Source organism: Mytilus galloprovincialis, chromosome 1, assembly GCF_965363235.1.
Source record: "Mytilus galloprovincialis chromosome 1, xbMytGall1.hap1.1, whole genome shotgun sequence".
Lineage (NCBI taxonomy): Eukaryota > Metazoa > Mollusca > Bivalvia > Mytilida > Mytilidae > Mytilus > Mytilus galloprovincialis.
This window is the reverse complement of record NC_134838.1, coordinates 51093112-51165200: the sequence shown is the minus strand read 5'-3', so window position 1 is coordinate 51165200 and position 72089 is coordinate 51093112. Positions and strand designations below refer to the sequence as shown.

The 72089-nt window shown below is 32.9% G+C and overlaps 3 protein-coding genes across 4 annotated transcripts; 2 read left to right on the top strand and 1 right to left on the bottom strand.

Moving 5' to 3' along the window:
* Nucleotides 1-14740: 14740 nt before the first annotated feature.
* LOC143077574 (solute carrier organic anion transporter family member 2A1-like) lies at nt 14741-27777 on the bottom strand. The gene is made up of 10 exons (XM_076252978.1): nt 27702-27777; nt 26148-26836; nt 25490-25576; nt 24401-24637; nt 23620-23784; nt 20470-20653; nt 18516-18654; nt 17305-17459; nt 16121-16185; nt 14741-15183 (listed from the first exon to the last, which is right to left on the bottom strand). The coding sequence occupies exons 2-10, from the start codon at nt 26824-26826 to the stop codon at nt 14894-14896; spliced, it is 2001 nt and encodes a 666-aa protein (XP_076109093.1). The 5' UTR covers nt 26827-26836; nt 27702-27777; the 3' UTR covers nt 14741-14893.
* Nucleotides 27778-32531: 4754 nt separating this feature from the next.
* LOC143077548 (uncharacterized) lies at nt 32532-46675 on the top strand. Of its 2 annotated transcripts, XM_076252976.1 has the most exons (8): nt 32533-33046; nt 36155-36262; nt 38621-38728; nt 39594-39701; nt 42133-42215; nt 43561-43687; nt 45137-45303; nt 46114-46675. In XM_076252976.1, exons 1-8 carry the CDS (start codon nt 32641-32643, stop codon nt 46195-46197), a joined length of 1191 nt encoding a protein of 396 aa, XP_076109091.1. In that variant the 5' UTR covers nt 32533-32640; the 3' UTR covers nt 46198-46675. The 2 variants fall into 2 exon arrangements, with proteins under 2 accessions (XP_076109092.1, XP_076109091.1); XM_076252977.1 differs by lacking the exon at nt 36155-36262 and having other exon boundaries at nt 32532-33046.
* Nucleotides 46676-49673: 2998 nt separating this feature from the next.
* On the top strand, nt 49674-63286 carry LOC143061284 (uncharacterized). The gene is made up of 8 exons (XM_076233725.1): nt 49674-50130; nt 50421-50528; nt 53262-53369; nt 55026-55133; nt 59167-59274; nt 60281-60313; nt 63083-63115; nt 63267-63286. The coding sequence occupies exons 1-8, from the start codon at nt 49728-49730 to the stop codon at nt 63284-63286; spliced, it is 921 nt and encodes a 306-aa protein (XP_076089840.1). The 5' UTR covers nt 49674-49727.
* The last annotated feature ends 8803 nt before the right edge of the window (nt 63287-72089 follow it).

The following is a 72089-nucleotide window of genomic DNA, read 5'->3' as shown; positions in this document are numbered from 1 at the left end:
TCATAAAAATTGGTGAATGGAATACATATAAAAAGAAGATGTGGTATGATTGCCAATGAGACAACTCTCCACGAGAGACAAACTGACACTGACATTTACAACTATAGGTCACCATACGGCCTTCAACAATGAGCAAAGTCCATACATGTAGGTTTTTGTCAAGATAAAGGTGTTGTGATATCAACATATCACAATTACATGAGTTATTCAACATCCCTGTAAGACGCGTTAGGAGTCAAAGAAATCGACAACATAAACCTTCTTTTCTATCAGTCCATTGGTGGTCTGTTTTGTATCAAATGCAACAAATTTTCTTTCATGCTTTTCCTACCTCAATCAGTTATTCAAATAGGCTAAATTGATGCAAATACTGATAAGATTAGATTAGAAGAGACTGGTTGCATAAATAATAGACACTAGTGATCACATGCTATTCAAAGCTTTGATGACTACTTCCAATTGTTGTGAAAACGTATTTTTTTAGGCCTTTGAAGATGGAACGTATTATGGTCTACAATAGCCCGTCCGCTTCAACTTTCGTCCATTAACTCAAATTACATACAAACGATCTTTATGTTACATTTAGTATGAAATTCAAAACAGTGTAGCTGTGGCCATTGATTGACACATTAAAATCATTCATTGACTGGGACAATTTAGGTGAACGTTTGTATGTAACGACCAATGCTCACTATGTACTTTTTAAAGACACTTAAACTATGGGGTCACCAAAGGTTCTCAACACCTAAATAAAGTAATTCGAAAAATTAATCAGAAATAACACGATATTTTGATTTATATCAATTATATAAATCAAAACACAAAGGTTATTCCTGATTTATTTTTCGAATTATTTTATAATTAAAGGCGTTAAGAAACCTTTGTTGACCCCACAGTTTAAATGTCTATCGTAGGTACGTCATGAACAGTGGTTGTTACAGACAAACGTTCACGTAAATTGTCCCAGTCAATGGATGATTTTGATGGGTCAATCAATGGCCACAGCTACACTGTTTTGAATTTCATACTAGATTGACAAAAGACACATCCCTTTCAAATTTTTATGTCATAATATTTTATTTTGATATCTCTGCAACAGACCTATCTAGCGTTAGCTTTCATTGTGTTTAAATGAGAAAGAAACAACAACTGTATTTACGATTTCAATAGATTTTATAAATCATCGTGTTCATAGTGATTGACAGCGTTCACAATCTATATTTGAAAAAAAAAAAAATTAAAATAAACAAATAAAAACAACGAAATATGCAGTCATCTGAAGCCCGTTTATGGCCTAAGCTTTTATATTATATACTAAACATCAGAGAGAAGGCAACAAAATCAGGCCAACCCTACGTATTTGTTTTCATTTTGGAAACTTGAAAAGAATGGTCGTAGCATGAACACTATACAAAAAAACATCACGACAATAAAAAAACTATCATGACAGATGTTTAAAATCATCAACATTTCTATTATGAAAACAATACAAATTCATGACCGAAGAGGTGGCCACCAATTGTGTTAACAATTTCAAGTTCAATTTTTTTTCGTAAGAAATATAATACGGCTACGTGTTTCCTATAATTGACCTTGCTTAATCAAGTTCAATGTTGAACAAGATAGATTAGAAAATAAAATCCGTTATAACGTTCAATTTTTATCCGTTACACGTATTTATCAGGAAAAAAAATAAGAAAGTTCACGGAAATAAGCCAAAATGATATACGCACTATGTATATGATGTATAAGTACATGAAGGTGCGCATTTAGATAATAGATCATTTAACATTTTCTGTTCTCAGTAGCAACTAAGTCTGTTGAAAATTGTAAGTATGTAATATGATACGTTTTAATTCACGACCGACACTCGGCTAACCGAGAGATTGCACGGTCGGTTAATATATATTGAGTATGCGGCTACATGGGCGGTTGGTCTGTTAATCGGGTTGGTTATACGTCTGTTAAGAGTAAAACGCACAATTTAATTTTAAACTTTGTTAAATATACAGATTTTTGGTATATTATAAGAACCAAATAAAAAAAAAAAGTGTCTGACAAAATGATATCTATCATAGAACAATTTTCACCTTTAAAAACATTTCATAGTCTGCGCAGTTTTCAGTAAAACTAAAAGGCGTCGCGCAAGTATATGATATTTATGCTTATACATGTACGCATAGCAATTTTTTTAATAAAAGGCGAAATAAATTTCAGATATAATTTAAAGGACACAAAATAGTATTTTGGTTCTAAAAAAATAAATTGACATAAGTAAATATTGCATAATTGTAATATAACGTGAGTAATATCACGATTTAATGAAAATAAGGGGAATACAGTCTGTTAATGGGTTGGACAATTAAAATTGTGTAGGTGAAGAGTTATTTAGCCACGACAATAGTTTTGCTATCTTTATATTTTCCCATTTAAGGCCAAGAATGAGATGTACTTGAGTAAAAAAAAATGACAATACGGTGCAGCAGTATCCTTCTAGTAAGAGCATTTTTATTTTGACTTTCTTTGCATTTTATTGAAGGATGTGTTACTTCAATATAGCGTGAAATGGATTAGCCGCTGGAATATGCATGAATTTATTATAAACGTTTTTAATCAGCCTTAATTTTTGTGTCTGTTCAAAGTAGCACGTTCTAAAATTCGACTGAAAGTGTCCGTCTAATACAACACAGGGTACATATAACGTGTTGTCGTTCTCATATGCACATGCTATTTGTCACTGGACGTTAAACCGTATAATTCGTCAGGATCACACAATTGGTTCTTTTTTTCTATTAATTAATCATATGTTGTTTAGTACAAATCATTCTAAAGAAGTAAATGGAAGGGAGCGAATGCAGCTACATTTGGTTATCTTACGTTTTAATTAATTTATTCCGTTTAGTTCCTTTCTACATAAGTGCAGAGGAGAACTGCAGCTGTTCACTTGTAAACTTCTAGCATTTGTCATCAATTTGAGTAGATTGCAATCCGTTACTGTTTCAACACCACCACCCCACCACCCCTGAAATATTGTTTTGTTTGCACTAAATGCAATATTAACTGAGCTATCTGATTCAGCGGTTGACTAATGTTTATCGGACTCCAGTCTTAAATAACATAAAGTGATATACAGTAATAAAACTGGAAACATATATAAATTTAGATACCGTTGTTTATACTATCAATATAAAAATAAGGAGATGTGGAATAAATGCCAAAACTGTTTTAATAATCATCTTTGAGGGTCTGAATAGTGAAAAGGAGTGTTTCATGTATGTATTCAAAAACAGTTATTATTTTTTCTCTCTTTTTTAGCAATGCATCACTATCTACTGTCCTTATCTAATATTCAATATTCTGCGTCTCCATCCAGTTTATCGTGTATACCTTGAGGGTCCAGATTGGGGGCGTTGTTTATTTATGTATTCTTTAAATTGTCACTTTTCTCTACCTTTTATTTAATTTTCTCATTATTCTTTCTCTATTCTTTATATTTAGCATCCAAACATATTTTACTTACTGTTGTTTAGTTTCATTACGACGTTTATCTCTGATTTATATACTGGTTACCAATCACGGTAGATGACACGTTGGTGCCATTCATGAGAATTAAACAGAATCCACATGATTTATGCGACCATTCTTGAATGAAATTAATATTACTTTAATATTACTCTTTTTGAAACCATTTTTATCAATTTTCAAATTCCATTGTCTATTAAAATTGTTCATTGTTCATGTGTTGTTTCCGTATATTTTATGTTAGAAAAAAAATAATTACACCACTGGATTCAGTACATTGAATTGTTTTGTCAGACATGAATATTTTTTATGATAAAAGTATATTTAATAAGTTATACAATGAAACATACTGAACATGCAATGAGTTTCTCGATAACAACTGATTAACAGACTTTAGCCAACCCGATTAACAGACCAACCGCCGATATAGCCACATACTCAATATAGATTAACCGATCAATCTCTCGGTTAGCCGAGTGTCGGCCGTGTAATTACGAAGGAACATTCTAGAATGAAATTCAAAACAGTGTGGCTGTGGCCATTGATTGACACATTAAATTCATCCATTGACTGGGACAATTTACGTGAACGTTTGTCTGTAACGACCACTGTTCACGATGTTCCATCGATAGACATTTAAACTGTGGGGTTACCAAAAGTTTCTTAACGCCTTTAATTATAAAATAATTCGAAAAAATAATCAGGAATAACCTTTATTTTTTTATTTATATAATTGATATAAATCAAAACATCGTGTTATTTCTGATTAATTTTTCGAATTACTTTATTAAGGTGTTGAGAACCTTTGGTGACCCCATAGATTAAGTGTCTTTAAAAAGTACATAGTGAGCAGTGGTCGTTACATACAATGTTCACCTAAATTGTCCCAGTCAATGGATGAATTTAATGAGTCAATCAATTGCCACAGCCACACTGTTTTGAATTTCATTCTATCAGTTTCGAAATGGTAAATTCTTTGTTTTAATTTACAATTCCATTCACTTCGGGTGCAGTAGATTTAAATTTGATTTGAGATTTATTTCAAAATGGAATTTACGTAATATTTATAAACATGATAAAGTGAATTTCTTTGATGATTTGAACGATTATCGTAAGTTTATAGTTTTACAAACTCGCAACCAAAGTCGAGGGAGATCTTAGATGCTTCAATTAATTTTACTTGTTTATACCACACATGCAACCTAAATAAAAATTGACGCGTATTTGTTTCTGTATGTTTAATTACACGAAAAGTACCATTTTTTGGCAACTGATGCCCTTTTCGACAATCAATATCTCTTTAGTGACGCTCGAGGCCAAAATATTTGAAAATCCAAGGCTTATTAAAAAAATGAAGAGAGGACTAAAAGGAATAGCCAAAGCCTTTGCAATCAAATAATTTGTCAGTTGAATTTGTTTTTCTTCTTTATCACTAATATGCAGATAAAAAAAACCAACATTATCATTATTTGTTATTTTTATTTTCCAGTTTAACAAAACGTTAAGAAATATGGCTCGACAAATGTTGACATGCATTATGATTTCCTGTCTAGTGATTGCGTCACTTGGGTCTACTACTACTACGTCTACTACTACAACTACTACTAGTTACTGGAACAGGAACAGACAGTGTTTGAATCGATGTAACGATAGATTATCCGCCTGTCGGGGCCACTGTAGCGCTATTCACGCGGGAATGACCTGTTACAGCAGATGTGCACGTTCCCACTTTAGTTGTTATCGATGGTGCTTTTAACCTCTAATAATATAATGACAATATTAATAATTTATACGTTTTTTTCCCTTTTTCTTCCATTAGAATTTTAACATGATTTGTTTATAAATGTTACGCTTCATTTCAGTTATACGATTCTTTTTATCTGTAAAAAAAATAACAAAATAACATTAAATATATCTTTGAATGAGAATATTCATGTGTGTTGTTGTTGTTGTTGATGTTGATGTTGTTGTTTTTGTATTTCCTTTTTAGTAAAGACTTGCATGTAATTGACGGTAAAACCTTCTACATGCAGAATAAACTAATCTGATGTACAGTAATTGTCTTTTGTTTATGTAATATATACGTGTTTCTCGTTTCTCGTTTTGTTTATATAGATTAGACCGTTGGTTTTCCCGTTTGAATGGTTTTACACTAGTAATTTTGGGGCCCTTTATAGCTTGTTGTTCGGTGTGAGCCAAAGCTCCGTGTTGAAGGCCGTACTTTAACCTATAATGGTTTACTTTTTAAATTGTTATTTGTATGGAGAGTTGTCTCATTGGCACTCACACCACATCTTCCTATATCTATTTTAAATACATCTAATCAGATAAAAATGGCCTTACACTAACATTTACGGTACCAATTGTACTGCAGCAGATGCATATATCGACAATTAATGTCAATTCAGTGATGAATAGGGCCGGAAAAACATGACATGTCCAAAGGTAATACCAAAATGATAAGCTCATCAAATCTTGCAGTTCATAAAGCATATAAGCATAATATAGACAAAGATCAAATAATTGCAAGAGCGAGATATATTGATCCCTTAATAATTTAGAAGGATTTCTAAAATTTTATAACAGCAAGCTTAATGCTTCCTTGCGTTTGAATGGTTAATGATTAGTCTCTTTATATATTCATATCGCTTTTTTTTAACAGGGACATTTAGATAATAACATCTCTTTGTATCACTATACTTATGACTAGAATATATTGAATTCAATGTTTCAGTATAAACATTGTTTCAGGATTAAAAATGTTTTAAGAAATCTGAGGAAGTTAAATAGAAGTATTTTCCCCAGTTTTATTCAGAAGCGTTGAATTTTACATCCCAAATAGGTCAAAAACAGAAATTGTTGCACAATTTGACAAAATCGTACTGATTTCAGCCTTATCAATGCCTAAATAACATAAAGCACGGGCGTCGACAAACTATACATTTGTGTCAGCCTGACATGTATGTAAAATGCCATAACAAAGATAATGGTGAAAGTTTTTTTTGTCGACACCTTTGCTGTATGTTTCCTTTCTAAGAAAACAACAGAAATTTATCCATTTTCATTGAATTTTCGTCGAAATTTAAAATTATTGACAGAGTGCAAGTAGGTAAATTTTAAAAAGAAAATTCTATATTGTTAAAGTATTAGCTATGATTCATTTTTGTACTTGTCAATTAATCTTGTTTTAGACAGAAATAGGACCTTATCGAATCTACTCCTTTCAAGTCATTATTCTACATTGATGCACCTACTGATTATATATAATAAGTACAGCCCCATTCGATTTTTAAAATCCTTGGCTTTGTTGTTGTTGAGATACGGGACTTTTATCGTCATATTTGAGGCAATTTTAACATAACTTGCGCTCACTCCAGTTCGCATGAGATGACTTTCTCGATACTTCACACTTTTGTTTGATCAGTGAAAGCTATCTACCTTATATTTTTTGGACATTTTCTAGGTCGCAGTTCTTGAGTTACAGGACTTAAGTTGTAAGATTAATGTAAATTTTCAAAAAAGGTAGTGCTAAATACGGCTAAGATAATCCATAGCTTGGCTTAATAAATGCTTACTATTTCGAATAATTCACACTTTTGTAAACAGTAAATTTAACAAAATGACCAAATATTTCGATATATAATTTAATAGGTATATATAATGAAAATCAAAACAGTGTGGCTGTGGCCATTGATTGACACATTAAATTCATCCATTGACTGGGACAATTTACGTGAACGTTTGTCTGTAACGACCACTGTTCACGACGTACCTACGATAGACATTTTAACTGTGGGGTCACCAAAGGTTTCTTAACGCCTTTAATTATAAAATAATTCGAAAAAATAATCAGGAATAACCTTTCTGTTTTGATTTATATAATTGATATAAATCAAAACACCGTGTTATTTCTGATTATTTTTTTCGAATTACTTTATTGAGGTGTTGAGAACCTTTGGTGACCCCATAGTTTAAGTGTCTTTAAAAAGTACATAGTGAGCAGTGGTCGTTACATACAAACGTTCACGTAAATTGTCCCAGTCAATGGATGAATTTAATGTGTCAATCAATGGCCACAGCCACACTGTTTTGAATTTCATTCTATTTATCTGATAGTCCTAATTTCGCTCAACTTTTAGTGTATTTATGTTTGCTTTTTTTGTTTTACTAAACGAACGTTAAACGTTGATAATTAAGTCTTATATGCATGATTTGTTTCATTAGTTTTTAGTGGCTTTGAACTAGCTGTCAGTAACTTTCAGATCAGCTCTTAGTGTCGTTTTGTTTTTGGGAAATACAAGTACCCGTACCGGCCACGTCCACTCTGTGTTTTTGTTAGATATATTTCTATTTGTATCCATCTGATGAGTTAAGCCTTTTTCAACTGATTTTTATAGTTCGTTCCTATGTTGTACTGATACACCAAAAGTTAGGGGGTGGTTAAGATCACGCTAACATGCTTGACCCCGCCTCATTCTGTATGTTTGTTCCTGTCCCAAGTCAGGAGCCTGTAATTCAGTGGTTGTCATTTGTTGATATTTGTTTTTCGTTCATTTTTTGTACATAAATTAGGCCGTTAATTTTCTCGTTTGAAATGTTTTACATTTGTCATTTCGGGGTCTTTTTAAGACGACTCTGCTGTATGGGCTTTGCTCCTTGTTGAAGGCCGTACGGTGATCTGTAGTTGTTAATTTCTGCGTGACTCATTTGGTTTCTTGTGACGAGTTCTCTCGTTGACAATCACACCAATATCTAAAAAAACCGAATAGTTCAATCATATGAAGCCATTTTATGGACTACGCGTTTCTATATTGTAAATGAAAGTTCTCAAAGAATTAGTGCAGAGCAAACAGACCGATGGACTTCCAACTCCTGCATCGTCATTAGTTAGTCTCGAATTGCATATTTTTTATTCATTAATGACGAAGCATATACAAACCGTACAAAGATATATGAAGACAATAACAAACTTGTATGTTAAATTATCGGTAATTGTATAAAAGAAACAGTATTAACTGCTAATGGTGGAGATGACCTTGAACCGTGCAGTTGTTACTCATTAATAGTTATCCCACAAGGACGCGGTGTATCAGTGTAAGATCACCCCGATGACCGGAGGCCAGAGAATGATCTAACACTGACACACCAAGTCCGAATGGGATAACTATTTTACATCAAAGCTGTTTTAGATTAGACGAAAAACCATTTACAATTCATAAAATCTGGTTTAAAACGCCACACAACCATTATAATATACTTTATATATTACTATATGATGTATACCCTAGATATCAAATAATGTCAACTCGCCCCACTGGCTATTCGTCCCACACTATATCGCCACTTTATAAAAAAATGCCCCACTCTTGTATACCGACTCGCCCCAATTTGAAAAAGTGTAAAATCAAAGCATATGCAACTATTCCAGTCATAATTTAGTTCGATAACTCTGTATGTGACTGGTTTAATTAGGATTATGTAAAATGTACTGGTTACCCGTGTAATGATTTCAAAAAATAAATATAGATATTTCATCTTTGTTACCATCCATCCGTGGTTTCCTTCTGTTAATATAAAATATTATAATAATATGATTTCATAAACAATCGTATAATACTAATATATATAGTAGGTCTTGTCAAAACGTACATCGTGATTAGGCCACGTTGCCATGTTTGTTTTCTTTGATCACGTTGATGACTTAATTAATATCTCCATAATCTAGCTTTATCCTTAATTATCATACGAGTTACAATAACGTGTCATATTTAATTGCAATACAAACAGTGAAATCTTATTGAATTATTTGAATGTGCAAAATAAGTGTCGATCATCGTCTACGTTTGAAATTTATTTGGTCGCCATTTTGTTATACATGTTATATGTAACTTCGAAATTTTATCAAAACAAATAGCATGTATCCACCTTATCAGAGGGAAACAATGTTTAATTCTATGCTGCATTAAGGTAAGACAATAATTGAAAAAAACATGCATCTAACAATTTTTCGATTTTCATCTTACAAATCTTCAAAAATATATATTTCCATGTCGCCCCAAGCTATCAATGTACAAGTAAACTGCATGGTCGGTGCATGTAAATCTTTATTTTTAATGTGAGAGACTGTTTCTAATAAATATATTGAAGAACATGTGAAAAAAGAAATTTCTTAAGTACAAAAAGACACACTTTGATAAATATTTGAAATATTACTTTTTGATATATAACTAAATGAATATCGACATGTTGTGTCGTTGTGATCCTTCAACAGTGGCAGCCATTTTGGAAATATTGCTGTAGACTGCCAAAATATGAACTTTTCAACCAAATTTTGAATCAAAAAGTTTAATATCTGACCTGATATTCTTTGCGATTTCATTTAAATGAATATGTTGTCGATCTTTTTAGGGGTTGGGAGGATATAAGTAACAATAAATTAGTTGAGAAAATTGATTTTACAAAAAGGTCCCATTGCAATTTTATCGAGTTTTAACGAAGATGTCAACGGAGGCTGTGTGGCTATGTCACCTCAATTTTCAAACTTATTTCGAAGCACGAAATCATATTTCTGAACTAAAACTTAAAACATATTTAATTGTAAAAAAATATTAACTGTAAAACGCGGGGTTGGGAGGGAAAATATACGTTGTAACAAAAAAGTTATGACCGTTTTATCTATGTACCCCGTTCACTTTCATTGATAATCAATCGGCCATTAATGATATACATATTAAGTGTAAAAGTTACGTGATGACGGAGATAGTTGGATATGTGAACAATCAGTCTGAAAACTCACTTATTAACAACTCGCCCCACTTATAAAAATATCTTGCTTCCTTTAATTATATTAAATTACGATAGTTCGTATCCAGTCGTACTGGTGTAGTGGAATGTGTCGTGGCTTGATATGCTAAAGGTCTCGAGTTCGAATACCAGCATATACACTGGATTTTTATTACGTGAATTTTGATACATAGTTTTTCGTATAATTAATTATAAGTTTTATAGTGGATTTGGCATTCCCGCCAAAATGTTACAGAACAAATAAAAGCATGCATAACAAAGAAACTCAAACTGGTGTGATCTGGTAGGGGTGATCCGGCTCAGATCACCCCTGTTAGAACAAAGGAGCTGGGATGTAACTATTAAATCAATATACTACACAATCAATGTTTTTGCAGGAAATAAACAACAACTGCGTTTTTCCTATCATTTTTCTTGATACATGTAAATCAAGTACAAAGTTCAAGAAGATAAACTAGGAAATAAGATTCGCTATTAATAACACAGTTTACCCATAAATGTAAGATTTAAACACAAATAACCAAGACAAAGTTCAAGGCACTTGGGAAAATAGGTGCGAATTAATGTAACAACGTGTTTCAATGTTGCTGTTTTGGTTGACAACTTAGCCTGTTCAAACTTGTAAGTATGTAACTAAATAGAGGTTTATTAGGTGAATTTTCATCTGTTTCGACCTTGAAAGATTTTTTTAAAATCCCTATCCTTTCAGGTGCAGAAGAATCAAATTAAATATTTGATTTGGAACAGGACTTTTTTTAATAAATCAGGCACATTTGATATATTTTATTTTTCACTTGAAAATTGTAAAAATATAGTTTTATAAACTGGCTCACACAAGCGGGGTTATTAAAGATGCCCTCAACCTTTACTTCCCTTTCATGAATGTGACCTACCGAATTAGACTATTTACCGGATTTGTAATCACATAAGCAACACGACGGGTGCCACATGTGGAGCAGGATATGCTTACCCTTCCGGAGCACCTGATTATACCCCTAGTTTTTGGTGGGGTTCGTGTTGTTTATTCTTTAGTTTTCTATGTTGTGTCATGTGTACTGTTGTTTTTCTGTTTGTCTTTTTCATTTTTAGCCATGGCGGTTTGTTTTAGATTTATGAGTTTGACTGTCCCTTTGGTATCTTTCGTCCCTCCTTTTCCCCTTTCATTTTGCATTTGATTTAATTGAAAAAGATGTCCTTTAGTTGCTTGTTTGTTTACTTGTATTAAGCTATCAAACTAATCATAGATACCATGACCATTATTGTGTATAAGGCCAGACATTATTTTTGAATTCGGAATCAAAATTTAAAAAAATCTTTTCAACTGTTAGTTCCTATCCCTTCTTGACTTTAAAATATTTTGCTTTGACTACGATTTTATGAAGGTTAACTCAGAAAAGCGGTTCGGATGCATTAAATTATAACGTGTTGTTTCGTTTATACAGGACTGGGTAGATAGCTTTGATGACTATCAGTCAGGATCCCCAAGGGTATCAACCTTCAACTCAATTCTCAGTACTTAGGTACTGTCATGATTTATAAAAAAAACTTTCTAAAAATGACAGTACTGAACTTCATTTAGCAAAAAGGATAACCATGATAACTAATACAGTATAGTCAGCTTACAAAATTACCGGTATACATCATGAAACAATGCATACAACAGAACAGACGGTCGGGTAATTGCCTAATTTGACGACAAAACAATTATTACAGACAGGAACCTACAACTAGAACTGGAATACTTTATCATATTTGTCCATAAAAGAACATTACATTGTACGTTGTGTACTGCTGTTAATATACAATATGTTGATAAAAATTGCACATTATTCTTGTCTACTAAGACAAACCTATTTTGAAGAAAGGAAACTGTAATTGGTTTTATGTTTTTTATCTTAATAGTTTTCTATGTTTTTATACGCGTTTGGTGTGTGCAACGTCCATTTTTCAATATTCTGAACAAGAAAAATAAGATTAATGGTACTAATTATTCTGAACCAGATTTGCATTTCGACAATAAATATCAATTCATTCATGCCCGAGGGCAAACAAATATTTTGATGATCCAAAACTTATTTGAACAATAAAAAGCTTATCAATCAAAATGGACAAAAAGTATGACCGAAAAATGGTATAAAAAAATTGCTTAACGCAAAGCCGGACAAGGCATCAGAGCATTACAGGAGGGAGATATTGTTAAATGTATGATCAATTCCTAAATGTTTTAACAGCAAATTTCAATACGTATGTTTATGTCAGTACTTCGATACTTCTAGCCACCGACATTTCAGTGAACAGCAGAAGTATCGACCCACTGGTCACGATCATATCGTAGAAGAATAAAAGGAAAGGCAAACGTAAAATAGTTTCATTAACAATTTATATTTCGTGGTACTCATACGAACAGTTAGAAAATTGCACTGCTTCAATTGTTTATATGCTAGGATATTTTGACTTGTTCTCTTTATTGTTTAACAAAGCACTGACATCTCTCTGCAAACCGAGCGGAATATAACACGATAACAATAACAAAAACTGTAACTGAAATATCTGGGTTTGTCGGTTTTACCAACACATGGATAAAAACCACATTAGCGTGATTTTTTCTTTCTTTTTCAGTTAAACATAACCTTCGGAAGCATGACCCGTCAAATATTGATATTCCTTATGATTTCCTGTTTGATAGTTGTGTCACTTGGATTTATCAAAGTGAAAGACGATACATCTTGTATGTGTGGTAGTGCGGCTTTTGCCTGTCGTAGAGGATGTGGTGGAGATATAAGCATTAGAATAAATCAGAACATGCAGAATGTTTGTTACAGAAATTGTGCAACTGCTGAAATGATTTGTTACAATGGATGTCCCTGATCTGTAATCTCACATATTACTTCTCTTTCAACACCATTGTATAGTATAGTTTATTCGTAGACATACATTATTTCCAGCATTATAACTTTGAATCGATTTGTAGGATTTTTACGCTTTTTATCTGAACTATGCTTCCAAAATTTGATAAAAATATATGTAGGTAAACAAGTACCTTTGAATTAATATATGCATGACGTGTATGCTTATTTTTCCTTTAAAGTCCGGCAGACAACTAAAAACTTTTTAAAGTATGAACAAATATGAAATAACTGACCTTGAGACTTTTGATTTAAACCATGCAACGAATTGGATATTCATTCAATTACTCAAATACTGGCTTTGGTAGTCCATGAATTAGAGATTCAATATATTTTCTGAAGTATTAAGCCCGTCTCTTCTCCACACCACAATGATTTGTATCATCGATTTTTTTGCAAACAATAACTTGGAGTAAACGTTATGTAGTCATACAAAGCCAAGTGTGGGAATAGTACGTTCATCTATTGATTTGCTTTTTGTTTTGTCGCTTTAATTGCAAAACCTCAACATTGTTTTTGTTCTACGGAATGTCATCATATTTTCCACCTTTTCCGTGAATTTAATTTGTTTATTTTTAATGTCAAACTTGTGAATGCTTATTTTTGTTTACGTTTAAAATTGCATCAGGTCTTTGTCTAACCGATACAACCAGCTTCAACCCATCATGCATTCTTTAAATGTCCTGTAACAAGTCTGAAATATAGCAATGTTATCAAACAGTCCGAACTATTTATGAAGGCGTTTGTTTTTTTGAGCAATTCAGTAATTCTGTTAGTCCGTTGATTTCCTCGGTTTTAGTTTGTGACCAGGATTTGTTTTCGATTGGTCGATTTATGACTACTAGTATTGAACAGCGGTATACTTGTTTTACCTTTATTCATATAGGTCAACATCCTTAACATTCTGAATTTGTTTTTAGTGACACGACTTAACGTCTGAAAATAACAAAATATGCAAGCATCTGATTCATGAAATTCATTATAGAGACTGGTTTACAAGGTTATTATAGTGAATGTAGCATGACCAGTATACCAAAATGTTAAAAGACAATCACAAACTCGTATGACAAAATGTTAAACTAGTAACATGTTTAATAAAGGAAACAGTGTTAACAGAACGATCGGGTATATTACCGTGACCCTTGTTAGTTGTTAATCATTCAAAATCAATGAAAGGAAATAAACAACGACTGTGTGTTTCATGTAATTTTTCTAACTAAATGAAGTACACAAATGAACAAGATACATTGGGAACTAGGAACCGTTATCACTAACACTTTTTATCCAAAGATATTTAGGGGGAAAATCATGTCAAATAAAATAGAGAATGGATATGGGGAATGTGTTAAAGAGACAACAACCCGACCAAAGAGCAGACAACAGTCGAAGGCCACTTATGGGTCTTCAATGCAGCGAGAAACTCCCGCACTCGGAGGCGTGCTTCATTTGGTCCCCTAACAAAAATGTATACTAGTTCAGTGATAATGGACGTCATACAAACTCCGAAATATACACAAGAAACTAAAATTTTATAAAAATATTAGTGATGACCATTAGAATTAGTGATGAACATCCTAATTCCTGATAAATCACTGACATATTCATTGCATTTTACATAAAACTGACTTTTTTTTATGAAATTCGTTTGAGTAAAACACATATCATTTATGTTCCGTACTGGCAGCTTTCTCTGCGTCGCCATTCATTTTCATATGATCTGTTTTCTTTTTCCTGAGTTCCTCCCAATCTTGTATGGCCCAAACTTTCCATAAAGCCAGTAACATAAAGATAAGTGCAGCTGCTTTGTAAATTAGAACAGTTCCAAACATACCAATTCGGAGGTCTGCTATGTTGTATAACGAGCATGATCCCTTCCGACTGCTATCAGAATTCCATAGGATGCAAGACGTGTCTATTATCTTTCCAAAGACAATTGGTGCAGGAATAAATGCTAAAATATTTCGAAAAAATGTACATGTATGTTAGCCTCAATGTCAAATAAACTGCAAATACAAGAAGTGCAATCCATTTAAATGTACATGTAATACAAAATCCTCACATGCATTATCAATTGACCATTTATACTATCTTCTCGTCTTGAACTGGGCATTCCTAATTCCTTATGAAGGCACTTACATAATAGAACTTTGGACGAATTTTCAAAGGGTTATTGTAAATAACAGAAAATGAAGACATCAATCATTGTGGTTCATTTTTTTTGTGAGCTGCATAATCAAATATTTAATACTGATACAAACAATCGTTATATAAAAGCTGATTTTTTTTTTAGATCATCGTAATTTTTTATCCTTTGATTTAAGATTGTAATAAGATTTTTTCAACATTATCTTTATCGGTACAGAGATTTTTTCGTTACAGATGTTAACATAACCCAATAGGGTCAGCAGACACTTATGATAACTTAGGATCCTACATCCTGTAGATCTTCATATATTGCTTACCATCAGACTGTCCGTGTCATTCCTTATTACTTTGGATTCATTTAAATTCGTGGGTATCAATTTTTGAAAATATGATATTCTTGGAACATTTGAATTCGTGGTTCACTTGTTCACAAGAAAACCACGAAAATTGGTATTCAACGAATAATAATGAATCCACAGTATTCTGCAAAAAATTCCGGTGTCTGTTTATTGTTTTTCTTTAGTTTGTTTGTAAATCAACTCTTCAGTTTTCTTGTTTGATTGTTTTTCATTTTGTCATGTCGGTGCTTTTTTACGTAGTTTTACATAAACTATGGGTTTTATCATTTTTTATGGTTTTACAGTTACACGTAGCTGCTTTTATCGGTATCAACACCAATCGGTCACAAGTGGGAAGTTGGTATTAAAATTTTCAGCCATGAACATTGAAAAAAGTGTTCATACCTAAAAGAGAAGCAGCAACGGATTTCAATCCTGCTGCTGTTGATTTGTCACGATCTTCAACGCTCCTAGAATATAAAATCAAAATAGATTAATATGAGTAGCCTTGTATCAGTATTAATTATTCTAAATAATAAGGATGTTCTCATCCCAAGCAGAAAACCCTAGCCGTATTGGGCACAACTTTTTTGAACTTGTGGTCCTCAGTGCTGTTCAACTTTGTTCTTGTTTTGGTTTTCGTACTTTTGTATCTGGGCGTCACTAGTTAGTCTTGTGTGGACGAAACGTGTCACGGTACTTATCTATCCCAAATGCATGTATTTGGTTTTGATGTTATATTTGTTATCCTCATAGGATTTTGTGTAATGCTTAGTCCGTTTCTGTGTGTGTCAAATTGTAAAGTTGTGTCATTGTTCTCCTCTTATATTTACTACGTTTTCCTCAGTTTTAGTTTGTAACCCCGATTTTTTTTTCTATTAGTTTATGAGTTTCGAACAGCTGTTTACTACTGTTGCCTTTACTTGGTCACAGTTACAGGTCATATCTTTAACTTGAAAGATGTGGTTTTTCTTTTAGTCATATGAAACGTAACATACAACTTTAAATCCTTGTGTTAATAGAAGATGCATTTTATCAGGAAGATGCAGAGAAATAAAAAAACATCGGGATGCACACTGAATTTTTTATTTGTTATGCGAGCAACTTTTTTTCCTTTATATGGTCTATTCGGATAATGCAATTTTGTCTTCCATGAACTTTACCGCTCAGACAGTAAAATCCTTGTCTTGAATTTGCTGATTCTTTTGCTATTTGAACAACAGCTTTCAAAGGGATCAAGTGACCGTCTGTAGCAAGTCAATATATCTACCCCTATCCAACATAATCTCATTATCTGGTAGCAATTTGAATGTCCTTGTTGTAAATCTCAGTCATCCTAACTTGCATACCCAGAAAATTGCATGACATGCTTCCTACTGGAGGTACTTAATAATTTTTTTAAGAAAAAGAATTATATATATCCACGTAAAGTGTGATGGCTTTTTTTTTACTGTGAACTAGCCTGTTAAAATTGCGGTTCACCGTAATGATGTGGCACAAAACAAGTTGCATATCAATATAACAATGACATGTTCTCGTCCTTATCATGCATTAAACCTTCCACAGGAAATAGAATCAACATCACTTACCGAATCGTTGCCAGGAACATAGGCATTATTTTTAGTGAGCCACTGGCATAGCCAAGAACATTTAGGAGAAGATAAGGAATAAGTGTATTGCATTCAAACGGACACAGTCCAGCGGACGCTTGTCCATCGGGAATGCTTGTGCAATTTGCATACATCTGCAAATCAAGATTACTTGAATTAAAAAAATGTGTGACTTCATGATAATTTCAAAAATATACACTCATGATTTAATTACTTATTTTCTATATAGGAATCTGATGTACAGTAGTTGTGACAGTCGTTTGTTTATGTAATTTATACGTGTTTCTCGTTTCTCGTTGTTTATATAGATTAGACCGTTGGTTGTCCTGTTAGTAATTTTGGGGCCCTTCATAGCTTTTTGTTCGGTGTGAGCCAAGGCTCCGTTTTGAAGGCCGTACATTGATGGTTTACTTTTATAAATTGTTGTTTGGATGGAGAATTGCCTCATTGGCACTCACGCCACATCTTCCTATATATATTCTGTTTCATTTTTATACGTGCAGGTTGTATTAATGAAGATGAAAAGAGGGAATGTTTACATCTAAACTAGTGTGATTCTTTCACATTTTATTTGATTGCCAATTGAGAGAAACAGACGTGGTAGTTCTAGTTTTCTGTTGTCTTAATCCAATGCTTTCCACTATCTAGAGAATTGAGTTTTTAAGGAAAATCAATGCGTATCTTATTAGTTTAACTCACAACCAACCATGTTAAAAATATGATGATAATTAGACCTTGACATTGCTTTTGATTTTGTGCAAGTCCTTATCCGAATTGTTAATTTTAATAGACCAAATCATAGACATCCAAATGCTTATTCATATTATATAACTATTGACTTAAATAGACTATGCAACTTATGTTAACAATTGGGACATGTTTAACACAAATGAAAATCAAACATGCGCATACGGTCAGAGTCCCAGTGTTTAGGACGCACTCAATGGAGAATAAACTTGGCGCTTAACGAACAACCAAACTAAGTGATGTATTGACGTACGAATTAAAGAACGAACGCAGAGTTGTTTCCATCTCTCCGTCAATGTAACAACCGCTCCAGTAAACACGGATAAAATACGCGATATTTGATCTTTAACATTCATAATACAGTTTGATTTGTCACGATTCGAAATGTCTAAAATACTAATATTCCCGCCTTTTTTGCGAATTGTGAATAAGCAGTTACTAACCCTTCCATTTCTAACCACCTCTTTGCACCCAGCATAGCAAGGGGAGTGAAAATTTCTACCATCTGAACCACACACTGGAAAATAATCTTTAGGATCACAATGACAGTCTTCAGTCATATTTATCGGAATGGAATGTGGCCTGGAAACAAAAAACATTGATATTTTTGTTAAATGTGATACACTAAAATTTTCTGAATTTGAAGTAAGGTTGTTTTCTCATTTAATTACCGCTCGTATATACATGTATCCCTTGTCCGGAGAAATACTAAAACCAGAAAAAATATCGGAATAACTTTAAATTTGTCGGGCTATCATGATCATTTTGTTCTTCTTCTTTTGTACGTGTATGTTATCGAAAAATTCAGTTTTAATAAATTTTAAACTATACACATGGAAAAAAGTATTGCAACACCAAATTGAAATTCAAATTAAAAAAACACTCTTTAATTTTTGTTATGTAATTTGTTGTAATAGAACTAGTTAAACATTTATTTATTTAAATATCACCTGAGTTTATTTAATCAACAAATATCGATTCGATAAGTTCTTTACTGCACATGCAGCTACTGAACTCGTAAACAATAAAACAGATGTTTTTATCCTCATTGTTTTCAACACTTCAAATAACCAAGTTTATAAAGTTATGTGATTGACATCTTTTAATTGGTCATCCGCAACTCATAACTGCAACAAGATGGCAGATAATCAGCATGAGAGAAGCAGGTATGTCGCTGTGACAATTACACGTATTGTTGGTCATCATCATTCCACTATAAGATGTTTTGAGAATAAATTGAACAGGCAATAAACGATGTTAAAGACCTTCCGATATCAAGAAGACCCCCTCTAACATCTGCTAGGGAAAATCAAGCATGATGAATGTTGGTCAGAAGGAAATCCATTGCAAACAATACAATCCTAAAAAAAGAGTGATGACCATACAGGAGCCTTAAAACAAGAACCGTTCGAGATCAGCTCATCGCTGCTGGTTATCGTGCGATAAGACCATTTCGGGGACCTTTGCCTACGAACAGACACACAGTTGCCCGTATCCAATATAGTGTAGAGCTAGCCAAAGTTGGAAATTAGCATCGTGGAGGAAGATTCATTGTTCCAATGGAATTCGGTTTAACTTCCTTGGCCCGATCGTAGCCCAAATTTAAACCATATCGAGCATATATGGGACACTATTGGGCGTAAAGTGCACGAAAAGACACACCAGTTCAAACACGTCATGAAATAAACAATACTCCTCGTCAGAAATGGTTGCTGCTACCTTAGCAACAAATTATACGACTTATGGCAGGAATCAGAAGACGTTAAGATGTGGTTGTCCGTTTGAATGGAGGCTGCGCACAAAGTACTAATTCTTTGGCGTATAACGATTAACCATGATGTGAACAATCATCTAAAGATTAATTTTGAAATATCTGACATTGTAAAGTTCGACTACAGTAAAAGATGTTAAATGCATTTTTTTCGTACAAAAAACACTTCATTTTGTTATAAAAATTTTGGTTATATAAAAAAATGTTTTCATACATTTTTAGTTCCTTTTAATGCCAATGTTATCATTAACTACGTTTCAATATTATTTTACAAATATTTTATCATATTCTATCCAAAATGACAGGCTGATTTTTCAAGTTTTTAAAAATCAAGGTGTTGCAATACTTGTTTCCATGTGTATATATAGATTGGGTTAGGAAGTTTGGTTGTACCTTTTAAAAAACGAGTCTGATATCGCATCCTAATTTTTACGGCGATGTTGTTTATAGATCTCAGTAATTTGAGTATAATCAATGTAAAACTTATTGCTCCTTTGAATATTCGTATTTTCAAAGGTTATCAATTAAGCACAGTGGTAAAATATAGTGATAAATTTATGTTCTAGTTTATAATTGTATTAGAATCGATTTTGTTGAATTGTGTTGTATATTGTTAAACTACATACATATTAGGACCAACAATTTGAGGTTGATCACATCCCACAAATATAACTCCACCTCCAAAAACAATCTGGCCTGCATGAAGTATTAGAATTACCACAATAAACATTCGTGGAGATAATTTAAACTTCTTTGTTATGTATCCACCGAAGAAAGCACCAATAGCAACTGTTGCTACTGTTACAGCGGCTGTAAAAAGATCAGACATACATGTAAGAGCTATTATCTTCAGACGCACATTTTAAAATTAAAAACAACTATTTTATTCATATACTGGACACGTCTGAACAAAACATTACTGTTGGGGTACAAAATAAGCAACATGTCTTAAATTCTCTTTCCCCCTGGTATACAACAGGTTTAAAGCTTAAAGAAAAAAGTATAACACATCTATAAAATTACATTAGTGATATCAATGGACTGATGATTGTCTTGGTCGCATTTTCCATAACTTTTTTTTATTTTTCTCTTGTTAATGCTCTTCAACTTCATTTTGGAATTGGCTTTCATAAGTTTTTATTTTAGTTCCACTGATGAGTACTATGAAGATGAAACACGAGAAAGGCATACTTAATACTAAAGCCCCGGTCACAACAGATCGTACGATTTTTTGTCGTGGAAATATCTATAAAATAGTTATCGTGACACTGTCATGTAAAAAAACATATGTCGAGTGGTCACATAAGCTACGACATGTCCACGATAGTTCAACGATGGGTACACGACAGAAAAAAAAATTATTGTATATGTACGTGGGCTTGTCGTACGACAATCATGAGTTTTTTGGACCTATTTTGAGGTTTTCATATCATTGGATGCGCGAGTTACTGTCGTGTCACTGTCGTGCCACTGTCGTACGACTGTCGCACAACAGTCGTTGGTCACTCACGCGTTTGACTCCCAACTACGAGTATATAAAGAAGGCCCGATTTATTACGTGCCATTTGCCATTTGCTTTTAATATTACATCAGTGTACTATACTGCCAAAACATCAGGCGTCGTTTGGTCCATGACCTAGCCCACCAACGTCGGACGCTTCTCTGGTTCCCATACTGTTCACAGGGTCGATTAAACGCTAGCAGGACCATATTTTGCTCTTTTTGGAGTTCGGCAAGGCGCCTATGCAGTAGGGCCAAGCGTAATCGTTCTGGTGGAATAGCCATCCTCTTTAAAGGGCAGATGGTATGTTTTTCCAGACGTTCATTCCGCCGAATTGTATTCCTCTAATAAAAGGAAACTATGTTGCATGACGAACGTACCATTGTCGTACAACAGACAATCAATATTGTGGGAGAATCGTACGAAATTTGGTATTCGTGAGACAATCGTGCGACTGTACTACGAGTGTCCTGCGACAGTCGTGAGATTGTAGTACGACAGTCGTGCAACAGTCCTACGATTGTTTTACCTAATGCGGGGTTCACGCATTGCCGATTATTGCTCAGACGGTGGTACGACACGAAAAGTGAAAAAGTCGGATTACTACCCTCAATTTTTTGGAATATCCTATCCTTGTCTGAACAAACATGTTTAAGTTTGTAACAGATTCCTATGGGTCGGGAAGGGTCCGAATAGTTTAGCGAAGCACCCCGACAGTTAGGTGCGTCCCGTAACATTCGGGGAAACTCATCCGATTTTGTCGGATTACAATCGTGCCTATGTCGTGACAGATTCTGATGTATCGGACCAAAATCCTAAAAAATGTTCTGTGTATTCTGGACGGTGTCCTGTGGAACGGGAATGATCTTGAGAAATTTGTCATTGCTATTTTTCTGCCAATTGAGTCCAGATTGCATCAAGATCTTGTCGATTGCGAACCGTTTTTGCCGAAACCGTTCCTGAACAGTCCCGTTATTATAACGAAATTCGTCAATTATACCCACGTCAGAGCCCCGACAACTACAGAATACAATACGACTGAGACCAGACAAAGCCGTTTGCAATGCAATAGAGCGAACCGTGATATGATTACGTTCCGACAGTACCTAATCATTCCGAGTATGCCAGTTTGAATTTCCATCCACGATTCACAGGATCCTGATCAGACTTTTGACAAATTTTAATCGGGAATGGTCCTGTCAAGGACGGCTGTAAAAATCGTAAATATGTGCCTCAGCTTAAAATTGTTTATTTTGGTACCCACGACAATTTGTTTATCGCATGACAGTTACTAGACTGGTAAGACACTCTCACGACAGCCACAAGACAGTAACACGATTAAAAATGAGCAAAAAGGGGCATGCTCAACATATCGCGCGCCTATCCTGCGACTGTCGTACGACGATCACAGTTGGCCCACAATTTAACCAAATTTCATGTCGTGGCGCTGCATAGATGTGTCGTGGGTTCGTTGTTACCAGGGCTTAAGCCTTGTGTCTTTTGATAATTTTTTAACATACACAAGGTGACCCCTTTTGTGAACAAGGAATAAAAAAAACACGGCACATAATTTTGATATCATGATCGTTATGTGATCTCTTTTTTTAGAATCCGGTAGAAAATAGTTTTCAATATGAAATTTTGGTGAGGTCAATGCGTTATAGACCTGTTCAGATTATATATATGGATCGAGGACGAAGACCGGAGTTCAATATAATTAAAAAGACAATTACAATCAATACTTAGGAGTAAACAAAAACTCGCAAAACCAAAGGACATTTACATAAACAGTTATAAATAATAATTAAGAAACAACACAAACTCTACTAAAAACCGGCAGTGAAAACAGGTGCTCCGAAAGAGTAAGCATTTCCTACACCGTATACGGCACCCGTCGTGTTATTTCTTTGTTCAGTTTGGTAATGATTGAAGGTTATTATGTCTGAGGAAGAATATCAGATATGATTTCTGACACACTTTTGACATACATGTAATGGCCAATCAGCTCATGATGGCGATCGTAAAATTCTAGAGTGATGACCTTAATTTGATTGATTCATAGCCCTGTCTTAGCAACTTTTGAGAAAGCAGTATTCCTCGTTCAACAAAATCAACGTACTTTGAACTAGAAATAAGTCAAAAATGTCGATCGATAAACAACAATAACAAAACGCTACAAAAACAGCTATAACATTATATTGGATTACTATAACCCCACAACATTCCAGCAACAACACAATGAAAAAGGAAAAATCAGTTAACATAAGATACTTACATATAATTAAATTTGCTTTCCAAAGAGGGAGTCCGAATTGAGCTACGATATACTTGGTCTTAAAGGCAACTGGACCAAGCACAGACGATATATGCAATACAAAAGCTGCTAATAAAAACAAATACACAGGGCTTTTCAGCACTCTGATATATGAAGCTGATCTTTCTGAAAAAATGTAAAAAAACATAATAAAATATCAAAATTCAAAGACTTGAGAGCTAATTGTACAAAATATTTTGTAAAGGAATGCCTAAAGGCCATGCGTCGCTGATATATTTTGGACGTCATCATATTTTTTATATATAAGTAAATGTTTAAAATAACTATCCAAAGCAAATACATTTTGTACTCGTGTTATTATTGCGAATTTCCGTTTATGACTTTGCTTTTTTAAATTCTTTTCGTGAAGTATTTTTTCCTAGACTTTGATATTTGATATTTTAAAATTCTCATGGCATGATGTTTACGTAGAAATGAATGCTTTTGAATTGTAGTATTCTATAACCATTTCCAGAAAACTATTTTTCTAAAAAAACTTTATTTGACCCATAAAACTGGAATGTTCAAAAACAAAGCAAAACTATTAACAAAATTAAACTAAAATCAACCCTTTGAACGAGTTTCTTTTCAAACACAATCAGGCAAACCGGTTGTTAATTTTATATAAAATAATCAATAATTTCTAAATAAACCCCAGACCCTAAAAAGGTACATTTAAATATGGTGCATTATAATTTTTAAACCAAAATCTTATTCTAACATCAGATTGGTGAGTGCAAACCTTTAAAAATCTCCATTTTAGAAGCCTCTTTCAACGACCCAACAATCAGACCATTTTGAATTTCATGTTTCATAACGAGGTTTTCCTCTTCTTTTTCTTTCCTCTTATTTTTTTGTGTGAGATATCTTGGAAAGCAAAGAAGTGGAAAGGAAAAAATCAAGGCTATAAATCCAAACACAAAGAATCCAAGCCACCAGGCACCTATCCACCGAGGGTCTTTGGTAGACATGTCTACGTCTGAAATACAATTAAAATAAAAAATTAACATAAAAAATATACATAGACATTTGGGGATGGTTATTCTTGTGTTGTGTTGGTATATCACTGTTCCAGGTTTGGACCCGTATGGTATGCTAACCTACTTCGTCAGTTGCAATTGGTCTTTCGAGGAAAACATGTCTCATGGCAATGATATCACATCTTCATGATCCGAAATGACAGATCAATTTAGGGTTTCATTTTTATGTCCATTCAGGTGCAATGTGGTTGAAAATGTTTGATGTAATATAAGGTAAACTTAAGAGACTGTAATCATTGTTCTGTCTTTGATTTTGAAGAAAGAGAATTAAAAATTTGGTGCACACACAATAACCTACGTAGCTGTTTATTTTATAGTGTGCAGTTCATTTTTTAAAGGTTATTTCGAATAGACAGAAGAAAATGGTACAGTCAGTCTTAAAGATTATAAAGAAAGAAATTATGAAAAACTTTGATGACTGCACGGTCACATGATAAAGTTGTGTCTAAGAGCTGATAGAATAAATACTATTAGCGAATCAAAAGACGTGTTGCATACATAGTGCGGGAATTTCTCGCTACATTGAAGACCTGTTGGTGACCTTCTGCTGTTGTTTTTTATTTGGTCGGGTTGTTGTCTCTTTGACACATTCCCCATTTCCATTCTCAATTTTATGTACAAAATTAAATTATGTACATGTAGCAATAGATTTATTTGTTGATTGTAAAAAAAATATTAAGAAACTACAACTGACTTCCTTGAATAAAATTATCGATATGGTATAAAAGATATACATGATATACAGGGATGATTTTATTATTCAGAATCGATGTATAATTAATAAAACATACCTTCAAGCGTTACATAAATTCTACTGAATATACCACCCAGAACGTAGGCTAAAACTGGTCCAAATATGGCAGCACTTGTCAGAATACCTAAATTGACAAAACTGTAAATCTTCAAGCAGAATTATTGTCAATATGCTAATTTTGATAGATTTCTGTCATGCTAGTGTGATAGTGCAAATTACATTTCAACACCCGCATCCATTTTTTTAAATCTTTTATCTGCATGTATAAATTATGTAATTCTTCGAAATCGCGTTAGGTTGTTTCTGAAGTTATATTTGTTCCTTCATGAATTTGAGGTTAATGCTAAATGGCTGTTAGTCTTTATTCATAAACATTATTTTTAAGCAATATACCAGTTGCACAATTGAGTAAAAATGGTTAGCCCAATTGGCCAAACTATGAATCACGTGATATTTCCCGAAATCGTCGACCATAGAAAAGCAGTGATCATGCAGATCTTGAAAACAATCACCTAATTTTAAAAGTGTTTGCTTTTTCATGAAAATGCAAGATGATGGGCATTTTGAATTAGATATGTGCAGTTGCGAGTAGGTTTTACAATTTCAGGGTAACCGTAATCTAAGGTTTTAAATATTTTGACCTCGTTCTTAGAAAGATTTTGTCATTGTAATTTTCTGATGTTGGACTCACTCACCAAGGTAAAAACCCGTCTTATCTTTGTTTCCTTCGTCTAGGTACTGTGTTAGGAATGGCGTTCGTATAGATTTTGCAGCTCCCTGTAGTCCCAAACCAATCCCAATCAATCCAACAGACAGCGACTTCAGTGATTGGTCAATAGCTAAATTCAGAAACCGAGGTTTGTTTTCCATTGTTCTATTGTTATTGTCTGAATTAACGACGTCGGTACAAATTGGAAAGATCGACGATTCAGCAAGTTTCGTTGTATTTGCAATTTCCAAAGTTGTGTCGGTAACATCTTGTTTTGAATTCACAATAAAATGAGGCAGACTGCAAAGTAAACCGGATACGGCAAAAATCATAATTGCACCAAACAGCCATCTTGGTATATGCACTAGTTTTGGAATGGCCGCAACTAATATTCCAACAAGAAGGAATCCAATGTCATTAAAGGTCATAATTATTCCGCTTTCATAACTGCTGAGGGAAAATTGTCTTTCCAAAGTAGGAATTTGGGAATTAATGTAACTGGACAAAGACTGTGATGCCAGTTGTGGAAGTATAAAGAAACCTGTAAACCCAGCTGCCGTAGCAAACCTTTGAAGGTATGGAATGCGACAATAAAAGCCACATTGGTATTCCTGATCATCTATTTCATGTGATATATGACCATTCTTTTCAGTTTTCTCAGTCATTCTGCTATTTCTGTAAATATGGAAACATAAATATGATAAAGGTTCTAACTAATTTGACAAAGATAGCGAATTGTAACAGGATCATTTAAAAATAATTTGAATCATGAATACGAGGCTCGAATAAGAAATGTTGTAGAGTATCCCTCTCCCCCACCCCACACCCAATCCCCTATTAAGAAAGTATGCGAGCTCAAACTCATAACTCATACAAAACTGAGTCACTTAAAAAAGAGGAAACAGTAACTGTAATCAAAAGGAATATATAAAGTTGGAAAAGAACATGACAACGCAATGGCAAACAAAGAAAAAGACCAAAAAAAAAAACGCAAACGTCAGTGAATAAAATACAACTTATCAGACTGAGCATCAAGAATCCCAACCAAACCTGAATGCCGAATCGGTAAACAGACTCTGGCACCCGTCGTGATGCTCATGTAACTTCATGTGGTATTATTCTATCAAAACTATGTTGTAACATTATTTGGAAATAGCTTATTTTCAAAAAAACAATTATTCATGCTTTTTACCTATATTTTTTTGAGTGAAGGAAATTGTACTTTTTTTGGCGTATATTTATCATTTTTTGGCGCAAACACAATGTTATTTAAATGGGCGCAAAAGCAACGTATCGGTAGATAGGTCATAAAATGTTGGAAACTTTAAGCTTAAAATCACACATAAAAATGAAGTACTATCAATATATGGACTGCAAGACTTTTGAGTATAACTTTTGTGTGATAGAAATTCAGGCTCCTGGAGAGGATATTAAACTTAAAATGGTAAAATTTAAGATTGGATAAAATAGTACATACTTATTGATGTGTTACTTATCTAACCTGGGTTGATCCTATAGTGGGTAAAAATATTTTACTTACGTGCATTTGAACAACCTAGTTATTGAAGTGTCCGATCTGCATTACTTATAAACAAAGATTTATATAACAGAATGATAATAAGAATGATTAAGGGCAATTGTATATATTTAGTCTAATTAAATTCAAATGTATTCGTGATCATAAACTATTACATGACTGTATGTACTGAATACTGACCTGAAAATCTAAAACTGCATTAATTAGATGATGCATGGTCAAAAACTAGACACAATTGTCTTACTTTATGTGCTTAACCGTTTTTAGATAATCACGTCCACAATAGCCAACTTGTCATTTTCATGATGAAAGAGTTTGGACATAAGAAGCTGGGATAATCCTAATACATTCATTTGGTGATTTTCACTCATCTATTTCAAAATAGCGAGTTTTGTAAATGACTGTTATAAAATTAATAGTATATAGATATAAACTTTAGAAGGTAAAAAATTTAAAAGAAGAAAAAAAATTACAGATCTGGCAGTGTGTTTATAATAAGATGCCATTTATTGAAAATTTGGCGGGAAGTTATTCTCTCCGGATTTTTCATACATTTAACAAATAACAAGAATCACATAATAGTAAAACAAATTATGCAAGGGAAAGATGGGTGTAGTTTTTTTTTACTGATACTACACGGATAAAACTTGAGGATTCAAAAATTTCAAGGCAAGAGTAGCGATCATCCTTTAGAAGAAACTCACTATTGAAAAAGGAATAACCCACATGACACTTAGTTTTTAATTTGGAAACTGGCACGTTTTATTGTAGATTTCAATAACCTTGAACTTTAATTTCTTAATTTCCAACTTTTGAAATTGAAGCAATTAAAATCACTTGTTTGCAAATCTTAATAGCAACTTGTTCTACCAGTTACATATTTGACAGGCTTCAAAGCTATATCTTTTCCTCGACATCTTCAAATTTCCCATTTTTCATCAAGGTGAACTACCTGACATGAAAAACCTACTTTTCTAATTTTTAAAATTGTTTTCATCCTGATTAAGTAGGAAATATTGTTTTCAATGGACGTTAAGCAAGCAACAACCAAACAATCATTTTCCTAGGCATCTGATTTAATCTATGATTTCTCTGATCGATGTTAACGCTTACTTGAAGTATGGTCCACAATCAGCCACAATCCGTCACATATTCCTCGAATGTGACTTACCGAATGAGACTTATCACTGGTGTTGTACTAACTTTAGCAAAACGACGGATGCCACATGTAGGGCAGGATTTGCTTTCTTTCAAGAACACATTAGCTCACACAGAGTTATTCGTTCGTGTTGCTCAGTCTTTCTTTTTTCTATGTTATGTTTTTTAAACTGTTGTTTGTTGTATGACAAACTGGTCGTTTTTCTCATTCGCCTTTACGTTGGTATTTTGCGTTCGACTTATGCGTTTGAATTTCCCTTTGCTGTCTTTCTCTTCACTTTTTTCATTCATAAAACTGGCAAACGTGGTACCCCCTCCCTATACTTCTAAAACAAATTGAAGAGAGATCACAATGTGCAAATAACTCCGAGTCCAGACACAGATATGAACTAAAAAGGCCATTATTTGACCCTAAAATGGGATATTGTTATATTATATCTAGACAACAATATCAATGTATGCAAATTTAGATGATCGATTCTTTGTTTCTTCTGTTCATTTTATACATTGTTGACCGCTTCACAAGTACGAATTTTATAATGTTTATTGAAAAATGCCGTTTGTGTTTTTAATCTTTATTGTCCCTTTGAACATTCAGCACAACGTACATATATATATATATATTCTGAGTATCTATGAGAAGAAAGAGGGGGGGGGGGAATGGGAAGGGGGCATTGTTACTTGAAAATAAGTATTATATGTTTGAAAGAGCTATAATGCAGACGAACCACTCAAAGAGTGCCTGCTGTTGCAAAGGTAATATTAAGTTTTCTAATAAGGTAATTGCTTGACTTATTATTGATGTTGAAAGCTTCTTTCAGCATTCTTGGCTATTTCACTTTGGTCAATTTTTATTGGCGGAGGAATCCACTAGGAAAACTGATATATATATAGTCAATTAAGATAGGAATCGAACGCACCTTGCCACTTAAAACCTAAAAGTTGATTTTAGACGGATTTCTCAGATCATTTGGCCACTGAGGCCTCCCCAGGGTTTAATTGAGAAATCTCATGAATTTTAAGTGTTATGAGTAATTGAATTGACTCCTTTCCCAAGCAGAAAAAGTTTCATGCGTTATATGTTCAGCACCTTGAAGTATAAAAACAGAATTATCATTGATGTAAAACAAGACTTTTTAAACTGTCAGTTCATTGATATGATTAGATATGTGCTAGTTTATCACATTCGATTACAACTATTCTTATTGATATCAAGTTATTCAAAGTGCAAGGCTGCACAAAGCAGATTACATCATAATTAAATATATAGTTCCTAGTTGCATGTAATAACGTTCTTAAAGATAGTAAAAAGTAAAATCACAAAAATACTGAACTTAGAGGAAAATCAATTCGGAAAGTCCATAATCACATGGCAAAATCAAATAACAAAACGCATCAAAAACGAATGGCCAAGAACTGTCATATTCCTGACTTGGTACAGGCATTTTCAAATGTAGAAAAAGGAGGATTAAACCTGGTTTTATAGCGCTAACCCTCTCACTTTGGTGACAGTCTCATCTAATTCCGTTATATCTATACTATTAAACGAGAAGACCTCATATTGGGTGTCGCTTCTCCTCTTTCCATAATAAATTAATCCACACGTCTTTGTTTCCTATAGGTACAGTGCATAGTCGCTAGGATGAAATTTGAAAAAAATAGGCAGGACAGGAGTTTTGAGTAAAAAAAAAAGGCAGGATGAGACACTTGCAAAAAATAAAAATCAGGACGACAATTTAGGTAAAAAAAAGTCAGGATAAACTAGAAAGAAAAAAAACAGGACCGAACAGAGTGAAAAATAAAAAGGCAGGACAGAGATTACAGCTAAAAAAAAATGCAGGACAAAATTTTTCATCCTAGCCCCCCATAAAAATCAAATGGTAGCTCCCTTATTTATATAGTAATGAATGTTCATAATATACAGATAAGCGCTAAAATTATTCATGTGAACTTTTGATACCTTTTCTGAAATTCTCAAGTCATTAAATCTTTTACAAAATTCATTGATTACAAAAAAAAAGAAGATGTGGTATGATTGCCATGTTCAGACAACTCTCCACAAGTGACCAAAATGACACAGAAATTAACAACTATAGGTCACCGTACGGCCTTCAACAAAATCATTAAATCTTTTACAAAATTCATTGATTACAAAAAAAAAAAGAAGATGTGGTATGATTGCCATGTTCAGACAACTCTCCACAAGTGACCAAAATGACACAGAAATTAACAACTATATGTCACCGTACGGCCTTCAACAAAGAGCAAAGCCCATACCGCATACTCAGTTTCAAAAGACCCCGAAATGACATTGTAAAACAATGCAAACGAGAAAACTAGCGGCCTTATTTATGTAAAAAAAATGAACGAAAACCGAATATGTACATTTGTAACACATAAACAAACGACAACCACTGAATTACAGGCTCCTTACTTAAATGTTCATAACATACTAAATGTATGTTCATATTGAAATTGATAGAAAACCAAAAATTGGGAAATTTGGAAATAAAGGTGAGGGTAAAAAAAAAACCATTTCCTGTCCCCAATAACCTATGACTTATGATACTTTTGCTGAAATTGTCCAGTCATTCTCATGTATTTTACAGAATTCTTCCAACAACACTTTACATACTTTAAACTACGCTCTGAATGCCCGCGATTTCGCGGGTGTGTTCTAGTATTCATTGATGCGTTAACTAGACAGACACAATTATAAATAAAACAGTCAAAATATGGGTACATCAGTCATCATCGTATAACAATTTTAAAAGGAACAATTTAACAGAACACAAAAACATCTATCTACAAACACATTCATTGATTTGTGTGTCTGACATCAGAATTAAATATATAGTTCCAAGAACTGTCATATTCCTGACTTGGTACAGGCATTTTCCAAAAGTTATATACAGAATTTATAAGAATCCACATATAGTAAATTCCACTACGCGATTGAATGATTTTGACGTTTATGGTTCAACGTATTTTGTAATTCACAATAGAAATATATCATATTGACATAACATAGAACAATATCATACTGACGGGATCTTTTAAAGTACAGAGTCACGTTATAAGAACCAAAGAAATATAAAAAGTCGCATATACAAAACACGCCACCAAAAAATGAAAGACAATACAAACACATTGACGAGATGTATAAGTACCGAGCCACGTCAAACGGATATCAGATAAAACCATTCAACAGTAAAAGTAATATTAATAATAGAACAAAGACAAATGAAAGAACTATAAAAAAACGTTGTTAAGATGATGAACAACATCAGTACGCAGAATCTATACATCAAGACCATAGTGTATTATTTATGAAGTTGATACGGAATATTTATCAACAAGGTCTTGGAACCTTCCGATGAACTTTTTTATAACCACTTCCCAGTAAAATGTGCCATACTTTTATAGATATGTGTGACAAGTCAGTAACTGTTATCTGTTTTTCTTCTTTTTTCACAATCTGATTCAACCGATATCATTTTTTTATTCCAGTAGGAAACAAAATCTTCAACCGAATACGTACTTTTAAATAAAACATCAGAAATCGGGATTTTCCATATATGACGCCCAGATTTCAATGACTTATACTTGATTGTATAGCTAATATAAGTATTGGCTTCCGATACAATGATCTATTTCACTTGTACTGATGTAAAACAAGGAAGAATTTGAATTTTATATAACAAAGATTAAAGTAGCCGGAATATAAATACAGATAGAAACTAACAATATATATATAAGTTAGTTTGATTTGTATTCTAACTGTATGGCAGTTAACTGTAAAAAGTGCTTTCGAACTTATGAAAATGAAACGTTTGACAGCAAGGTAACAATTGTTACGGATGAAGATGACGACCAATCAGATTATGAGGAAATTGCAGAATGTGTTGAAATTCTGTCGGTAGAAAAAAATAATCAAAACAAATATACAGATTGGAATAAACGGGATACAAGTAAATCTAAAAATGCAGAAAATAAGAGTAAAGTCAATGGGAACAGAACTGAAAGTAAGCAAGACTTCGACTTGAAACTACCTAGTATTATACAGAAAGTGAAACCTGTGAAATTTGTAAGCAAAACATGGAGAACTGCATGTGTATTATCTGCCTTCCTTTGTGTTGGGTTGATGTCAGTTATTGGTGTACTATTGTGGTTGATGCTTTCAACAAAGGGTAAGAAACTTATATGAAACAAAGATGATAATAGGGTGATCTACTGTTACAGTTCTTCTTTTATTTAAATGGGCGCAGAAGTATCAAAACTGCTCATTTACATCACCTTAACTGAACCACATTTTTAATAGTAAGTCGACAAAGAAATACTAAAGTAAAATGTTTATGTAAATAATGCATTTCATATTAAAGGAGAACAGGAATCACCAAAAATACTGGAAAGACCAACAACAAGCAACAACAATCGATTCCTCCTTGTGTATGAAATCGGTTTACCTATATGAGCATTAAGGACCCAATATTCCAAAAAGGTTTTGCCAATACAGGTAAGGTAATCTAATATTTCTGGGATAGAAAATCCTTATGCCCGCGTCACACTGTCCCGATTTTTATATACGATGGACACCCGAATGCGAAAATTGTAAGTTCGTACGAAGTTGGTTCCGATCTCTTTAAAATACCCAAAAGTGACCGAAGCAAGTACGATGAATAACGAAGTCTATACGAGGGTGCCGAAAGTATATACGATAGCAAAAGATGAACATACGAAGGTTAACCGAAGACGGTATTTGAGCTTCATATTTCAGCCGAAGCCTACAAGATGGATCACGAAGGCTACACGATGGATTACGATGATGGCGCGATGGCCATACGATGTCTAAAAGACGTCGTGTACAGCTTACGATGCATTTAAATTATATGCCGAAGGCATCACGCGTTTTAAATTGTTTGATCAATATTGAATATATATTATATTGTACATTTAATTTTTGGTTTAATCATAAGACGGAAGATCGTGGGTATTTCCAGTTACTGAATAATTTGGTTGATTTCTAAAAAAATAGTTTATGTATCAAATATGCGTATTCAATTTACCATTTTCTGCATGTGTCATATACAAATATAGTGTCCATATTTGTCCCCAATATGTTACATACGAGGGGATGCCACGCTCGGCATTGCCTTGTTTGAACTGTAAAATGTGTGCACTAGTCTGAATAATCACCCATAATTATGCCCATGTTTACTGATCTATCTTAAAGGTAAGGTAATGGGTTCGTTGATCCCTTTTATTCAAAAAGAGCTCTTTCCAGGAGAATATCATAATAATATAGACTAAAGGAAGGATGTGGGGAAAGCAACAAATGCGGCAAAATATGACATATAGAAAAAAAAATGTTTATGGAGTAAACATTCGTGGGACAACAACTCAGACGATACATAAAAAATCAGAATAATGAAGAAAAAGTCGGTTTCCCTATATACGTGTACCTGCAGTGTTGGAATACGAGGCGCGTTTATGATTTTTATTATGTTATTTGATATGAAAAATTGACAAAAAATAATATTTTATTTTGTAAAAGTAAATCTTGAGCCTGTAATACCTGCTCTTCTTGTTCCATTTGAATGAATAGAAACAACGCTGTCGCCTTTCTTGTTCTCATAGAATCATATGATATGAGGTCCATGTTTTGTGAACGTCTTTCTTAACTGTCGTATTAGACTGACCAGTGCATATCGCGCATGGCACTTTAAATGAATTTAAGCGCGAAAATTAACTTACATATTAGCTGGATTTATTGCCGTCGTAGTTCCATCTTGTCACCTTCGTACTTTTATTCAATGGCATCACGACGGGATTACGAGGTCTTCACGAAGTCGTGTTGCCATCGTAAGACCTTCGGTTAGCTTCGTGATTCATTCGTGTAGACATCGTAATGTCAAAACTGCCCGATGGAAACGATGGAAACACGAATGCAATACGATGTTCAAAGATGCATTCCCGGTGACATTACGATGGTGAGGATGGTGATACGAACTCAATACGAACCATAAACATCGGACGCACCTTCGGGGATTTTTCAACATGTTAAAAAATTTAGAACCCTTCCCGAAGTTGTCCCCGAAGGCTAGAAAAAGTGGTCGATGGTTAAAGATGGTTAAAGATGACACTACGAATAGCCCGATCTGGATATGATCAGTCCCGATTTTGAAAATTTCCATAATCGTGTTGCCATCGGCGTAAAAATCGGGACAGTGTGACTCGGGCATTAGTAATTGGAAAAACTCAAAGCTGTGTAACCAGTAATTTGATTACAACTATTTAAAGGCATTGAAAATACAGTTTATGCATTTCATCACACTAGTGCGTTTCCACCATCGAACTGAGGCGTACCATCAGCAAATCAGCGTGATCAAGATCTCACTTAAGCGTTCAACCATCGCACATCAGCGTCATCCCCGCAGTTCGGAATAGCATCGCGGTTCACAGTCCTACAAATATTTGAAGATTCGTAAACATATAAATAACTAGATGTTATCATGTTTATGTCAAGTCTTATCTCATAATTTTATTGTGTTACTTTATTTAGTAGTATTTCTATTTCTATCCCTATCGTCCTTCTGTTTCTTGTTTATATTCAAATATGGCCATTATAAAATATGATTGTATTTATATCATGTATGTCAACCATAAATTGGTCTATGTCATGTTATCAAATAAATCCAAAATATTACAATAGCATCTTAAATTTCGACTTCCGATTGAAAATAATCATTTTGAAATATTAAACATCAGATTCGTCCGGACATGGCTGCGAATTTATCCAAAACGCACAGAAACACAGACACAACACTTTAGCATTGATGATACATACGTTTTGGAGAAATCAAGAGGTGATCAAATTTTAAACTCCAGTCAATCCTTATTTTCGTCAATCCTCGGGTAATTGTTTTTTTTAATGTTTTCAGAACTTGCATGACTACAGGTCGATTATATAGCTGTCTACGTGCGTAAAAAAACATATATCCCTTTTATTCAACATCAACCGCATCTGGATATTAGGAATATAGGTTTTTTTTTCAAACGCCCGTATAGACGATAGAACTGTTGCATGTATAAAGTCACTATGAATAGAATATGTTTGTTATGTAATATTAAAAGAAATGACATCGTGTTTTTGATTTAAAGTACTTATTTTTTTTGAGTAATTAAACGATAGAGGTAAAAAAGTCATTGTTGAACCAACATTACGTTTTCCTCTTATGTAAAATAACATTATGTTAGAAAATGTTAACAAGTTCATCTGTTATATTTTTATTTAATAGTGTCTCCTTGTGAACTTGTTCATTGTTTTAATGATGGAAATTGTTCCGTTTCCGGAGAAATTGCTATCTGCACTTGCCATACAGGATTTGGCGGATTAAGATGTGAAGGTAATTAATTATTGCTATGCCTGATTGTATTGGTCTTGAATAAATGTGATAATTTGAGACAGTTTAGAAATGCAATTTTGTCCACAGCCCATACGGGAACCAACACAAATATGTTATCGGTTTTTTTTTATCAGGGGAACTTTACAAGCTTCAGAGGGCCTTTATAATTTAAGAAAAATAAGATGCAGTTTCCACGCTTTTCCGTTTATAATATGTAGAAGAATGGCTATATAATACCGGTAAGAAAACTGACATTAATATTCAATTAAGATCGGAGTCGAAAGCACCTCGTCACTATAAACCTCGAGGATGATAGTAGATGAATTTCGCAATCACTAGATGATTGAGGCATCAGTCCAAAATTGGACGAATCAAGTTATCCAAAGTGCTACGCTGTACAAAGCCGATTTTATCAGAATAAAACCTGCCTAGTTGTATATAAAACGTTTTTAGAGATAGTCAAACTTTCTCTAGCAAAACGTGTTATAAAATTGAGAATGGAAATGGGGAATGTGTCAAAGAGACAACAACCCGACCAAATAAAAAACAACAGCAGAGGGTCACCAACAGGTCTTCAATGTAGCGAGAAATTCCCGCACCCGGAGGCGTCCTTCAGCTGGCCCCTAAACAAATATATACTAGTCCAGTGATAATGAACGCCATACTAATTTCCAAATTGTACACAAGAAACTAAAATTAAAATAATACAAGACTAACAAAGGCCAGAGGCTCCTGACTTGGGACAGGCGCAAAAATGCGGCGGGGTTAAACATGTTTGTGAGATCTCAACCCTCCCCCTATACCTCTAACCAATGTAGTAAAGTAAACGCATAACAATATGCACATTAAAATTCAGTTCAAGAGAAATCCGAGTCTGATGTCAGAAGATGTAACCAAAGAAAATAAACAAAATGACAAAAATACATAAATAACAACAGACTACTAGCAGTTAACTGACATGCCAGCTCCAGACTTCAATTAAACTGACTGAAAGATTATGATTTCATCATATGAACATCAGGCACAATCCTTCCCGTTAGGGGTTTAGTATCATACCATCATAACATATATGAGAAGAACATAACCCGTGTCATGCCAACAACTGTTTTAAAAAAAAAAAAATAATGTGTTTAGTTCCGATGCAAAGACCTTATCAGTGACTCAATATTAACGCCAAAATATGCAATCTTTAATGACTTGACAACAGTATCGTAATTATATCCCTTCTTAATAAGTCTATTCAAAGGTTTTGTAAGTTTCTGAGGTGAATACTGACACCTTTGTGCTTTATAAAGAATATTACCATAAAAAATTGGATGTGAAATACCTGAACGTATTAGAAGTCTACATGTTGAGCTATATTTACGAATGATGTCTTTATACCGATGATAAAATTTAGTAAATGTTTTGACTAGTTTGTGATATCGAAAACCCTGGTGTAATAATTTTTCAGTAATACATAAATTTCTCTCGTTAAAATCTAAAACATTGTTACATACACGAGCGAATCGTACAAGTTGAGATATATAAACATCCTAAGATGGTGACAAGGGAACGTCACCATCTAAAAACGGATAATTAACGATAGGAAATTAAAAATCATCCCTTTTATCATAAATTTTAGTATTCAGCTTTCCATTAGTGATATAGATATTAAGATCGAGAAAAGGGCAGTGGTCATTGTATATATATAAACGTGTGCAAAGTAAGTTATCTTTATCTTTTTTTTCTTTTTTTACAATAATACTTTTATTCAAGTAGGAAACACCAACTTCAACCAAACATATTCTTCAAAACATAAAACACAAAAAAAATCGTAATTTTCCACATATGACCCCCTTGTTTCGATGACTTATACTTGTTTATATAGCTAAATATAAGTATTGGCTTCCGACACAATGATCTATTACACTCATCCCGTAGTAAAACAAGGAAGCAGTTACTTCTTATATGACAATTGTTCAACGTTTCATCCGGAATATAAACAGAACTAGAAATATACAATATTTTTAAGTTTTTAAGCCTGATTGTATCAGTCTTCAATAAAGTAGATAATTTGTGACAGATTAGAAATGCAATTTCTTCCACAGCCCATGAGGAAACAAACACAAATCTATTTTCGTTTGTTTTTTTTATATACTGATTTTATGAGGGGAACTTTACAAGATTCAGAGGGTCTTTATAATTTAAGAAAAAAATCAGATGCAGTTTCCACGCTTGTCCGTTAATGTACGGCTGAACTGTTGCATCTTTGTTTGCATTGTTGGTGGTTCAACCTATGAAATGCAATCTGCTTACCGCATTACGCAGTTGAGTTTGTATTTTCAACATGTCCTCCCCATTTGATTTTTATATCAGGGTCTCCATGCGATAACTATAGCTGTGGCAATGGTGGTACGTGCTTTCTTGATGAATTCCAGCCAAAATGTGCATGTAGAAATGGATTTACTGGTGACAATTGTACAAGTAAGTTAATGAAATATAGCAGTTCTATTGTTTGTGTCGACGTCATTAATGTCGCAAAACGGAGACAACTTTTAGCAATCCTAGATTCCATCGTCGGCGTCGTCAACATAAATGGTCAGTCTGTAGCTATTTTTTTTTTAAACACTAATAATATTTTCAAACCGTCATGGAATTATTTGAAATTTGGACAGGAGCTTGTTTATAACCAAAATACAGTTTCCCGAGAAAAATTGCGAACATATGTATTTTCATTTTTCAGTATTTTACTGATACATGGACTTATTTTATTGTACAGTTAATCTTCAGTGTGAGGTGATAGTTTTTCAGTCAACTTTGAGGAAACATTATGGTCGCCATCACGATTTTTTAACTATAAAGGAAGGTTAATTTCACAAATGGTTATGAATAATATACACCCGTTGTTGTACTCCTGATCTATTTTTGAATACTGGCTGTTATTCACTGCCGGCGTTTTCGTTACCTTTTGACATGTAACGGATTCCGCATTCACATCATGCCATAGATTTGGAAACAAATAATTCGCCATAGATAAGGTCAATAGAAAATTTGCCATAGATTTTGGATTTTAACAATCTGCCATAGATTTGGATTTTAACAATCTGCCAATAATTTGGATTGAAAAAAAATCTGCAATAGATATGACTCAGAGATGGAATGACGTCATATTTACCATAGATTGGGATTTTGCAATAAATTGGAATCTGCCATAGATGCGAGTCCACGAAAAGCTTGGTCGGATCATGGATCGAATATTTACATACTCGGTGTAATAGTCCACCATTATTGCTATCATAATACATCTCCCTTTTTTCACGTATCTATTATAATATTTGTTATTTTCCAGTAACGCCATGTTCAAGGTCACCATGTGAACACGCTGGGAGTTGTTCGGTGGCAGGTTCGATTTTTTCTTGTTCTTGTTTAAACGGATTTACAGGAATACAATGCGAAAGTGAGTAATATGATTTTTGCATTTACCTGGCTGCATAGGTATAATCATTATAACCCTAAACATATTCGATGTTTTCAATAATAATTTACTAGTACAGTGAAACCTGATTAAACCGAACCCTGAATAAACCGGAAACCTGTCTAATCCAAACTTGTTCTGAAGACCAACCATATCACATGTTATGCATTGTGAACCTGATGAAACCGAATCCCTGCCAAAACCGAACGAAATCTCAAGTCCCGAAAGGGTTCGGTTTAGTCAGGTTTCACTGTATATGAGGAGATGCTGTATATGTCAATTGGACAGCAATCAATCGACAAATCTATTGGGCAACATTAAATTTCCAAAATTATAGATTGTTTTCTATATAATATGTTCAGTCTTATAGGCTGGATGTGACGTAGATTCATGGTGCTCCCTAGAGTTCTCCACTTTCTCATAAACATGCAAAGTTGGTTTCGGGTTCGCTTGTCGCCATGTCTAAACGTGGGCGTTTGAAGTATGAGCGGCATAGTGTCATAGTGCATGTGAATTTATGCCAACAACGATACGTTTAGAAATTCGTACATTACCTGTTGCGGGCTAAATGTCTAATCTAATCCTATTAGACGGATAGAATTGATCCGGACATTTTACTAACACGGCAAACGTCCAGCTCAACGTGTGGGTCTAGTACAAATCAGGTTTTATATCTATACTATTAAACGAGAAGACCTCATTTTTGGTGTCGCTTTTCTTCTTTCCACAATAAATTAATCAACACGACTCTGTGTCCTATATGTACAGTGCAAAGTCGCATTTGTCATCCATTCATATGATTATTCAGATTGAGTTATTTTGGGAGAAAAACGAAAAAAAGGCATCCAGATATTGTCCCGTCATTGGACGAAATTTTAAGTCAGATTATACTTCCGGTTTGCGTTTTTCTGTATACTTTGAACAAACAAATAGTACGAATAAAGTGTATTTAAATTCTGTTCAGAGTTTATTAAATGGAGAGGGTCTGTATACTATGTCAAATGACCACCATGGACCGATTACTAAACTAAGAATTGAAAGTAAATACACTTTATTTATATAGTAATATACAGATAAGCGCTAAAATTATTAATGTGAACTTTTGATTCCTTTTCTGAAATTCTCCATTCATTAAATATTTTACAAAATTCATTGATTACAAAAGAAAGATGTGATATGATTGCCATGTTGAGACAACTCTCCACAAGAGACCAAAATGACACAGAAATTAACGACTATATGTCACCGTACGGCCTTCAACAACGAGCAAAGCCCATACCGCATACTCAGCTTTAAAAGGCCCCGAAATGACGATGTAAAAAAATTCAAACGAGAAAACTAGCGGCCTTATTTAAGTACAAAAAAGGAACGAAAAACAAATATGTAACACACAAACAAACGACAACCACTGAACTACAGGCTCCTTACTTAAATGTTCATAACATACTAAATGTATGTTCATATTGAAATTGATAGAAAACCAAAGAATTATGGAAATGAAGGAGGAGGTATAAAACTTCAAACAACACTTTACATATACTTTTAACTCCGCTCTGAATGCCCACGATTTCGCGGGTGTGTTCTAGTATCTATAATACTAAAATAACGAGGTCCAATTTGTCAGCCGTCATCTGGTAAAAACGACAAATCAAAGAATTCAACTCTCTATATAGCTAATATAGGACAATGGTGTAGATTACAAATTACACCACTCCAGACCCTTTTGTTTTCCACATAATTAATATTGCCAATAATTAACAAGTTCCGCGGTCGAATCCGACAACGATACAAACAGTATATTCACCTGTTACCTTATCTGTACATTCCGCATTTGACAGGCGCACCACCAAACGGTGTATTTAGGATTTGCTATATACACCGGTCATAATCAAAGGGCTGACACTACTTAATTCAATCATTGTCAAATTGTTCCCTATTGTAGTTTTATTCAGCAACCAGCAAGACATTCTAAGATAACTAATATAGGACAATGCTGTTGATTAAAAAATACTCCATTCTTGGATAGCCAGGACCTTTTGTTTTCCATATAATTAATATTACCAATAATTGATAAGTTCCAGGTCGACGGGTTCAAACAGAAAGATTTGAAAGCAGAGAAAACTGTGTATCTTATAATCGACATGACTTTATCAGATGACAATACCAATTACTAAAATAAGGCTTAGGCATAGTTATATACTTTAATTCATTCACGGACCCGCGATATCACGGGTGTGTACTTGTATATATTATTATTAACATGTTCTCAATCTCCTGAAGCTATATTGACTGAGATTTACACGAACACAAGTGGTAACGAAATTTTAACTGTTTCGATCTTTGAACTATATTTTTGTTGTTGAACATAGTAACATTTAATAAAATACTATTACATTATTTGAAATTTTTAAAGTTTATGAAGCTGACTTTGAGAACGACGTTGGCTCCATGTTTATTCAGGATCTAAATGACGAACACAACTGGAGAATACATTCGGTAATACATACGAATTAACAAAATGTTGGCTTTACGTTAAAGGGATATCAACCGAATGACAAAAACACAAAAAGACATCCTAAATTCAACATGTAATCCTCAACCAGACTTTACTTTTATAAATTGTTATTTGGATGGAGAGTTGTCTCATTGGCACTCATACCACATCTTTCTATATCTATGTTCTTTATTTCATGCTATAAATCGTACTGAGAATCTGAAAGTTGGGAATACATTTTGCAGGCACAACCAACGATGTGCCTTAATTAGCATAGATTTCATGTAGCTACGCCAAAAACAGTACAGGACCATGATCTTGTGAAATTGCAAAACAATTTTTTTTTAGTAATACGCTAAACTATTATATCTGTATAGAGGTGTGGGTATGATTGAAAATGAGAAAACTATCCACCGGAGTTCAAATGAAGGGGGTGATAGCAACTATATGGTACCACACGGCCTTCGACAATGATAAAAAAAAACATTCCGTATTGACGGCTATAAAAGACAAAAAACGAAAGATGTGAAACACACAAGAAAACTAACTTGAATATAAAAAAAACAAAATTACAAAAAAAAAACAAAACAAATATGAAACATGCAACGACAACCACTAAATTACAGTCTCCGGAGTTGGGACAGCCGCATACAGAATGTGGCGGGTATATCATGTTTGTTAAGTATTTTAAAAGCTCTTCCCTAATCTGGGGCAGTGGTTTAACAGCACAAACAAAAAAGAACAAACCAGTTGCAGTTGGTTTAAATCAAATGCTTGGTACGAGGCTATAAAAAACTAACATAGAAAATAGATAAAAGAAGATCGGGTAAATAGACACATATTTCCGAAATAAGAGTACTCGCAGTTACTGGAATCTAGTTCCAAGCCAATTAGAGGTACAACTGTTGCTAATTAAAAAAATGTTCTCCCTGACTAAAGTATCTTTAAGTTCACTCGTTTTTTAGTTTTTGTATTATATCTGTCTCGTTTAATTAAACGCAAGACATAAGGAAATTTGTTAAACAGAATTCCACGCATATTGTGCTGTTTGCTTGATGTTGAATATTATTCATAGTGGTTATATAAAAAGAATAAAAAATGTGGTATTTGATTGCCAATGAGACAACTCTCCACCAGAGACCAAAATGACACAGAAATTGGTCACCGTACGGCCTTCAACACTGAGCAAAGCCCATACCGCAAAGTCAGCTTTAAAAGGCCCCGAAATGACAATGTAAAACAATTCAAACTAGAAAACTAACGGCCTTATTTATCTATAAAAAATGAACGAAAAACAAATATGTAACAATGAGCATAATCCACGTATACTTGTATTTTGTTATGCAGAACTCAACATCTAGTATAGGGACTGGTCCGTCCTCAGCATACACAGGTGATAACTACTTATATTTCGAGGCAACATCTGTCACTCAAGGATCTGTTGCAAGATTTCTATCCCGGGACTTCATTTTTGGTAAGCTTATTTAACCTTTATATGTTATAGTTACTCTTAAACAAATATGCATTGTGTCGTAAAAAATATTGTTTCAATCAACATTGAGACATGATTTAACTTTTATATTTTATAATTTAATATAAAATAAATACTAATAATCCAAATTCTTTAACAATACATGTATATATACAAGGAGAAAGATAGGATCGATGTATTGATGTAAAAATCTGACACAAAAACGTTATTGGTCCCTTTAATTCGGTTTACTGTTTTGTAGTTCCATCCCTCTACACTACACTTTCTGTATTGCTACATGTATGTATGACATAAATCCAGTCATTAATTTTCACGTTTGAATTGTTTTACATTTATCAATTCGGGGCCTTTTATATTTAACTATGTGGTATGGATTTGTCTCATTGTTAAAGGCCGTACGATGGCTTATAATTGTTATACCTTCTACTTCTTTTTATATCTGTTGAAGAGTTGTGTCGATTTTAATCATACCAGATCTTCTTATTTCTATATTTTATTCTGCAAATGTTTAAATGTATAAAGTACATTTTATCAAAACATTCCGTATGCCTTCAAACAATATTGGGCTCGTGGTGATATGTTATACTAAATTAATCTGAATATATATATAATTATAAATAAGACTACTCTCCATCCAAGTTAATACCTAAACAATAACAATTATAGGTCAAAGTACGACCTTCAACGCGGAGTCTTGGATAACATCAAACAGCAAGCTACAGAATGTATAAAGGACCCAAAATGACTAGTGTAAAATAATTAAAACAGGAAAACCAGCGCCTACCTTTACCTTAACCTGAGACTATAAAAAGACAAAAATATCAATTGAAATGGCTTTACTTGATCAAAAAGACATTTAAACAAAACCAAGTAAACATGCAATGAACGAATACGTCTATGACGCAATTGTATATATTTTTTTAATATGAATAATACGTTCCTAACATGAAGGTACCCAAATTGCAACTTTTTTTTTCTTTTTTTTTCACTTTCGTTTATTCATAATCCAGACAAAAGTTTCCATTCTGTGTTTAATTTGTAGATGTATCTTTATTTAATATATAGTGTCACCAATTTTATTGGAATCCAAATTGAATCATAGAAAAAAATGGTTTGAACCGATCTACAAAACGACCCATGATTCTTATGAGGAGTATACCAAAGGTGTCTTCATGCTTAAATTCAAATCCGTTAAAATCAAATAACTCTTACTGATGTATTGACTTATTTCTCCATAATATATTTAAAAACAATTTGATAATGGTCCATGCTTAATATTGTTTTAAGAAATGAATGCCTATAACTTATCTTAGTTACTCATTTCTTTTTTAAATTTTACCTTTTTTAGACATGGCATTGCGTTTCCGTAGATTTGACTTTTTCCAGTGAATACTTCAGATTTGTTATTATTCGAATGACTCATATTTTCAGAATCTTCTGGATGTCTGAAGTTTCATTACCACATGTATGGTTCAGCAATGGGAACTTTGAACGTATATCAAGGAAGCAGACGTATTTGGAGAAAAGCCGGAAATCAAGGAAATCAATGGCGGCTTGTCGAAATTAGCCTGCAAGCTAATAACTTTAGTAGCTCAAATGTAAGAACAAATTCCACAACATGTATTTTATGAATAGATTCGGGTAGCAATATCTCTGTAAGTACTTAGACCAATTCTATAAATCAAATACAATTTCCATGATTGTTTCAATGATTTAAGATGATTTGAGAAATAGTAATTTGCGTAACGTTGTAATTAGTCAAAAGAGTCCGATAACTTTCAAATAATACAATCTTAATTTTCTCATTTTTTTTTACTGTTTTAGATAGCCCTTTTACACCTTAATATTTGCATGCCTCATCATATCAGAAAAGGGAAAAAAGAAAATACACAGAAACAATAGAAAGAAAGAACCGGGAGAAAATAGACAACACTTATGTAGTATGTTAAAAACAAAATACCGACAAAACGACAAACTACATTCAATAAAGTATCATATAAAAAGAAAAAAAACAACAATCAGCATCAAAATAAACTATCCACAATAAACCAGAAGTTAACACAATAGCATCAGAGCAGTAAGGTACGTGTTTCTGTTCCACTAATAGCACTCGATGGACTTTACTTTAAAAATCAGTTATAGTCGAGTACTTTTTATTTAAAAATGTTTGCGCGTAAATGAGCGTTCCTGATGAATTTAATCTAGAAAAGCGCATGATCATCAGACTCATGCCATTCATAAAGTATTGTTTTATTTTTATACAGTTCCCGTCCTTACTTTTATACAGATTAAACACGTGTTGGTTAGACTTAATATCATAAGTTTAAAAAAAAATCGGAAATGAAAATCCGCGGGTAGTAAACAAGTACAAACGAAATACTGAACGCAATTGTTCTTCTTTATTACAGATATCTTTTGAAGCAGTCCGTGGTTCAGGATACAAAAGTGATATTGCCATTGATGACGTTCAAGTACTGCTATCGGGCTGTTAAAACTATCAGTAATCAATTGAGCGGAATATTGGTGTTGATTGGATTACAATCCTTTTGGGTAGATAAACATTTGTGATCTGAGAGGCTCAATACATCAACATACTGTTTACTACATGTATGAGTGATCTTTCAAAAATACCACGAATGTGGAATGCAGGATGAAATATACTTTATTTACTTTTCAAAGTGTCGTAAATTTGAAAAGAAAACTCTCGAAGCATTGCCACGAACATCAATGTAAATGAAAATCTACTATGACATCAGTAACTGTTATTCCCCTAAAACGTGGCCTTGATCTAAATCAGTAAAATTCTATTTAAATTTTGTTCGTGTCAAGGTGACCTCGTACATTATAGATAACTCAGAGTTTGGTAATGTTATTTGTTTTATACTTTGTTTAAAAAGCAGTCTGTTGTTTTCTTTATTTCAATGCATTGACGAAGATCGGATAAGTAATATTCCTTTTTTTCTGTATAAATTCTACCGTTTCTGAAATGTAAGATTTATTTTTAACCGCAATAAAGTTGAGTACATTTCTATCGTCTTATTTTCATTCAGCTATTTCAAATCGGGACATTGCAATGAACATGTTCCTTCATCAGAACTTCACCACGCCAATTACATATAAAATTGAGAACGGAAATGGGGAATGTGTCAAAGAGACAACAACCCGACCGTAGAAAAAAAAACAACAGCAGAAGGTCACCAATAGGTCTTCAATGTAGCGAGAAATTCCCGCACCCGGAGGCGTCCTTCAGCTGGCCCCTAAACAAATATATACTAGTTCAGTGATAATGATGACTGTCTGCTCTCACGACTGTTCAGTTACACTTCAAATATAACATACTTGAAAGTATCTTATATCATAGTGGTCAAGGGGATGGCGTAGTAGAACCTACAATGTATGTGAAACAAAATCAAATCATTAAAGTAGAAATGAAACGATTTTTTAAGAAATTATAAACCAAACGCATATATCAACACCCATATGAGCCTCGACAAAATAGTCACTTCTGTATTTCAATCTTCTGCTACTGTTAAAATCAAGTATATAAGATGTACCAAGTTATAAGATCATATAAGCCTGGGGCCGTGTCATCGAAAGTGTCCTAAGATTTGTCCTAAGATATGTCTTAGGACAAATTATAGGACAGTCTTATGATATGTCCCAGACTGTACATCGAAGCTATTCTAAGATAATCTTAACAAAGATGTCCTATCGTAGTCCTATGTTCTCGTTGCCGTATAATGATGCAATTATTTTATGAAGAATATACAAAAATAGTAGGCTTTCTGTATGGTACTGTACATTAGGTTTTCAAAATATTTTAGATCGAGTAAAAGAAAGAAAAGAAAGAGGAACATGTCATTTAAAATAAATACAATTTATACCGTTAAATTGTGTACACATTCATATACGGTAAAGATAAGTTTAATTATAAATAATTAGATGAGACAAACTCAAAGTGCCAAACTGTTTAGATTTTTAAAGTTCAAAGGGGAATGTACTCAATTAAGTTGTCGATAACGTAGCTAATTTTGACGGTAAAGAAACATCAATTCGATCACTTCTCTGTTACGGGCTGTATTATTATGACTAGTCGAAAACATTTATTTTAACTTGAACACCAATAGGTTTTACATTTTCATTCTTGTCTCAAGCAAATACCCTACACTCCTACACATATTTTAAATATACCAGCGAATAAATTTGTCATTGATAAATACATTTTGAAAAACTTATCGTCTTATTCTTTTTTTTTGATTTTGAAGCCGCAAACGAAAATGTTAATGCCGTTCCCGATTAAACATACCACAAATACATTCCAAGTAAAGCATTCAATTCATCATTTTTGGCTTTTCAACCGAAAGGTAATGATAACACGTGTTTCGAATTGTTGTAAACAAACATTTTCATCGATATCAGTTATTAATAAGGTAGTTTTGACATTTAGCTTTTACATAGTGACCCAAATCAAAAGGAGTTTTGCAGCTACTTAGAAAAAAAGCGTAAAAGCAGTTAAAAAAAACAATTCACAAACCAAAAGCAATTATTATAGCTGGTTTATAGATATGAAAAAGATACATGTATCAAATATGATTTATAAAACCAATAATCAGTACTTTATAATGAACTGGCAAAATAAAAATGGAAGAAAACGACTACATCAGCAGAACATAAATATTTGACAACAAGAATTAAAAAAGAAATATTGTATTTTTCCAGCATGAAATACAATTCGACATCTTCATATAAAATTGGTACAAATTCATCCCCTTGGACATAGCGAATAGTGCTTATCAAAAAGTTATTGAATAGTGCAAACCAAAGAGATACCAAATAGTGTTAATGAAAGAAATATCGAATAGTGCTTATCAAAGAGATATCAGCAGAAATCCAATTTGAGTAAAACTTGTAACTAGAACATTTATTCTACAGACAAAAAGAGCAGCTTAAAATAAAAACAACGTTGATTTAACCTGTAAATTATGTGACTAGACTGAAGAAACACTAACAAACTTTTTGCTGTGTTGTTAAGCCCTAGACCTAATTCGAATACCCGTACTGAAAAACATTATTTGTAAATATAGTGAGCTTCCTGCTTTCCAATATACTAATTCACAGCTAGACATTTTGCAACTAATTATTAACCCATTCCACAATGCTAGCAGTGATTATTTAGAAATTCTTGTTAAATTATTTTTATATTATTATGTCGGGGCCAATTAAAACTATATCGTATATTGTTTTATCCACACGGAATTTTGGATGGATACAAATAATTACATAGATACACATAATTTGATCGCTGTTGACAATCATATTAACACATCTACTTATTTTTACACAGTTATAAAAAGAATAGCATTTTACAAATGTACATCATATTATATATATAATGTTTATATAAATATAACAATATTATCTGAAAGATAAGATAACTACATATATATTAATTTTTGGAATATTCTTAGGCGAAATTGCAATTGTATTAATGTGATTAAGATTGAATTATATATGACGGTTGTTCATTGGTGCATTTATTATTCTTCTTTTTAATAAATGTCGTTAATGATGTAACACTGCTTCAAGTAAGTTATATCCCCGTATAGTCTTTTTTATTTGCACATTTCGTTTTTAAAAATAATCTACCTTTTCGAGGATTATGTTTGATAGTTATGTCAATGTGTTAATTAAAGTTCAATTATCTTCTGTTTTTGTATAAACAGGTACATGTATCTACAATCAGCAGATCATCAGTTTCACGCGGGTTTCCGTTTATTCAGCTATAATAGTTTAGGAAACAGCCCATACACCAACACATAAAACCTGAAGATATTTATCAATGTTTTCTAAGTACAGATATAGTGTAGTTTCACATGAACATAGGCTTCCGACTCAGTAATCAAATTTCAATCGAACGAAAGTAAACACGGAAATGTTTAATTCTATATAAAAGAGATCCTTCCAAAACAAGTCATCTAATATTTTCCGAAGAAAGTTTTGTTCATAATAACATTCCAATCGAATGGCTGTTAATTATAAAAAGGGCTCTCGACCTTATGAAAATGAAATATTTGACCGAAACGTAGCTGTTGTTGAGGATGAAGATGATGATCAAGCAGATTATGAGGAAATTGCTGAATATGCTAATAAACCGCCAGACGAAAAAAAGAATGAAAACAAATATACAGACTGGAATGAACGTGGTACGAATACAGCTACACATTCACGCAGCAAGGAAACATTAGGGAACAACAAACACGAAAACACAAAAAATATCGACTTACAATTACCTACAAAACAAGAACTGGCAGATGCAAAAGTAGTAAGAAGCATATGGAGAACCGCATGTGCAGTATCTGCAGTTGTATGTGGCGTCTTACTGTTAGCTCTTGGTGTAGTATTGGGGTTGATGCTATCAAACAAGGGTAAGAAATTTGATTTTTAAGCAAAACGAATTATTTGGTCAACCCTTAGTTAATGAATTGGAATCTATGACTCTATGATGTTTGTTCCTATTAACACTACGTTATCATTCTTACATAACAGAATATGGTTAAACTGTAATGCAAACGGAAATGATAACATGTTTTGTGTTCATGGTTCCTGTTGGCTATTTTTTGTGTATGTAGTGTTAGAGCCATCGAAAACATTGTTTATTAATTACTATTTGTTTTTTCTAAAAAAAAATGCATACATTTTTCAACTTTATTTATAGCATCTCCATGTGCATATGTACAGTGTCTTCATAATGGGAATTGTTCTGTTTCCGGAGATAAAGCAATCTGCAAATGCCATGATGGGTTTTATGGATTGAAATGTGAAGGTACAAGTTTATTTTTTAATTCAGTTTTTATTTTTTATTTTAAAGTTTGTAATATTTGAATAATGTAAATTTTGATAAGACATTTCAATAATTTAATTTGTCAAAAGCGCAAAAAACAGTTTTTTAAAAATAAATTATCAATTCGTTATATGATTTTTTTTAATGATTATCATATAGTTGATAGTATATAGTCTGTAATACAAATTAAATTAAAAGTAACATATTTTTTGGACTCCTAGTTGTATTGTTATTGTTTTATCAATGACTAAATCTGTAAACATGAGGAAGTTTTACCATAATTTGACGCTACTTGTGTTTGGGTATCAAACACTATTCGATAATTAAATTGCCAACGATATTTGTATTGCATTCAGTTAAGACAAATAGCTTTTTGAAAGATAAAAAAGTTTTGTATGTTTCTATACTAAAGTTGTTTGATATGTACAAATGGATACTTTTATTTATTGCTATTGGTTTTGAACAATCTTTCAATAACCGTGAGTATATGTTTTAAGGCATGAACTAGCACTTCAGTGTGGGATGTTGGTTGTTGTCTGTCATGATATATGTCTTCATTGTTTTGTAATACATTTGATATTTAGTTTTTTTAATTGTTTCGTACTTTGTCAAGTGGGTCCTGTAAGAGCTGACGGCACGGCATGCATTTTGTCCATTGCTGAATGTTGTAAGGTGGCCTATATTAGTTGCTTAAAACTACATTAATGTAATGGAATTTAATTCACATAAGCTTCTACTAACATTTGTGCACTTTGGTCTTCCGTGGATAGTTGTGTCATTTTGCCAAAAAAGTGAAAAATTTAGCTAATTAAACATAAAACCCGGTTTCAAGCCACCATATCTTATTTCCGGGAAATTGCCAGTTACACGTCAGGAATAAGACAGATGCTTTCCATTCGTTTCATTGATTGATAACATCTAAAGTTTCAATAGGTTTTTTTACTTCCCTGATTGAATCAACCTTGGCGTGCTGTATACTACTTTATTTTGATAATCATTATCATCTTCTTATTGTATAAAGATTTTTTTTTTTGATTTCGTTTGATTTACTACATTGTAAACTAAACCAGGCTAAGAATAATTACCAAAATATTAGACATTACACAATATACGGTTTACATTCGTCTTCTCCGGCTTGGTTTTAATTGGTGAAAATGGACAGTTGTTCGTTATCATCATTTTTGTATTCCAATTTGACACTGCTCATGCTGGTACGCAGTTGCTTTTGTATTTTGAACTGCCATGATGGCTTTTCGAACGTCGCCTTACTCTGTCCATTATTCAAAACATATTCTCTATGTAAAACCACAAAAGAAAATGTTTTGAAACTTGGCAGAAAAGATGCATTGTGTAAAAACAGCAGTTTGTACGTCAAATCTCAAATTTAAAAACAATAGGAAAATCTCTTTTGGGGTCAATGTCCGTGAAATGTCTTTTCAGCAAAAAAAAGCAGTTTCAACTATTGCCTTGAAATCGAGAATAGACACTGCGAAACGTTAAATATGCAAGATGCAAGAATAATAAATAAAAAAGTTCCAGAAAAAAGACAATATGGTAAAAGTCGTCAGTAGCCTCTTATATGATTAATTGACCTTTAATACCAATGTTTACTTACAAAATTACGTTATTGTTTTAGTATTAAATTTCGAAAATTTAATTAATTGAAATATTTACAAGTTTAAATGAACAGCTAACCAAAATATACAGATAAGTCGGATGGTCAAAAATGTTGTTCGACACGTCATAGTAGGTCGGACGGTCAAAATCGTTAGTTGACACGTCGTGATAGCAGTTCGGACAGCCAAAATCGAAAGTTTACACGTGATAGCAATTCGGACGGTCAAATTAGTCAATTGACATGTGATAGGAGTTTTGCACTTAAATATTCGTCTTATGTTATCTCTCCAATTCCATAATGAATAGGTAACGAATAGGGAATAGGGAATAGGGAATAAGTAACCAACTTTCTCTATGCTCTTTTCAAAAATATATAAAAAGTAGGGGTCACCGTGCTATTTTTCAAGCTATGAGTCGTTGAAAATTGCCTAAATTTGGTTAGATTGTTAATGGAAAAACACAATTGTGTGCATAAAAAATAATCTATGAGATCGAATTTTGAAATAAATTGTGAAAAGATAGGTTTTGTAATATGTTTTAAGAAAATAAAAAGAAAAAATGGTGTCACCGAACTTGTTTTCTTGCTACAAGTAAAAAGAAAAAAAAATCCCTATCTGTCCAGTATAATATTTTTACTAAAAGAGTTATCTTCCCTTAAATGGCTCATTTGAAAAAAATGATTCAAAAAGCAAAATAAAATGATATTTGTTTAATTATTTTGAATTATGCAATAAATTGCCAAGTTTTCTTTATATTATTAAACAGTCTAACCATCAAATTGCAAATCTGTCTCCAAATTTGCAGATTTAGGCAAATAACTAGACCGATTTGTTACTGTGATTATTCAATCCAAGATGGCGGTATACCATGAATCTACCTTAACACCTTTAACATTTTATGAAACAATACATATCCATGCATGCAGTCAGAGATACAATTTATTTTTTATATAAATATAATGGTCTTTGAAATCTTTGTCTATTAGATCCTAACAATACGCACAATTGGAAAAGAGAACAGTTTGAGCATTATACTTCATTTAATCATTATGTACATTGTAACTCTTTTTAGATTAAAACACTTTTGTTTTTTTTCAAGGTACACCATGTGTTGACTATAGCTGTGACAATGATGGAACGTGTTTTCTTGACGAGTTTCAGCCAAGATGTGGATGTAAAAACGGATTTTCTGGTGACAATTGTACAAGTAAGTATATGAGTATTCTTGATAGCTTTCCCATGCTATTGCGCTATTTTGCAGACCATATACAATATTTTTTTGGTGTGAACCAAGGCTCCGTGTTGAAGGCCGTACATTCACCTATAATGGTTTACTTTTATAAATTGTTATTTGGATGGAGAGTTGTCTCATTGGCACTCACACCACATCTTCCTATATTCATAACAACAATGAATAATGAATATGTTTAGTTAAGAGTCTATTGTAACGTCCACACGAGAATGAAGTAGCATACACATACCACCCGTGAAAACTAGATAAAATCTGATTTACTTCTCATGTTAACAACTTCAGTTAATTTTTGGTGTTCTTAGGACACGCCTTTTCTCATTGTATATGAATAGCTAGTCTAGAGAGATCAAGTTCAACAGATGTAATATTAACAATATCAACTTATATGCAGCAAATACTTTTTAAAATTTAGATCACTGGCAAAAAAATCGCAAAAGATAAACCAATCATTTGATCAAATAAAATGCAAGCAAAAGCATATTTAAACTTATATCTTGCTTCTGAGCGATTAGTAGTCAAAACATATATCTTAAAGTCCCTCCTTTGAATTTCCTGCAAGATTAACTTAGGCTGTACATGATATCTATGGTTTAGCAAGAAGATCCTGAACTTATCTCTTCCTTGAAGTTTAGTCCAATGAAGTCGTCAATTGATTTTACAAGGATTTTAACTTGAATATTCGACGATTTTGAAAACATAGAAAATATGAGAAAAGATAGAAAGATGTCGCCCCCTCAAAGCAAAAGTGTATTAATAATTGCAAAAGCAGAATCTTTGTCTTATAGAGATAAAAACTAAGAATACATTGAATAGAGAAGAGGGTGGGGAGGGGTATGCTCCAAGTATATCTTTGCATGTTTATACATCTGTGTTGTAGAAGAACTTACAGAATGATGAATAAATAAAATTGTGAATGAAAATGGGGAATATAACAAAGAGACAACAACCCGAACAAAAAGCAAAATTATATTTGAGAAAGGCGTTTTCTTAATAGTTATCAAAGGTAACAGTTGTTGTATTGTATTGTATTTGCTTGCCTTAGTAATGAAAATGGGATAAATCAGCAATCAAAGTAATATTTCACCCCATTTATTCTTTACTGCGAACAAATGCTATTGTTCTTGAGTCTGGATAGAACTTAAGCAATCTCATTGTCTCTTTTTTTCTGCGGGACATTTTATAAATATAATTCACTACCTCTCATTCTTGAAACGTACATTTTGCCCTGATGAAAAGTGCTCATACGCTAACGGCAAAAAATTAAAGAGATTTTTATAACTATTTTCCCGCCTAGTCAGAAATACAACACTCTACTAAATAAGGGATTATCAAATGCATAAACCTTGTTTATAAATTAGATATTAGAGTTTGCAACAAAAGTAACAATTTATTGATGTAATACAGGAATGGCGCACCACCATTACATTTCAGTATCTTTGAACAATGCATGCTTTAACAACAATCAGAATGCGTTGAACAGCAGAATAACATGTGATGCTTAATGACAGAAAATGGGCAATTTTATTCTATTCCTTTAAAATTATGCTTTATTTAACCACAAAAAGATTAGTTCAACACTCATTAAAAATATTGTATATTTTTCTTTTGTAGCAACACCATGTTCAAGTTCACCATGTGAACACGATGGGACTTGTTCAGTGATCGGTTCGAGTTTTTCTTGTGCTTGTTTATACGGATTTAAAGGATTACAATGCGAAAGTAAGAAATAATACCATCATTATATGTACTTATTTATAATCATTATAAACATAAATATTATCATTAATTTCTTTGCGTACTATGTATAAATAGAGATGCGATATTCTGAGACAGCAACAAAAACAACAAACATACCAAACGATATATATTTATAGAGAAAAATGAAGTTTTCAGAAATAGAAAAAAAAAAACACCATTTAAACAATAACAAAAATGGCAAAAATACCAAATGATATCTATAGAGACATATCAAGTCTGTAGACAAAAAAGGCAGATGTGTATACAAATGTCAAACCTAATGGTGTACTGAAATATAGAAATATTGTCGTCTCTTGACTCCATAATTCGCTAGTATGTCAGGTATTTGAAACGGATACATGGCTATTGATTTCAAACATAATTTCCATTCCTTACGAAGCACATTCGGTCAAAAATAGGATAACGTTATGGAATAACCGTTTCACAAATGTTATCGGATATATTCCTTACGACGTATATGAGCGTTTTTCAATAAAAGTGTATATTTCAGACCTAAAAAAAATGGAAAATCAACTTGTCTAAAATTTAATTTCAAGAGTTATTTTGAATACCTCTATTATAGACCTGTTTGTAAACAAAAAGTGCAATCTTAAATACTCCTTAAAATGATATTATTTTTTAAAATTTGAGTACTGTTTCGTAGGGGACAAAAACGAAACTGCTTCTAAACACACATATGTTTGCAATTTTAAATGTTTCCTATAGACATTCAAGTTTGTTTACTTTATATTACTAGGAAAATCTAATTTTTTTTCTGAATCGGAGAACCATTTTTTATCGATAAAGATTAGACAGTACTTCACATATGAAGGTACAACTCGTGTTACGTAGTGGACATTTTGATGCGTTTCGTAGGTGACAAATCCGTTTCGTAGTGGACAAAAAGTTTCGTAGTTGACATCAACCCTATTCTATGTTAATAAAAACATAATAAAAATTACATGAAACTAACCCTTGGTATTTGCTTTGCACGAATATACTTGAAAAAAGAGTAAAAAATGACTGCATGGTAGTGGTAGTGTCCCCTACGAAACGTTTTAATCCCATACTTGTTTCGTAGGTGACCGTTTCTTAGAGGACGTATTCACATGTTTTATCTTTTTCCCCACAATCCCTTTGTTGCAAAAGTAACAAGACTGATTGTATTCATCAAATCATTTATTAAGCTGCACACTGATATTTTTTTCATAATTTTAAAACCAGATACTGATGGAGATTTGACCCGTTTCGTAGTGGACATTTACAAAAATACGGTATCACTCTGGTCCATTTGATGTGCTCAATTTTTTTTACCAACAATTAAATTGCCGTTATAAAAGCATCACTTCTTTTGTAATGTTTATATCTCTTGCAAACAAAAATTACATTGATTTTATAAAACGGTTTATTAGCAAATTTTAATGACTTCGTTTCGTAGTGGACGTTTTGTTAGGGACACACCTTCTGAAATAAAAATCCTATGTTAAAAGCTGTTTATTATAATATGTTGGCTCTAAACATACTTTTGAATTATTAAAGAACTTATATTAAGTAAAAATAACATTTATTTCTACATTTTTTTACGATATTTTAGAGTATGAATGTTGAATAGGCGGTCTAGGGACATGCCATTTTTGTTGTTTTGGACTATTCAGGAATCAATAAATTAGCAATCCCTTTAAAAAATTAACTGTTTCTTTGCTTAAAAATGTTAAATCTAATTTAATGTACTGACTGCACAAAAAATTACTTGCAAAGTCCAAACACATTTTTTTAAAAGTGGCTAGGACAAGAAAATACGTTTTTATTTAAAAACGCCCATATACGTACAATCCCCTTTCCTTTCATGGATGTAACCTACCGAATTAGACTATTTACCGGATTTGTTATCACATAAGCAACACGACAGGTGCCACATGTGGAGAAGGATCCGCCTACCCTTCCGGAGCACCTGAGATCACCCCTAGTTTTTGGTGGGGTTCGTGTTGCTTATTCTTTAATTTTCTATGTTGTGTCATGTGTACTATTGTTTGTCTGCTTGTCTTTTTCATTTTTAGCCATGGCGTTGTCAGTTTATTTTTGATTTATGACTTTGACTCTCCCTCTGGTATCTTTCGTCCCTCTTCTATTGCAATGCGTTGTGTAGGGTATACAGAAATCTTTTATAAACATTTTCAATTTTAAAAAATAAGTATTCCTTGCTTCAGATTTACAGTTTGAAATTTATTTACACTTTCACGAGCATACAACTACTTTTTATATTGTGAGACCATTTCCTGGATACCCACGTTTTGTATAAATGGTATTCGTTGGTTCTTTATCTTTATTTCAATATCTATTTTTTGGAGGAGGAATAAATTTCATTCAATCAAAATGTTTTGATTTTATTCATCGTCGTATATATTTTATGACATATAAAATACTGTGCAGTTAGAAGCAGCAATACGATAAGTCTTGTAAAATATACACTCATGCAAAGCTCTGATTCCTTTCACGGATTTGACTATACTTTTTGGACCTTTTGGATTATAGCTCTTCATCTTTTATATAAGCTTTGGATTTCAAATATTTTGGCCACGAGCATCACTGAAGAGAAATGTATTGTCGAAATGCGCATCTGGTGCAGGAAAATCTTCTCCTCTGAAACTTCTAAGCCAACTTTAACCAAACTTGGCCACATTCATCATTGGGGTATCTATAGCTAGTTTAAAAAATGTGTCCGGTGATCCGGCCATCCAACCAACCAAGATGGCCGCCATGGCTAAAAGTAGAACATAGGGGTAAAATGTAAATTTTGGCTTATATCTCTGAAACCAAAGCATGTAGAAGAAAACTGACAGTAAGTTAAATTGTTAATCAAGTCAAGATCTATCTGCCCATAAAGTTTCAGATGAATCGGAGAACCTGTTGTTGGGTTGCTGCTCCAAATTGGTAATTTTAAGGAAATTTTGCCGTTTTTGGTTATTATCTTGAATATTATTATAGATAAGAGATAAACTGTAATAGCAATAATGTTCAGCAAAGTAAGATCTACAAATAAGTTTGCACGACCAAAACGGTCAGTTGACCCCTTAAGGAGTACTTGCCCTTTATAGTCAATTTTTAACAATTTTTTGTAAATTTTTGTAATCTTTTACAAAAATCTTCTCCTCTGAAACAACGGAGACAAATTTAAACAAACTTGTCCACAATCATCATTATGGTATCTAGTTTAAAAAAATGTGTCTGATGACCCCCGCCCGCAAACCAAGATGGCCGACATGGCTAAAAATAGAACATAGGGTAAAATGCAGCACGCCTCCGGGTGCGGGAATTTCTCGCTACATTGAAGACCTGTTGGTGACCTTCTGCTGTTGTTTTTTATTTGGTCGGGTTGTTGTCTCTTTGACACATTCCCCATTTCCATTCTCAATTTTATTTGCTTCATATTTCTGAAACCAATGCATTTAGAGCAAATCTTTTGAAATAAAATTGTTCATTAGATCAAGATCTATCTGCCCTGACATTTTCAGACCAATCGGGCAACTTGTTATTGGGTTGCTGCCCTCTGAATTGGTAATTTTAAAGAAATTTTGCAACTTTTGGTTATTATCTTGAATAGATAGAGATAAACTGCAAAGAGCAATAAAGAACAACAAAGTAAGAGCTACAAATAAGTCAACATTAGCAAAGTGGTCAATTGACCTCTTAAGGAGTTATTGCCCTTTATAGTCATTATTTAACAGTTTTCATAAATTTTGTAAATTTTTGTAAATTTTTACAAAATATTTTCCACTGTCACTTCTGGGTCAAGTTCATTTTATTTTAGATAGAGATAATTGTAAGCAGCAAGATTGTTCTGTAAAGTGAGATCTACAAACACTTTACCAACACTAAAACACAATTTTGTCATGAATCCATATGTGTCCTTTGTTTAATATGCACCTATACCAAGGTGAGCGACACAGGCTCTTAAGAGCCTCTAGTTGTTTATATTCTCACATTCTTTTAAAACAGTATACTATTTTCCTATTAGATACTCCATGCGACAGATACAGCTGTTACAACGATGGGACGTGTTTTATTGATCAATTTCAGCCAAAATGTGCGTGCAAAAATGGATTTACTGGTGACCATTGTACGAGTAAGTTTATGAGTATAGAAAACTATTGTTATAGGTTCAATCGATGACAAGATTAGTTTACATATATATGCATGTAAAATTTTCATGGAAAATGTAATAATCATGATAATGAAGAAGAAAAAACTAAACAAAAACAAAATAACCATACAAAAATTTTTATCATGAACAAACTTCATTTTACCGTGCAAGGGCTGTATGGCCAGTCAAGGGCGTTAGCAACTTCCATCATCATCATTTTATTTCTATTTACTGTTCGTCGGCACACCCCAGTTCTCCATTAAATACATAGTCAGTAAAAATAAAAAATAAATGATTATATAAAACATCAATTCATATGCAGCAAAGACAATTTGTAATTGATGTCACTTGTTTAAAAAATTGCAAAAAACGCGACCATTCACTAAAACAAATAAAATGCAAACGATTGTTTGTCATTGTATACAGCATATTCAAAATTGTATCTTGCTTGTAAGGTAATGTCTATAAAAATATCTTCACTCTTTTCGTTATTCTTTGAATTTCCTTTAGGATAAGGAGTATGGCGCTTGGTTTTTTGTTTCCCTTGGTTACTATGGTCCAAAAGAAGTTCTTCAATTTATATGTTCCTTAAAACTTTGTCCAGTGAAGTCGTCTATTGATTTCACAAGATGTTTTTCTTAAATGATCGATGATTTTAAACACATACGACAATTATTTCAGTGCGTAGTGACTAGTGTAGGTTATGATAAATGTTTTTTTGATGTAAATAAATCAGTATTCCTTGCTTCAGGCTTACATTTTAGAATTTATTTCCAATTTTAATGTTAGGATCTTCTATTGTTTTTATGTTTTAGACTCTTTCTTCGATACCCAAATTCTGTATAAAAAAATATATGAAATTCGTTGCTTTTGATCATTATTTTTAAGTGATTTTTTCAGAAGAGGTACTAATTGCTCAGTGTATTGTTAATTTCATCTAACACACATGTTTTAATTTAATTTAATATTGTATCTGTTTCTTTTCTAGCAACACCATGTTCGAGTTCACCATGTGAACACGGTGGGACTTGTTCGGTGATAGGTTCGAGTTTTTCTTGTGCATGTGTAAACAGATTTACAGGATCACAATGCGAAAGTAAGAAATAATACCCTTATTTTATATGCGTGTTCATAATCATCATACACTTTTATATAATCATTATTTGTATTGCATATGGATAAATAGAGAGGCGAAATACGCCATTTAGACAACAACAAAAAACGGCAAAAAATACCAAATGATATTTATAGAGAAACATAAAATCTTTAGATATTAAAAAAAGCATGTGTTTATTCAAATGTCTATCATCATCGTTGACTGAAGCGTAGACATATTGTCGTCATTTGACTTTCACAATTCGATATTTAATCGGGTACTAGTATTTGAACCGAATTCTGGACTGTTTATTCCAAAAATAATTGTTATCCCTTACGCAGACACATTTGACCAGTAATAGAACAACTATGCCAATGCGTCGTGTAGGGTATGCAGAAACCTTTTATTAAAATAATTTTAATTTAAAAATATCATATTCTTTGCTTCAGACTTGCAGTTTAGAATTTATTTATACATTTAATATTTACGATCATACATATAGATTCTACCACGGTATCGAGTGTGATACGATATTTACTTATCTACTCAAGACAGTTAAATTTTCAAATTTAACATACGAGGCTCGTCGATTGTTTTAAATATTTAAAATATAAAGCCTATTCCTTCATTGCGAATGATCTGCAAAAAGATGTGTTCTTTCTATATGACGTCATCAGACATGGTCGCCTTTTTTCATGCTGTCAGAATAGGAAATTTAAAGGAAAACAGAAGAATTCGAAGTCATAATTGGATTCTACATGTTCTAACCAATGAAGAACTGAGATCGAACGCGTTGATTATAAATATTTTTTGACTAGTATACAATGGGTGCAGAAATGGATAAATTTACAAAGAATTAGAGAAATACACCTTTATATTTTTAGACTCTCTGGATATTCAATTTTTTATAAATGGTATTCGTTATTGGTTATCCTTTTTTGTTTATTTTGCGGAGGAGGTACTTCATGCTGAATTTATTGTCAGTTTTCATTTAACCATAATGTTTTCATTGAACTCAACGTCGGATATTTTGTTTGACCTTAAAATACTCTGCAGTCAGAAGACAAGCATTAATCAGGTAAAGAATGAATAATCTTGTTAAATATACGTCTTTAAGTCAGCAACGTAACAACACGAAACATTTCGAAAATAAACATGTTAAACCAATGGTGTAAAGGAACCCATACGATCATTAAGTGTTTTTGTATCTTTTCACATTCTTTTCAAACAGTATATTATTTTCCTATCAGATACTCCATGCGGCAGCTATAACTGTTACAACGATGGGACGTGTTTCATTGATCAATTTCAGCCAAAATGTGCGTGCAAAAATGGATTTGCTGGTGACCATTGTACAAGTAAGTTTAAGAAATATTGAAGTCTATATCATAGATGCAATCGAACACAAAATTTGTATTCACATGATATATACATGTGAAATGCTCATTGAAAAAATGATACTAAAGAGGACAAAACAAGATGACAAAAAATTACCATGGAAAAAAAATCTATCATGTACCAACTTCATTTGCTGTTCGTTGGAACACGCCAGTTCTCCATTAAATAAATAGCCAGTAAAGATCAATAAAATAATTGATTATAAACAACTTCAACTGATATGCAGCAAGGACAAATTGTAATTGAAGTCACTTGTAAAAAAAATATAGTATTTAGCGTACGAAAATCGTACCTAAGCGTTTATCGGGCGTTCAAGAAACGTATGTTGGCGTATGCCTGGCGTTTGTCTAACGTAGATGGAATGCACGCTAGGAAGAAAAAATGTTTCTTGAACGTATTTGAGACGCGTCCCGATCGTACCTTGGACGTTCTATTATGGGGTATTTGTTACAAACACACCAGCATACGTTTTAGTTAAAGTCGAATGATCTTTAAGCATACGCCAACATACGTTACTTGAACGCCCGATATGCGCTAAGGTACGCGTCTCGTACGCCCAATACACGCTTAAAGCTCGTTGTGCACACGATACAGATATGATTGACAGAACCTGTCAAATGCATCCGTCATTACTAGCGTATTGGTAGCGTACATGATTTTTTACCACGCCCGGCGTACGTTGGAGCTATACGCTGATGTGTGACGCCGGTATAAAAATTTCCACGAGTTTAAACGTTCACCAAGCGTATACCTTTGTATTTCGACGTACTTCAAACTTATGCAGCGCGCGTTAAACAATTGTTTAGCGTTCCACTGGCGTGCAACTAATGTATACCGACTTCGTCAATTTTCTCTGTACGTTTGGTGCACGCCGGCCTATACGCCAATGTGTGACGCCGGCATTAGTCCAGTGAATTCGTCAATTGATTTCACAAGATGTTTTAATTAAATATTCGATGAGTTTTAAACACATACGACAATTATTTCAATGCTTTGTGAAGGGTATGCAGAAACCTTCTATAAACGTTTAAAAAAAAATCAATATTCCTTGCTTCATGCTTTTATTTTAGAATTTATTTACACTTTAAGTGTTAAGGATCTTCTTTTTTTTATAATTTACATTCTTCCCTAGATACCCAAAATCTGTATATGATATTTGTTGTTTTTATAATCTTTGTTTCTTGGTCTATTTTTTCGGAAGAGGAACTTAATGCTAGATTGATTGTTGATTTCATCTCACAAAAATGCTTTGATTTGTTCTACATTTCTTAAATATTCTATCTTTTTCTGTTTTAGCAACACCATGTTCAAGTTCACCATGTGAACACGGTGGGACTTGTTCGGTGATAGATTCGAGTTTTTCTTGTGCATGTTTAAACAGATTTACAGGATCACAATGCGAAAGTAAGAAATAATACTATAATTGTACGTACTTATTTATAATCATTCTTAACATTAATATAATCATTATTTTTACTAGAATTACATATGGATAAATAGAGATGCGAAATACACCATTTAGACAACAACAAAAACGGCAAAAATACAAAATTATATTTATAGAGAAACATCAAAACTTTGTAAATAGAAAAGCCGGTGTATATAAAAATGTCTATCCTAATGGTTGACTGAAGTGTAGAAATATTGTCGTCATTTGACTTTCACAATTCGATAGAAAATTAGGTATTTGAAGCGGATACTGGACTATTGATTCCAAAACTAATTGCTATCCCTCTTGCAACCCAATTAGGAAATAGGACATGTTGGATATGCAGACAAACATTGTTATATTAATTTCTTGCTTCAGACTTACAGTTTCGATTTATTTTACACTTACAGTGTTTACCAGAATACATACACTTTGATATTTTTATATTCCTTCCTGGATACCCATGTTCTGAATAAACGATATTTATTGTTCTTTATCTTTATCATGCCCCACCTACGATAGTAGAGGGGCATTATGTTTTCTGGTCTGTGCGTCCGTTCGTCCGTCTGTCTGTCTGTCTGTTCGTTCGTTCGTCCGTCTGTCCCGCTTCAGGTTAAAGTTTTTGGTCAAGGTAGTTTTTGATGAAGTTGAAGTCCAATCAACTTGAAACTTAGTACACATGTTTCTTATGATATGCTCTTTCTAATTTTAAAGCCAAATTAAACTTTTGACCCCAATTTCACGGTCCACTGAACATAGAAAATGAAAGTGCATGTTTCAGTTTAAAGTTTTTGGTCAAGGTAGTTTTTGATGAAGTTGAAGTCCAATCAACTTGAAACTTAGTACACATGTTCCCTATGATATTATCTTTCTAATTTTAATGCCTAATTTAATTTTTTATCCAATTTCACGGTCCACTGAACATGGAAAATGATAGTGCGAGTGGGGCATTCGTGTACTTTGGACACATTCTTGTTTTTTGTCAATTTTGATGAGGAGTTACTTAATGCTGGATTACTTGTCAATTTCATTTAAGAATTGAATGTTTTTTTGTAACTTTATTGGGGTTTAAAAGCGTTGACCGAAGTACATTTCTAAAAATGTGCGCATGGTCAACGCTTTTACAACCTTATGAAGTTACAAAAAGAAGCATTCAATACTTATAATTACTTTTCTTTTAGCTAGGATCATGAAAACACGATTTTTATCAAGTTTGTATTTAATTTACCTCTGCAGTTTATCATGGGACCTCGTGTTTTCATGAAAGACAAATTTCATTGTGTAATAAAGTTGATTATGGAATAACGCGAGGTTGCAGTAAGCCAATCAGAATAATGTATTATAATGAAACATACATCTACTGTAATTATTTAATGAAAATGGTTTGATTTTACTTAAAGTCGTATATATTTTATGACACGAACAATACTGTGCAGCCAGAAAAACAAGCAGCAATTAGATAATCTTGTAAAATATGCGTCTTTCAGACAGCAATGTAACAACACGAACGTTGTGAGCATGACATGTAAAGTGCACATAAGATCTTTAAGTACAAGTGTTTTTGTATGTTCTTTTTATTTTTTTTAAAATAGCAATTTTTTTTCGAATCAGATACTCCATGCGGAAGCTATAGCTGTTCCAATGGTGGTACATGTTTTATTAATCAATTTAAACCAAAATGTGCGTGCAAAAATGGATTTACTGGTGACCATTGTACAAGTAAGTTTATGAAATATAGAATTATATGTCATACAAATAGATTCAATAGGACACACAATTTGTATACGCATAATATATACATGTGAAACGTTCATAGAAAAAATAAATTTGAAAAGGAAACAACAAGATAAAAACTAAATTACCATAGATATAAATTTCTCATTTATCAACTTAAGTTCAATTTGTTATTTGCTGTTCGTCTAAACATACCAGTTCTCCATATAAATAAATAACGAGTTAAGAAAAACAAAAAGATGGATTATAAAGAAAATTAATTGATATACAACAAAAACAATTTGGCATGTTTTGTGTCTGGTGTTTTCTTAAGAAATGTTTTATTCGTTTGTCTGCATTGTTACTAGTTAAAGAAATGGGAGACATGAACAAGTTCAGTTTTATTTCACGCCATTTATAACTTTTTGGTGAACACAAGTTGTTGTTCCGGAGTCTCTTATTCTTGAAACGTGGATTTTGCCATATGGCATCCTGTAAATATTGAACATTTGCGTATAGAGTGGGATGATCATTTTCGCCATATCTTTCCATGTCAAGATCTTAAAAAGTCTTTATAGTTATTGACTTTATACAGATGATTAGCTCTTTTCAAACATCTATTGTTTCACTAATAATACATGGGTATAAATTAAAATCATTACTTAAAACACTGCAAAAAAATCGTTTTGATTGTTTTTTTTGTGTTATCATGAAGTGTGTTCAAATTTTATAGCACACAAAGCATTCCCTCAAAGTTTTCACACAATATAGACAGAAATATAGACAATGCGTTCAGTTAGATTATCAAATGCATCAACGTTATCTTCTATATTTGAATTCTAATTTGATTGTTAAATTCACCAATATCAAATAAAGAAATGTTTTATTCGTTTGTCTGCATTGTTACTAGTTAAAGAAATGGGAGACATGAACAAGTTCAGTTTTATTTCACGCCATTTATAACTTTTTGGTGAACACAAGTTGTTGTTCCGGAGTCTCTTATTCTTGAAACGTGGATTTTGCCATATGGCATCCTGTTAATATTGAACATTTGCGTATAGAGTGGGATGATCATTTTCGCCATATCTTTCCATGTTTTCTTCAGTTTACGTTTAGGTCTTTATGTTTTTGAAGTATACAGATATTTCTATATGAAGATAACTTCAAATGCAAAATATTCTTTGTTTGAAAACGTGTTTGTTTTGATTAAAATCATCTGAAAAGTTGGTTTAAAGGGTGTATGAAATTTCCTATTTTTTTGTCAACGGGGGACACATATTCGCCGTTTTTACATATCTATTTAAAACCAAATAACTGCAGCTTTAAACAATATTTATCAAATAAATTTCATTATAGACGAATAGCAGACATTTTAAAGGTGTAAAAAACAACTGAAATTTAGGACAATCAGTCAAAGAATTACTAAGGAATGCTTCTTTGAAATCGTTTTTTTCATTCAGGAAATTGGCTGAAAATCGTTGTCCATTTTTCGGTCCTTTGCCGTAAGTGCCGAAATTTAGTCTTTTTCAAAAATAATCATATTTGTTATAAAAATATAATTTAACGGCATATTTCTTCCATTTCAACCATCCTTTGAAGTTTTTACACCTCGAAATCATAAAACGGCGAAATTGTGTCCACGGCGAATATGAGCCCCCCACTCTACTCAAATGGATGACGGAAAAGATAGACATTTTTATCAGTTCCTGTAGATATAGTGCCTAACATGATTTTGTGGGGTAGACGAAATTGACCTATACAAAATCGTATAGAATCTTTTTTTTTTTATTAAGATAAACCATCATTTTACCGGGTGTTTAATTAATTTGGCACTAAAAGTGTAAGTAAATTTGATGAAAGTATAAGAAATGGATATTCTTACCTTTTAAGATTTGAATCATTCATTAAAAATGGTATGGACTCGTAAAGTGTTCAGTTTGAAGGTCATATTAAGTTACTGTACAAATTCTGGCACGTTCTGATTTATCCAATATATTGTATACATGCATGACAAAACAGAGTTTGAAATCAAACAAGTAATAACTTGATCCAATCATAGTGTGTAAGATTCAATAACAATGGCCGGTCCACTTCGTTATGAACATAGGGATCAATTGGGTAAGGAGAACATGACAAGATACCAAACTTCATTTTTTGCTACAAAGAATAATGATTTGTCAACCAAAAGTTTTGCTGTAATTTCAAAAACAAGTGTTGTATTCATATAGTTATCGAATCTTGGAATTGCGTTTTTGAGGCAATAGAAAGTATGATCTTAAAAAGTCTTTATAGTTATTGACTTTATACAGATGATTACCTCTTTTCAAACATCTATTGTTTCACTAATAATACATGGGTATAAATTAAAATCATTACTTAAAACACTGCAAAAAAATCGTTTTGATTGTTTTTTTTGTGTTATCATGAAGTGTGTTCAAATTTTATAGCACACAAAGCATTCCCTCAAAGTTTTCACACAATATAGACAGAAATATAGACAATGCGTTCAATTAGATTATCAAATGTATCAACGTTATCTTCTATATTTGAATTCTAATTTGATTGTTAAATTCACCAATATCAAATAGAAATGATAATGGAAAAGTGGAAATAGGGAATAGGTCAAAGAGACAACAACCCTACAAAAGATAACAGTCGAAGGCCACCAATGTCTTTCTTGTTTTAGATATAAGAATTAACATCAACAACATCCATTTACTGTTGTAATGTTTTCTTAAAGGAATGCAACATCACCATGACCTTTGTATTCTCTTTCAACAATGAATATTTTTCTCATTTAAACAACAAAAATAATCCGATGAACAGGAAAATGACTATTCATTGATCCTTAATTACAGCAACTGGGTTTCTATCATAATCTGGCTTCTTTTAACCACGAAAATAAAAGTTCATCACTGCTTTTATATTGTATATATTCTCTTCTAGCAACACCATGTTCAAGATCACCATGTGAACACGCTGGGACTTGTTCGGTGAAAGATTCGGGGTTTACTTGTGCATGTAAAAACGGGTTTACAGGATCACAATGCGAAAGTAAGAAATAATACCATCATTTTACGTACTATTTGCATGGCATATTGATAAATTGAGATGCGATATACGCTATTAAGCCAGCAACTAACAACGGCAAAATTACCAAATGATATTCATAGAATTTTCTTATATAATTCGATAGTAAACCAGTCCTCAAAAAAGGAATACATTTGGTTTGAATTAATGACAAATAAACAATAACGAAGAAATGCTACTTATCTAACCGATATTATAGCAGTAGTAGAGTACTCACAGACATCTAAACCGAGTGTGAGACTATTGATTTCTAAAATATTTCCATCCTAAATTAACGTATGTATAAGACATCTTTAAAACTTTTTTAAATCAAATAATATAATGTTCGTAGCTTCAAATCTATAGTTTATAATGTTTTTACAATTAGAGTGTTCGAGACTACGCCCATTTTTATAATTCTAGAATCGTTGTGTGATATCCTCATGAATATATTTTCAGAAGAAGTATTCTGTTGACCCACCATAATATCACGTCAGACACTTTCAAAAGTCAAACATTGTATTAGAAATCAAAACATGGATTAAATCAAAACACAAAAAAAAACCACTCAATATTGTACAAAAAATACATAGAACGATATAGATCTAGTCATACGACTCTCAAAACGACTGGGGTGGATGAGACTAAGAAACAAGGAGTTTGTTCTGATAAAACCATCTTTTATGATGCTCTCCGTGATAACTCAAGAACAGGGAGAAGCTAGTTTAGTGGATGGTACACAAATATTGAGTAATGAAAGAATCCGGAGGCAAAGATGTCAATGATTTGAGATATATTTGTAATTATAGACTAGACCGTTCGGAAAAATGGTTCTTCACATGATTAATTATTCATACACTGTTTTTTTATTTGTCGTTTTGGGATTTTTTAAATGAGAGTACATTTATGTAGGCGTTTCCGAAGCATATTTGAAAGTCGTGCCAAACCAAAACATATTTTCGATTTGTTTCTTTAAATCAATATACTCATAACTTGACCAGTATTTACTACATTCAAATAGGCACCCTCAGATATTCAAGTGTTGTTGTATGATTTCACATTCGTTTAGCATGACATTTGAGTTTTCTATCAGATACTCCTTGTGTTAGCTATATCTGTCACAATGGTGGAACGTGTTTCCTTGAAAATTTTCAGCCAAAATGTGCATGTAAAAATGGATTTACTGGTGACACCTGTATAGGTAAGTTAATAAATTCAATCGGAAACTACATATGTATACACATATAGGCATGTCCACTGTCAAGCAGGTTGCAGTTCACGTTTCAAATGCTGCCTTACAGGTGTCTTTTGGTTGTCATTTTCATAGTGTTGTAAAATGGTTAATGAATACTGAAAATGTTTGTTTATGGTTAAGAGAAGAAATAAATTTTTTTAGTATGATTTTTTTAATATAGAGTATCACTAACGAAGATGTTCATAACTACTATATTTGGTATATAAACTAAACTTTTGAAATATTAAAGTTTACAAGGGACAACCAGTCGAAAATTACATTTACACAAAAGAAAGAATCAAAAGTATTGCAATTTCAGAAAGTATTAAATATGCATACGTCGTTTTGAAACAGTTATATCTGTTTTGCAGAATAATTGAAGATTCCGACGCCGATGATTAACCTTATTTTCTATTGAACTCAATGACTGCGACTTTACTTTAATTTTGCTATATCTTACTACGAAACGGTGAGATCTAGAAGACTCGGAAACATTAGTATGCACAAGTATGTACTATATTTGTTATTTTCTAGTTACTCCAAGACACCCCGTTGTGAATTGTTCGGTGAGAGGTTCAAATGCTGCTTGTATTTGTCTAAACGGATTTGCAGGATTGCATTGCGAAAGTAAGAAATAATACCCTCATTATATGTGTATCGTTATCAGCATTACGACTATGAAGATAATAGTTATCTTTAATACATGTGAAACCAAAGCGAAACGGTGTATCTAATTTGGACAGCAATCAAAACTACACAAATATCAAACAACAGATCTATACATAGGAAATGTAGTCAACACTTATATGCAGATTCCTATACAACACTGTACAATATATCCACTCTAAATGTTGATTTTGCTTTAAAAATGTTATCGTCCCTAGACTTGTCTAATCTGATAGTTAAATCATTGCTAACGAGTTAAATCTGCTTGGCTGTACGATAGAAAAAAATAACAATGAAACTCTAAACTCAAAAACTGTTACTACTATACTATCGCAGTATTCAAGTACTCGCAAGTATTTGACACAAGTAATGGACTATTGAATCTACATATACTTTCCATCGTTTACGCAATCACATTCAATTAGAATGCTGAGGATAATAATATAGCATTGCGTAGGGGACGCAACGATCTAAGATCAGAAACTTTTGAAACAATTTTGAAAAAAAAACGATTGACAATATCACAAATATACATTGCTTCAAAGCGACTTTTTATATCTTCTTTCCTTTGTTAGTATTATCTAGCATACATCTACTTTTTTCTTTCGTGGTTTGATGCAGAGACGTTCAGAACACATAGAAACATAAAAATCAAGTCATACAGATATTGAGGTTGCTCTAATAATGCCCATGTCGTATTGGTCATGCAAAAAAAAAACAACTTCTTTAACAAGTTGAAATCAGTGAATAATCTTGAAAAGGAAATTGCACGATGCGATATTTTCTATTTTCCTCAGCGGCAGTATTTAATACAAATTTGTGTCTACTTCTACAGTAGAATCACCATTCTTTCCACATTGTTCCAAGTTACGTTTAAGATGCCAGTAATCTTTTCTATGTATACCATAGCTCTAACAATCCTAATCTTTCAACGACTCTCCGTAGACAAAAAGAAGACTACTGGATTAGACAATTGGGAACTGCAACACCTTATGGCTGCAATGACAAAATTGATGGTATAGGTATTCTATCTAGTCCTTCATGTAACTCGGTGAATGTGATGAATATTTTCAACTCGATCCCCTCGACGTAGACGCAGTCATGGTCATCGTCATTATACATCAACTTCTCTGCATGATGTCTCTACTAATGACTTGCTGCCATTCATACAAAAGCCGTTAGGTATTCATCACATTCGCACGAAACTTTATTCATTACCTCTTTCAAAACTTCATTCTCTGTTCAATTTATGTTTGGAATCCACTGTTACAAACCCTCATTCAAACCAATACAAACTTCAAGCTATAATTTCGGATATTGCAAGTCACAGACTTTTCAAGCCAGTTCGCATTGGAAAAGATGAAAAAGAGAAAATATCTTTTCTAAATCTTTCCTTTGCCAACAAAGGTCTCGATGGCGTCAACCTAGGCAATATCCTTCATCATAAATTAGTTCAATCGAAAATACCTCCTTATTTCAAAGACCAGTCTGTACCAATAATTTCTTATACCTATACCAAACCTATTGCAACTAAAATTTTCAATTACAAACGTGTTTTGCAGAATCTCGATATTCACGACTTCAAGTCTAAACCTCCTGATTGCACTTGTGCTAGTTCCCAATTCACATATAATCCTGCTGGCCACATTATTACCGGTGACCTTAACATTGTTAATAACACTTCTCTACGAAATGTGTTATCGAAAGGTCAGAAATATCGTGAGCCTAAATCCATCAATTGGAAATACAACTTTAAAATTTTGATGGATTCAGTCGAGGATTATGCCAGGCAATGGGCTAAGCGCGAGAAGGAAGACGTAGACACTCTTTCCGAATGGATTAAGGCAGTGAGGTCGTTGATACAAATCAGAAATAAGAAACTGAATGGGTCTATCAATGCCCATGCTACGTCAATCTTTAAAGACCCAAATGTTGCAAAAGACTTATCCGACCTCCATGACAAATATGTTGTTGTCCCCGCTGATAAAGCCCCAAATAACATCGTTTTTGTGTGTAAAAGTCATTACATCAACTGCTTGATAAACGAATTAGGTATTGACAATTCACTTGGAAACTCAACATATACCCTCACGACACTTACCAAAGAGGAAATCCTGGATAATCATAGGTCTGCTCTATGTTCCTTTGGAATTTCAACCAAAGATGAAGAACTGGATCTTCCATCACTGTAT

Coding starts and splice junctions, on each gene's coding strand:
- LOC143077574 (XM_076252978.1), bottom strand. CDS start 26,826: ATGACTGAGAAAACTGAAAAGAATGGTCATATATCACATGAAATAGAT. Junction 23,785..24,400: donor TAAAATGGAGATTTTTAAAG/GTTTGCACTCAC, acceptor ACATTTTTTCAG/AAAGATCAGCTTCATATATC. Junction 17,460..18,515: donor AGGTGGTTAGAAATGGAAGG/GTTAGTAACTGC, acceptor CTTGATTTGCAG/ATGTATGCAAATTGCACAAG.
- LOC143077548 (XM_076252976.1), top strand. CDS start 32,641: ATGGCAGTTAACTGTAAAAAGTGCTTTCGAACTTATGAAAATGAAACG. Junction 33,047..36,154: donor GTTGATGCTTTCAACAAAGG/GTAAGAAACTTA, acceptor TTTATTTAATAG/TGTCTCCTTGTGAACTTGTT. Junction 38,729..39,593: donor TACTGGTGACAATTGTACAA/GTAAGTTAATGA, acceptor GTTATTTTCCAG/TAACGCCATGTTCAAGGTCA.
- LOC143061284 (XM_076233725.1), top strand. CDS start 49,728: ATGGCTGTTAATTATAAAAAGGGCTCTCGACCTTATGAAAATGAAATA. Junction 59,275..60,280: donor TACTGGTGACCATTGTACGA/GTAAGTTTATGA, acceptor TTTCTTTTCTAG/CAACACCATGTTCGAGTTCA. Junction 60,314..63,082: donor GAGTTCACCATGTGAACACG/GTGGGACTTGTT, acceptor TTTCTGTTTTAG/CAACACCATGTTCAAGTTCA.